The sequence below is a fragment of the Notothenia rossii genome (assembly GCF_949606895.1).
Source record: "Notothenia rossii genome assembly, chromosome: 11".
Taxonomy (NCBI): domain Eukaryota; kingdom Metazoa; phylum Chordata; class Actinopteri; order Perciformes; family Nototheniidae; genus Notothenia; species Notothenia rossii.
In genome coordinates, this window is record NC_136910.1 from 21,554,586 (window position 1) to 21,626,674 (window position 72,089).

At 41.9% G+C, this 72,089-nt stretch overlaps 2 protein-coding genes and 2 long non-coding RNA genes across 4 annotated transcripts; 1 reads left to right on the plus strand and 3 right to left on the minus strand.

Annotated features, from left to right (window-relative positions):
* Positions 1 to 12,556: 12,556 nt before the first annotated feature.
* LOC307025017 (uncharacterized protein) lies at positions 12,557 to 26,407 on the minus strand. Its single transcript, XM_079659600.1, has 3 exons — positions 25,669 to 26,407; positions 24,702 to 24,838; positions 12,557 to 14,274 (listed from the first exon to the last, which is right to left on the minus strand). The coding sequence occupies exons 1-3, from the start codon at positions 25,726 to 25,728 to the stop codon at positions 13,896 to 13,898; spliced, it is 576 nt and encodes a 191-aa protein (XP_079515726.1). The 5' UTR covers positions 25,729 to 26,407; the 3' UTR covers positions 12,557 to 13,895.
* On the minus strand, positions 15,975 to 20,383 carry LOC307025421 (uncharacterized protein). Its single transcript, XM_079660068.1, has 5 exons — positions 19,549 to 20,383; positions 18,226 to 18,807; positions 17,974 to 18,117; positions 17,101 to 17,356; positions 15,975 to 16,974 (listed from the first exon to the last, which is right to left on the minus strand). The coding sequence occupies exons 1-5, from the start codon at positions 20,296 to 20,298 to the stop codon at positions 16,313 to 16,315; spliced, it is 2,394 nt and encodes a 797-aa protein (XP_079516194.1). The 5' UTR covers positions 20,299 to 20,383; the 3' UTR covers positions 15,975 to 16,312.
* Positions 26,408 to 42,497: 16,090 nt separating the features above from the next.
* LOC307024053 lies at positions 42,498 to 45,957 on the plus strand. Its single transcript, XR_013803824.1, has 2 exons — positions 42,498 to 43,359; positions 43,656 to 45,957. It is a non-coding gene; the product is annotated as an uncharacterized lncRNA (long non-coding RNA).
* A 6,536-nt stretch (positions 45,958 to 52,493) lies between these two features.
* Positions 52,494 to 53,219, minus strand: LOC307025697. The gene is made up of 3 exons (XR_013804241.1): positions 53,086 to 53,219; positions 52,757 to 52,906; positions 52,494 to 52,618 (listed from the first exon to the last, which is right to left on the minus strand). It is a non-coding gene; the product is annotated as an uncharacterized lncRNA (long non-coding RNA).
* Positions 53,220 to 72,089: the final 18,870 nt, after the last annotated feature.

The window sequence follows — 72,089 nt, forward strand, 5'->3', positions numbered from 1 at the left end:
CCTTGCTGTTTGCTAAACGACAGATTAGAAACAGCTGGCTCAAACGGCGAGTCCCCCTGTCTATTAACCGGCAGGTTAAAAACAGATGGATTATGCAACAACTCCTGCCTTTTAACCAATAGATTAATGGCAGCCGGCCTGACTAGTGTGGGGGAGATGTGAGACACAGTTGCTACGGACACACTGTTGAGATTTGAGTCATTTTTATTAACAATTCTCTCTTCCCACATAAGCCCCCCAAAGAGTCATCTTCGGTTCTGTTTGCTCAGAGGTTCTCTCGGAGGAGCAGACCAGGAGCGGGGGTTCTTCATTCCCCTCCGACTCGCCGCCTGCAGATCCTCTCTCTGTGGCGGAGGAGCGGAGACCTGGGACGGAGCCCCTGCAGCTGCCGAAGGGCGATTGTGACGCCGTTGCTGCTCTCGCCGCTGCCCGCGCTGCCCCCGTTGAGACTGTTGCGGGGGCTGCGGGTGCTGTCGTTGCTGTCGTTGCTGTCGTTGCTGTCGCTGCGGTCGCTGAGGACGTTTGTCCTGAAGCCAGCTAGCGAGACTATGAAGTCTGCCTGCTCTGCTGCAGACTTCATAGTCTCCACCATGGTGTGGAACTGTGGTCCAAACAGTCCGTCCGGGCTGATTGGGGCCTCCAGCAGATCCTTTCCTGCACCCTCCGGTATATTCCCCTGCTGTAGCCAGGGATACCGGTGGACCTGTGTTGCTCACGTCGCAATCCGCGCCTGCGAGACTGCGATTGCTGCGCACAGGGTAAGTGCAGTACTGGCCGCCTTACTTATCTCCTCAGCCTCCACTGAAGACATAGTCTTTGACGGTTCGGACATTTCCATCATGGAGTTTGACAGCAACGCTATGTTGTTCGCCGCCGCTGACGCCTGAAACGCACACTGGTGCATGCGGTCAGTCTGTCGGGCGACAAACCGATCTTTGGTGGCAGCCAACATGGGTTGCCGTCCGGTAACCGTGCTGGTCTGCCTAGCCCCAAAGAACAGTGTGAGGTTCGGCTCTAGAGGAGGCACGGCCGGGAAACCCACATCCGTGAATCCCTCCACTCTTGTGAGGGGCACGTATGTCCCTATCGGAGCCTTCATTGCTCCAGGGTCCGCCGCCGCCCCCTCCTGGTACTTCCTTATGGCCGGGAAGCGTGGCCAGATCGGGTCACTCCTGACCCTGTGTACCCGGGAGAACACCCCGGACAGATCATCCGGAGGCGAGCTCTCCTGAGCTAGGGGAACGGGGAGATTTCTCCAGGCGGCCGCCTTAGATATAATCTCTGGGAGTTCCAGGAGAATCCCGCCAATCGACGGCAACGCCGTGGTGGCGGAGATAGGGATCACTGGATCGTACACCGGACCTACAACGGGCCCCATATCTGTCTCCTCCGTCCGGAGGGGAGAGATGATGGGGGAATCACCCGGTGATCCCTGAATGGAGGGGACGTAGTCGTCCGACTCGTGCCCGCCATCCGGATCCAGGAAGTCAAGGGCTTTGTCCCCGGAGTACTCCTCCTGGACTGGCTAATCGTCCTCGGCAGCCCCAGCAGCGAGAGCCTCCGCTCTCTGCTGTCTGAGGGCCAGCGGGAGACGGACACAATGCGAGCATGATACCCCGGGAGTGAGAGCAGCATTCGTATGCTCTATTCCCAGGCAGGATTCACACTGTGAGTGCCTGTCAAAGCTCATAATGTAGCCCGACCCGCATCCGAGGCAATCCCTGACACAACCTTGACTTTCCTGCCCAGTCTCCATCTTACCAGAAAAACAAAGCTTTTTAGGAGGAATGTTTGCTTTTCAGTAAGTAGCTCTTAAAATAACTTGTTTGATTGACAATGCTTCTGCAACGGTGCTGAAGAAAAGTGGGAGTGGATTGTAGGGTCTACTTCCTATTTATACGGAAGTGAGCCCGGAGGTGGGGCCCACGTCATAGGTGGGCGTGGATTAAGTCTGTCAGTGCTGCACACGTGCAGTGGGGATTACCCAATAGCGGTAGCCTTAGAGGGCGAAGCCTTATACCAGGGATCACCAACTACATTTGTCCAAGGGCCAACATTTATCCAATAGACACTATTGCAGGCCAGCAATTTTTATATAGCCCAGAATTTTGAAGTTGTTGACCGGGGAGGGATTACATTTTGTAAATGCAATCAGTTACTGAATACTGAATATATGCTCTGAAAGTAATCAGAATACAGTTACAGTTACGTGTCTTAAAAAACGTATTCAGATTACTTTTAGAATACTTTTGGCATACTTTCTTTTTCCATAACAGATGGGTATGTTTTGGTGAACAGGAGACACTTATTTTACTGTTTTTAATGGCCTATCAAGAACTCAAACACAACATTTTGGTGTCATTCTGGACAGCTCCCTCTCATGTGCACCCCACATAAAAAACATCACTTGGACTGCATTCTTTGTACTGTCTTAAAACCTTTCCTTAGAATATGTTATGAATTGTAAGGTGTCCTTGGGTGCTTTGAAAGGCGCCCCTAAATAGAATGAATTATCATTATTATTTATTATCTGAAACGATGTAATAACTTTTAAAACTGTTTCCAGTCACTTGCCCCATGCATTCAGCAGCAGCAGGCCATTCACTTTGATTTGATCCCGTTATGAAATGTCATCATTTCGACAATAAATAAATGCTACATAAACGTTATCTTACACATTTTATATAACCATCTCCGTTTCTAACTTTCAATATATTTTAAAATTGATCTCTCTCCCTCTCTCATCTGCGTGCGGGGGCGGGGCCTGACAGACACGCTGCATCTCTCTCTCGCTCACAGACATGCTGCAGCGCTGTGCAGTGTGTACACAGTTCTGCCGGTAATGAATATTACATTTTTTGAGGAAACTTTTCCACCAATAATTCCAATAAGTATTCCAAAATGTATTCACTTCAGGTTTATGAAAGTAACTGTAATCAGATTAGGCTACTCGTTTTTCAAATGTAACGCCAGCTGAATACAGTTAGCCTACTTGATTTTTGTATTCTGATCACGTAACGCCGTTACATGTATTCCGTTACATGTATTCCGTTACAACCCAACCCTGCTTCTAGGCTACTGTCCCGCAGCTCCAGCCTCTCTGTTGGACTCTGTCGCAGCGGGGCTGCTGCTGCGGTGCCGAGCGCACAAAGCAGACTCTTCACAACGAAGGATCACTTCTTCTTCAAGGCAGGGAAGGTTTCGCAGTCGGCAGTCTACTGTCCCGCAGCTGCTGCTTCTCTGTTGGACTCCGGTACTGCACCTTACTCACGAGACGTTGTAAAAAATGGGTGGGGAGCGAACGCACTAACCACTCCGCAAACGCCACAGTCACCCCCGTCGTGCAGGCCGGATGAGAATGTCTGGCGAGCCGGATGTGGCCCGCAGGCCGCCAGTTGGTGGTCACTGCCTTATACGATATAGAACACGGACAGAAAGCAACAGGCAAGACAGGGTGTGAACACTTTTCAAAATGAAACAGGAAACCAAAGACAGAAAAAGACAAGACAAAACACAGACAGATCGTGACACTCTCGTCCTTAGTAAAAACAAAACTAGTCAAAGGGGAAATGCTCCAAGGGGAAGCTGATCCACCTTCAGTTGCTGGGGCCAACTGTCACTCCGACCGACTCCGTGGACTTTTTCTAGAAGGGTGCAACAGCACTAGTAGACGTCAATGAGCGAGACGACGAACCTGACACGATTTCCCCCTGGTGGGTGCAACCTTTTGTTTTCTTTATTTAGGGGGGGGGAGTTAATTCTAAACTGTTGAGTAAAACGTTTACACAAACTATGGAGAAATGTCACCAACATTTATAATCAACATTAAAAAATATATTATTAATAAATAATTGCCTACATTTATGGTGGCAACTAGGGTGGCAAGGCATTTTTCTGAGGTGGCAGCTGCCACCCCGTGCCACCCTGTAGAACCGCCCCTGGCGTATATACTTTTAACATTTTCAATGCAGGACTTTTCATTGTAACAGAGTATTACTACACTCTGGTACTTTTAACTTTTAACCCTTCTCTCACCTTTGGTTAAACCTGATGGAAGTGAGCATTGTTACCCTCAGACATAAAGAGTGACTAACTACTGACCCTTAGTGGTGGTTCCCAGTCAGTGCAGCAGAGAGTGTAAAATAATATAAATGCCTCTTCACCTCTGTAGTCGATGCATCTCCATCAGTGTCAACAGCCTGGATTGTCTCCTGTTCAGAGAGAGGAGCGGATGATGTTGTAGTCGACATACCTGTAAAAACATTATAATTTGTATTTTATTGGATAAGACATACATAAGTCCATATTTTCCAAAATCAACAATGAATGTATCATCTCACAAGTATTGTATGTGTATCAAAACCGTACGTACATATATTCTCCCTCTGTGCCACAGAGCTCCATTGTTGTAAAGAAAACCTATAAAAAACATATCAGTGTGCCACACTGGTAAACATGCTTTTTATTACCATGAACAAACATTGTAAAAAAGAGTACTCAATATAGCTCCAAATGAGATAGTCCATGCACTATTACCTTTTGTTTTGTCTATTTTTTAAACTACAGATAACAGCTCTCACAGAAAATAACTTTAAAAATGAAACAATACGTTTTGGACGATTCTTTTAAGATCATAAAGACATTAATGTTAACGTTAATGTTGTTATTTTTAAACCTTTTGACTTGGATTATTTTTAAACCTTTAACTTGGATTTTTCTTAAATGGGCACATCATTCCCACTCTGTGTAGCCGCTGCCGTCTCTGTGGAGCACCCAGAGGTCCTCCTGATGGCCTCCTCTATAGTTTTTGTGCATGTAAATGGTCTGCAAAGGGTCAAAAAACAACGACAGGTTAAAGGATAGATGCTGCGATATGTTGTACACATTAGCAGAGACAAATTGCGGCTAGAGCGGAAATTATTTATTTACAGAAAATATTAACAACTGCCACCTATCTTGATAAGTGTTATTTTTAAGTAATTGTTGCTGCAAACATTTTTTCAACCTTTTAAATATGAAAAAAAGTCCTCTTCAGTTTGGCTTTGGCTTGAATCGTCGGTTCTTCCTTTTCTTTTTGTCCCAAAACACAGAGCACCTGCTGATCACCCAGCAATAACTCACAGGAAGTTCTACCTCTTCATTATAAATAATCTCCAGCCCGTGTCTGCTTTTCTTTTTTTGCATTTTTTGGCAGACTCCGTGTCCTGTTAATCATCAGGCACCGGTCCAAGTCAGTACAAACTCAATTAGCGGGTTAAATGATGAGTCATAGCTGGGGTAGTCATGCACGGGTAGGTCATGGATATTTCTAGGCTTTATCTCAATATTGCATCTCAATGCCGATCTCAAAGGACCCGTCATTTCAGGCAGTAACAAACACAGAAATGGTGGTTAGTATTGCAGGTTAGCATCGCAGCATATGAGTTGTGCAAACACACTGCAGCAGAGGGGGAAAACAGCCAGTAAATCTACTCAACATAAAGCAGAGTGTTGCTGCATTTCCACCGCTTCTTTCATCATTTTCTCTCCCTTCTGCCCTCTACCCAAACATCATTTACACTTCAAGAACTTTCTTATCAAGGTGAATGTGTTTTTTTCTCATTGGCTTGAGGTTATACAGACACAGCATAGATCAAACAAGACCATTATTTTTCAAAGATCTACAGAGAAAAAGACAGAAACCGCACAAAAGCAAAGGATAAAATGATTTTAACCAGAGGCGAAGCAGCTCTGAAAATATTGGAAATCATTACAGGCCCGTCACAAGACCCTTCCCATCTACAATTTCCAGATAATAATAATAATAATATTCCAGAGTTTTTCATGGGTTTATCTGCAGTGGCATTTCTGGAGATTTCTTAAATAACTGCTGACAGATATAGTACACTTCACGTGTCACATGCATTGGAGGCTAGGGGAGACATAGGCCGTTTCTCAATCGCGAAGGTGCTTGCTTGGTAGCAGATGTCTTCCGAGTCACTTGCTTCAGAAGCTAGGCAAGAATCCTTCCTGGCATTCGGAAAACGAAGAGTGGAACAGGCTAGCAAGTGTGCAGGTGTGCGTGCGTCATATGAGAGGCCCCGCCTTACATTTTCCGCCACAGATTTGGGGAAATTGGTCCGTGCGCAAAGCATTGTGGGGATTTTAAGGACGCGAAGTCTACCCATGTGCAGCCTCGAAATTACCCCCAGACCAAGGACGCGGCCTCGGTGGAATTCCAAGTATGCTGGAGATTGGAACAGTCCTTCGGTGGCACTCAATGACGTAGCATCCTTGAAATATTGGCTTGTTTTCTCGAGATCGAGAAACGGCCACAATGTGCAGATTCTTCACTCAGTTCTTCCTCTAGCCAGCCATTGTAATTCCAATAATGGATATTTTTACTTTTCTCTCAAGGTTAGTTGCCAAGGTAATGGCTAAAATCTTTATATGAGACTAAAATCCATCCCTATTGCACTTTTGTAAGAGCCTCAGGGTCTCTTTAGTCAGAAACACAGCTAAGACAACCCACACAGAGCCTAGTTTATATTGATTTAATGTGCATATATACAGTTATCTGTGTATGAAATAACAACAAGACAAATCTGTGTAACTGTGTTAAATCTAGCAGCATGGATAGCATTGCCAGGTTCATTCAGACTGAAATATCTCAAGAACCATTGGATGGAATGAATTTAAGGGATCCCCCTTCATGTCCCACTCAGGATGAATTACTCTCTTAAGTGTCCGCTCTTCTCTTTTCTCTCCCCACCAGCCACGTTCCCACTTTGCCCCACACCATATACTGCATATCTGTTCATTGCTATCTTCTGTGTGTCCACCAGATGCCCTCAGACTTTCCACCTACTCCACTCACCTGATGTCCTCATCCACATGCTCACCTGTTTCCTCTTCCCCTGATCAGCCCTGTGGAATACAACTGGATCATTTCTCTCTCTTGGAGTTATCATACTTTGTCCCATTGTTACCAACATGTAAATTGATACATATACCTTTACAACACTTTGTGATCGCGTGTGGCGCAGTGGATAGAGCCTTGGTGTTGGGATCAGGGGGGCACAGGCTCAAACCCCACTGCAGTCAGCATGTCGTTGTGTCCCTGGGCAAGACAATTCACTCCAAATTGCTCCTGTGGGGATTGCCCACAGTATTGAGTATGTACATGTAAGTCACTTTGGATAAAAGTGTCCAACAAGTGACATGTAATGTAATGTGATCTGTCCCTTTCAGCATTGATCTATCTGTGTTTGGGGCAAATCCTGCGTCCATTTTGTTTGTTGTACTACAATCTCTATTTGATTCTGTAGATTTCTGATATGAATTCAGCAATACATAGCATTAAATCACATTTCTGAAACGTTACTCAAGTACTAGTAATATTTCCATTTTATGCTACTTTGTACATCTACTCCACTACAAGTCAGAGGTAAATCGTGTACTTTCGTTCTGCTACATCTTAAATCAGACTTTAGACACACCTGATAATTAGTTACTAAGTTACTAACTAGTCTTTAAGTACTTCTGGTACCAGTATATTTTGATGCCAATACTTTTGCACTTTTACTTGAGTAATCTTTTGAATGCAGGACTTTTACTTGTAACAGAGTATTCCTACACTCTGGTACTACTTATTTTACTTAAGTACAAGATCTGAGTACTTCTCCCACCTCTGCTTTTATGGTTGTATCAACAGTATTATTGTAGTCTTTAACTAGATCTACCTGTAGTGTCTCTCCTTGAATAAGTAAACAAAAAGGTTTCATATTTAATTCTCATGTCTCTAATATTCTATCCAACCTCTTTTCCCTGCACATTTGATGGCAGGGTCTTTACAGATTATCTTCAGAACAAGGAAGGGTATTTAAAAATGTTATATTTTGAAATGTACTGTGCATTGTTCTGTAACACAGACAGAGACTCTTCCTACAAACTGCCTCTGAATTCAATAATACATCTTGCATTTAGCATTTTTAGCTACTCTTTAAAAGTTGTGAAAGCTGAGTCAAAAGAAGTAGACTCCACATACAGCGTCACAATCAGAAATCATTGTGACAGTGATGCATCACTTTATCACGACAGTCAGCATCGTGACAGGTAATCAGTTCTGCTGCTGTTCACCACACAGTGCTACAGAGCTGTCAGACAGAACTGGCTGCTGCCTGTGCTACAGTTATAGAACTCAGTGCTAAAGTGTTAAATAACATATGAGCAGAGAAACACTGGGCCGTTGTGTATATCAGGGATCAGAGCAGGAAATGCCTACAATACAGCAGGAAGCATGATGCTAGGCTTCTTTTACATTTATTTTGTGTGCAAATTTGTCCTTTGGAGACATTATTTATTGAAGAACAAATGTCTACAGGCCTTTTGAAGCCTGTCATATCTTGTGTCGAGCATTTGAGTTTTTGTCCTGCTGTGTATTGACCGAGAGTATTGGAAATCAGTTTCCTGTGTCCGCTTTGTGACGTTTAACAGAAACCCTAAAGCTGCAGGGGTTTCAAATCTTTTTCAAAAGACTGCACAACAGCAGATGGGAATGGATGTTGAAGATGTGCTAAATACAGTGTGAGTAATACTAAAGCTTGAAGCCTGTTCACAGAAATCACAAAAATGTTAAGATAACAAAATTTCCTTTTTGTTGAATGTTGGTTCATTTTACAATGGCCTGTCTTTCCACGCTTACTTTTTGAGTCTTTAAATAACAAAACCCTGATTTAATTTCTATATTTGAAAAACAACAACTACAGGCTTAAAGTGTAGTTTCAAATGTTTTATACACACTACTTGGCGAAAGTATATTTTTGGTCTGGGTGTGCCTCTTGGTTCCAATTAAGGTACATTTGAATGCTACAACACACAATGACCTTTCCAAAAATAATAGTTTCCAACTTTGTGTCAGCAGTTGGTGTTTGTCCGTTTTCTTTTACAGCACAATAATGTCCCCGTGCTGGCCCGTGAATACAGAAATGCAAACATTGTGTCTTTTAATCAGGAAAAAGGCTCTTTCTTTTTCTCATACTGCCTGTGCTGCAGCACCTCTTTTCACCCTCTGTCTGAAACCAGAGCCCAGTCTGCTCTGATTGGTTAGCTGGCCAGCTCTGTTGTAATTTGTCAACCGCTCAGAGATGTCCTGCCCAATGTACGAAATGTACAATGTTTCGCAGCGTGAGCCAATAGGATCGCCGATATAAGTGCAAATGATAAATAGTGATATCACTATGTACGGAAAAAAACAAAGGAGTCCATTGAAGGAATTTCAGGCGGTGGGGGTGATCTTAGCCTTTGCAGACCATTTACATGCACACAAACTTACATTACATACACACGACAGGAAGTAAAACACAAAAAAGCATAATAGGGCCTCTTTAAAGCCTGAGATAAGCCCCCTCCCTTGGGTGTATTAGCACATATCTAAATCAATCTATTGAGTGTCTGGAACAAGACTTTTCAAACACAGATACAACTGTTTTGTCCAACCAGGTATCACGGCAAGACGTGAACATGTGACGATTTACCATGCTGGGAGATGTGAAGATGTCACGATTTCGTCCCTTCAAACGTGACAGTTACACGGTATTGTTAACCCACGTTAACCAGTGGAGAAATAACCGGAAATGCCAAGCAAATGCTACCCCGACGTAATGATTTATTTTTTAATAGTCACACTCGATTACGCCGATTTTCTTGTTTCCCCAGCTGGTCGACACCTCTTTTAGAAGAAACAAAGGCTACATTAATGTATTAAATCAATTTTAATCCATGCGTGTGGATCATAGGTGTGGATGTGGAATTAACGGACGTGACGTTGTGCGATTGAGTAGCCAGGCAACAGCTTCGGTTCATGTTAATTTACAAACTCTTCAACTACAACCGTAGTTATATTTAAAAACATGTTAGAAGGCCTCACAAAATACTTTAATGCAAATTAAAATGTGAAGGAATGTGTGTATAACAAAATACATCGGTGATAAACGAAACCGGTTACAGAGGTAGGCAAGATCCTCAGTTCGATGATTGGATGGTTTAGCCGCAATGCATGCTGGGATTTGGTGTTTGTGGGATGTGAAATCTGAAAACGTTTGTTTAAAAATAAAATAATACTTTATTCCGAGTGTGCTTGCTTTTCTCTTTGAAAGTCATCACATAACGGCATTGTAATACACGGTTCGGCTGCATTAAGTATGACATATCTGCCGTAATTCTCTATTTATAGAGCCCTGCTGAGAAGACTTCTAGACAAACAGGAGAACTGCCGCCAAAACTGAAAACGTGACGTGGATCATAAATACATAAGCAATTAAACAACATCTTACATTTCTTTTCACACAATACGTCTCCTTGCAGTATCAACACTAATTCGGCTGACTTTTATATTGATCCAATTGGTAGATAGGCTGTATTTACTCCATAACGGTGCAGAGCTGATAGAAAGGGACACCTGGTGGTTGAAGAACGTTATTGAATTTCATTATTTTATTATTAGATATTAATAGGATCCCTATAAAGTATATTCATTACTCGTTATTCTCTACTAATAGTTAATTAAAGACTGTATATAATGAGTAATTTGCACGCCCCTTTCAAGATTTTCTAAGCTAACGTTTATTGACATATTATACGGTGTAGTTATGCAATGAACGAAAAACTTGGCTCGCAGGTTCCTCAACAGTGCATTACAAGACATCTATCAATATGTGTGTATACCTCCACCATTAAACTGTCATTCTGCACATTTCTCATACTATCTACATACATCTTATAAGAGTACAAATGCATATGTATAATATCAGTGTAATAATAAACAAATAATAAACAAATAAGTGCTTAAACATAGTTAACATTGCAGGAAAGCAATATATTAGACGTTAAGTACTTTGTCAGCCTTAATATTTATCTGTAGATACAAATGTCACTGTGTGTGCTGTGTGCTCTGCATGTGTGACCATTAAAGAGGGTTTCATCCCTCCATATTCTTCTTCTATATCCCCAAAGCTTTTTTCTTATTCAAAAGAAGACCTTAATCTAAAGTACTCTTTAATGTTTAAATTAAGCCTTATTGGTTTGTCTGTTTTGCACATCCTCCTATTAATATCTAATAATAAAATAATACAATTCAATAACGTGCTTTAACCACCAGGTCAGGCCCGGCGCCACGAGGGGGCAAAAGGGGGCATTGCCCCCTCAGTTGTATTCTTTGCCCCCTCACCTTGAGCATCATTCATTCATCAAAAAGTACAATAAATGTCACAATTATTCAATAATAACTTTAAATAATTATCTTCCCCAATACACGTTACTATGTTTGGATCAGATATGTGGGCGGGCAGTCAAGCAACGTGTAAAAAAAGACTCAACCCCAAGTGAGCTTGTAGTCTTAATGTTAGCGTGTGTGCTTAGCTGTAAACACAGTCGGATGGGTGACCAAAACGTCCCCGTTTTCCGGGCAAAGTCCCCTTTTTTTTGGTGGCCGGCACCCGGTTGAAACTCCCGAAAATGTTCCCGATTTTGAATGTGTGTTAAAAAACATAGAGCAAGGTGAAATAAAATGTTACATGTCGTCAGTAAAAGCAGAGTAACAGTGTTGTGCCTTTTGTAGCGTTAGCGTATTTCTTCTCCTACTACCTCTTCTTCTTCTTCTTCTTCTTCTTCAACATCTAATTCAATGTACCTGTCTGCGAGATATTGGACAAAAGAAACTCGGCTAGTAGTGTCAACTAAATCCGTAGTATTACAACAAAAATGCTTTAAACGAGGTAAGTTACATGTCTGTTCTCAATCGTCATGTGTGGGATTGAATAGTACATTAGTTTAGATTTATTGTCCCCAGGGGGACATTCATTTGCACAGCTCTGTGAAAACAATATGAAATCAACAACAAATAAGACAGGAAACTACAGATAGCACCACACATGATGGTTACTTGTTATTATTTAGGGATGCCTGTATGGATCAGGTTTTTGCCAAAGTGAGCCCTTTTACTATGATAATAATATGTTGTGTATTATATAAACCATATTGGTACAATGAGCGACATCTAGTGACGGATTTTGGAAAATTGATTTGATTTTTTCTCATGGTAGTTAGACTCTAGAGATAAACCAGGGGACTATATTTGTATTTTTAATCTGTGTCTGTCCATTTGGTGTACTATTTTATCCAATATTACATTTGGTTTATATATTAGTCACTTTCTTATGAGATGCCAGGTTTTAGGCCTTGATTTGAACTTTCAATCCTGGAAATAATTTGTCTTTAATCCTGACATGACTATAGTAGATAGTAAGTAAGTAAGTATATCTGTATAGGAAGACGAGGTAAGGGATAGAGGAGAAAAGGTTATGGTATAATTATAGAGCCTATGAATTTATAAATGCAGCCATATATCTATCAACTATATACTATCTGTTATTAAAGATCAGAGGAAAAGAACAGAATGAGAGGTAAATCCGGAATAAAAATAAAGAAGCAAAGAGACTGTAGAGCAGTGAGAAGGAAAAAAGCTTGGTGTGTCAATTCATTACATTGCCAGTATTTTTCGTTGTTGTGAAAAGAAAATCGCCCCCTCAGTCATTTCATCCTGCTTTATTATCATATAAAACACTTTTTTCAAATGACCCATTATTACAAAATATATTCAAAACTCACTATTCACTCTTCAGGTGGGTCGTGTGACTCTGGCACCTGTTCGACTTGTACCTCAATGCGAGGGCGGTTAAGAAAAAATATATCCATCCGAAATATACAATTAATCCTAGAAGTTCTGCTGTCTGTCTGCAATTTACTCGGCGCGAGTTTGGGGACTTTTCACTGTGAACGGGACGTATCAGTAATGCATGACGCAGCAGACCCAACGGCATTTTGATCTGACCGCGGCCGCGCTGATATTAAACTATGGAGTCAGATTTGGGTCAATATTCTAGCGCGCAAAACAAGCTACACACAAGCGGAAAATGTGATTTTATGTATGGAAAGCCTAAAGTGCCACCATTCACCCGTTTTTCGCGCGTACAAAGCGTGTTCTTGACGCGTCTAGAAACGCGCGTATATTCGCGCGAAAAACGCGCGTATATACGTGCGGTTTTTAATATGATAATGAGCCCCTCCTTCTGATTTCCATAGCCACTAAGTTTAAAGTGTCTGTAACCAATCAGTGAAGAGTAAAGCCAGACCAAAGCAATCTGTAGATGAAAAGTTCCTGAAGTTTTTAGGCTTTGCTGTAAATTGTATATTATTCCAGATTCAGGGGACCAAGTATTAATTTTCCTTTGAATAAATCAAACAATATAAAATATATATATATATAAAAAATACAATTGCCTTACGCTTTTCCTTAACCCTCTGGAGTATAAGGGTATTTTCTCGATATGTAGACGTCTCCTTAAATCACCTTTTAAATGTACTTCTTATGACCATTATGTTACTTATCGAAATATTCAGGACACTCTGGTCTTGCTAGAGATGCAAGTCACTCACCTTAGAGCACTGTCTTATGAGATACTTAGCTGAAAATGAGAAATCCGATTTTTGGAAAACCTAAAAACTCTTGTGAAAACACATTTACTCATCTCGTCTATTTTTTGGGGCGTTTTAGATTTGGTTTACAAAAGTAGTGAAATAATTATATGAATTACACTATAGGCCTATATAGATTAAATGAAAGGTTATTCATGTGTAAAATAGTTCCATCCCTCTGCTTTCACCACAGAAAAGTTACATCAGGACTGATTCATGACTTCATATTCCATACCAAGGTTCATGTGATGTGTACAAATACAAATTGAGCATTAGAACTTTTTTTTCAACCAACTATTTAAACTGTAAAATCTCAATATTTACAATATCAGAACTTTTTCAACCAACTATTCATTATAAATGTAAAGACAGGGGGAGCAGTGTCATGGTCTTTGTCTGTCTTCCAGGACAGGGGGTCTGGCTGCTGTGTAGGTGATGGTGCATGGGCTGCTGGTGGCTGTGTCGGAGGGAGGTAGGTGTGATTGTCCCAGGTTGATGCTGGTAGCCGTGTGGGAGGTACGTCTGCTAGGCGAGACTTCTTTGCTGGATGGGTTGATCGTGATGGCTGTGATGGAGGCCTTTGTACCGAGGTGTATCTTAATCTTGTGGCAGATGGAGATGGAGGCCACTGTAGTGATGATGGTCCTCTGGTCCTTGGTGGTGATGGCTCTGGTGAAGGCCCTTGAGCCACGGTAGATCTTGACCTGGGGGCAGGGACAAATGGAGGTTCTTGTTGCTGCTAGGCCCAGGCAGCTGTGAAATCTGAACAAATATATAGGACAATAATTACTACTAAGTTTGTTAAAATAAAGTTCAAGTGGAATGTTTCTCAAGCACAAATAACAATGCACAACTAAAAATAAAATTCTCTCTCTCTCAGGAGGAGGAGGAGGAGGAGGAGGAGGAGGAGCGTGTGAGAGATAGAAAGAGAGACATTGTTAGTATTTGGTGCTAGCTCGGAGCTAACGGAGATTAGAAGCTGTTTCAACAATAAGGAGAGGGAGAGCTCTCTCCTGTGGGACTGAGAGAGATAAGGTCAGCTCAGGGAGGTAAAGGACTATTAGATTGTAATCTTTAGTCTACGTTATCTCAGTGGGTCTCAAATGGTTTGGTCATCTTTGTAAACAACTATTTCCATATATGTAATATTAGTTGTATATAGGCCTGTCGCGATAATCGATAAATTGACTTATCGTACGATAAATAAAAATGGACTCGATAACTTTTCTGAGCTCGATAAATTGCCGTTTACATAAAGATGTGACCAGCATTTTAGCCTGGAGCACTGTGGCTGCCAGGCGCGCTGTGACGGGCGGGGCTGACACACAGCCAGGTCAGGGCACTCCGTGTGCACGTGCAGCAGCGTCGCAGCCAAATTAATAATATAGCGACAAGCGGGAGACAACATGTGACTTACTCGCGGGGAATTTAAAGTGAAATGGAATTGGTTACAAAACCTAACCACACATCTCGATTCTCCGGTGTGGCAGTATTTTGGATTCAAACCAAATCAACGAGGCGAACCTACGGACTTGAATGAGCCGGGCGGTGTGTCGCATTGGTTTAAAAAAGGTAGCGACAAAAGCAGGCAATGTGGTGGCTGTCCATTTCCAGCCGCCTCCTTGGGGATGTTTTCCCTTTGCCTGTTGTGTGGGCGTGGTGGCTGTCACTCTGGCTCCCGGCTCACCTGCTGCAATCAGCTGTTCACCCTCACACCTGATTCTCATCAGCCATCTACAACGGCATATCAGCAGAGGCTCCACAACCTGTCGGCGCCAGATCGTTGTTAAACCACAGTGGTAAACCTCCAGGCTACTCAGCATTATCAGCTACCTTATTTCTGGATGTTCTGACGCTAACGTGTTTTCTTCCTGTGCTCCAGGATCATTCTCTGACCGCCGTGTTGTCGTCACCAGCCTCCACTTCCTCGCCACTCCTGCCGGATTATCCTTCCCGCACCTTTTCAGGGTATCTGCAGGATTCATAGAGATGAATTTACTACCTTTTACTACCTTTTTTACTACCTCCACAATATTTTTTACTACCAACACGACATCAAGCAGCAGCCCTTTTTGGACTACTAATTATAAGGTATTAGTGTGACACTGTCACACCCGTCATACATATCAGGTACACTAATGTTTAATTGTGATCATTAAGTATTGTCATTGTCAATTGTGTTTTTTTTTGTAGTGTTGAGTTGACCCTTAGCCCTAATAAAGTGAGTAATAACCTTGACACTTCTTAAACACATATATCACTTAACAACCATAAATATTAATAATAAAGTGTCACATCACACACACTTACTCACAAACACGCATTCTCTCACAAACACGCATTCTCACACACACACACACACACACACACACACACACACACACACACACACACACACACACACACACACTTACTTAAGCAGTTACTGGTGCGTATTAATAATGCGTATTAATGAAAAAAAATCAAATAAATAACTTTAATGAACAATATGCTCTGAGGACTACAGCTTTCAAAGATCTGCTTCAATATAACATTCACCATATTTAAACACAATAACGTGTGTGAGGAGTGCATGTATGCACATGTCTGTGGGTGCGCCTTTGTATGGATGTTGTTGTTGTTGCAATCTACATTGTATCTAAGTGAATCATTTAAAACAATAACTGTAGGGGTGTACGTGTGTGTGTGTTTGTGTGTGCGTGTGCCTGCATTCGTCTGTGGGTGTGCCTGTGTGCAGTTGTTGCAATCTACATTGTATCTAAGAGAAACATTTAAAACAATAACTGTGAGGGGTGTACAGTCACAGAAGTCTCAGTTGTGAGGACTTATCTTCAATTATTTTCTCCAATTTGCAGAGCTCTTCTTTTTTTTCTTTCTGCCTTCTGCGAAGGGTATTGGACTTGATTATCAGTTCAGCCATTTTGGACCCAGCCTTTCCCTCAGCCTGCTCGGCCAACTTGTCCGCGTCCTTTTCCAGTGAGTGACAAACACGGCGAAGTACCTCTTCCTGTCTTCTGAGGTCCAGAAGCTCCTCCTCCACTGCCTTCCTCCTCAGAGCATGGGCAGCACTCTCTCTCTTTTTCTTTTCACTGTCAAGGTACAGTCTGTACTGGGATCTAGCTGATGAGGCAGAGGCAAGGAGCTCCTTTGTGAGGGGCACTTTCAAAACACCACCACAACTGTTGATCCTGTCACAAACTAGTCTCAGTGATTCCAGTGTGCGGTCATGGAGATTGCATGTCTCCACCTCTTTGTTCACTGAAAATCCTCTTTCCACAGTGGCTTGGCCATGGGAAAGAAGGAGGAGACTCTGGCAAAACTGCAGCAAGTCAGGGTAAGGCCTGCTGAGGGTTGTGTAGAAGAACACATCAAGGCGGTCCTTCAGTGGCTTGAAAGCCAGGAAACGTTCATCCCGTCCTTCCAGAGAGGTCAACGATTCGAACTGTTGAATGATAACATCACCTACAATATTGACAAAAACATAATCATTAATGACATTTAAGTACATTTCAAAGTAGAACACCCTTAGAACATGGCCTTCATTTGAATGACCTTCCCTGTCCCTAGACATACTGTATTTTTTCTTACCAGCTGGAATGCCACCTGTCAATCTCTTTCCCTGAAGGAATGTCTGCACTACACTCTTCATTTGCTTGATGCACCACTCCGGTTCTTGGTGGATTTGTGTGGGATCAAGGCATGCAATGTGCCTAACCATTGGAACCTTTAGGGGGGATTTGTCTTGCAATTTCATGACAACCTTAACAAGGCACTGCAAACATTCTTTCCTGAAGGTTAGCAGAGAGAGCTCCCCTATCTTGCCTCCTGGTTTGCTCTGAAGGGCCTAACAAATAGAGAACATTAATGTTCATACAAGGATATTTATTTGTCACATATATAGAGATACTTGTGTAAAACCTGTGGGGAAAAGATGTTGGTTGTCTGCTCTCTGGGTGTGTGTGTGTGTGTGTGTGTGTGTGTGTGTGTGTGTGTGTGTGTGTGTGTGTGTGTGTGTGTGTGTGTGTGTGTGTGGGTGTGGGTGTGTGTGTGTGTGTGGGTGGGTGGGTGGGTGGGGGAGTGATGGGATATGTGAGTATAGTTCAGGATGAGTTCAGGATGCATAAACATTCACTGCTATGATTGGAAATTAAACTATGACAAGTTACACATTTAAAACAATCCTAACAATTTAACCAGAGTGAGAAAGAGGTTTGGTATATCCTCATGGCTGTGGTTCAGTTTAAGCCTCAATGCCAAAGGCCTGGTGGTGAAGACCACTGAAGTTTGAAAGATAACCATTAACAACCACACAATTACGATAGCTATATTGCTTACCACAGAGGTGGTTAAATAATGCCCAATGTTACTCATTCATTTTCTACCCTAATAGTTCGAAGTAACTATTTATTTGTGCCGACAGCACATTTCATGTATGACATTGAAAGTATCTGCAGTAATTACCTTGATGGCAGATTCAGCACCCAGGCCGATGTCCACATTTTTCAGAGCCACCCAGTTCTTCTCCTCAGACACCTGGATTGTGATAAGTTGCAGTGGGCTTCGGTCCTGTATAAGTTCCCTTTTAACAAATCGCCGCAGTAAAGCCTTAAAAGAACAACAAAAACTGTTAGCAATCAAGTCACACCTGTCAACTGATACAGTTTAATCACATTCAAATAAAGACAGTTACTCTACAGGAATTACATTTCTTACCATCAGGAGTTCTTTCAGATCTTTAGCAAAAAAGGGCAGCACAGGCTCGTCGGTCTGATATTTGGTCAGGAAGGGGTTGAAGCTTCGTGCAACTGACAAGAAGAACTGGAGCTTTGGAATTATCAAATTATCATCCCGTGCTGCCAAAATGATATCATATGACGCCGTGTTTGGGTTTGTCACCTTTTTCTTCTGAACAGCATCAACATATGTTAAAAGCACAGGCCAAATGTCGACAGCTCTCTCAGCCACAGGGACATTTTCCACCCATCTGTGGCCACAGAAAGATCGGGGAAAGGTAGAAGATCCTGTGGTGGCGGTGTAATCTTCTCTACGGGCAGGAACATTGTGGAAGATGTAGTGCATAGCTCGCAACAGTTTGTCTACCTGCCATGTTGCGAATCCTGCCTTCATGGCATTGTGGAGGGTGTGCAAGCCACAACTGCCAACACTGATGAGTTGTGCATCCCCATGAAGCTCTGAATGTTCGTTCTGAAGGAGCTTCAGCAGCTTGAAGTTGACATTTGGGCCATCCATACTGACAGACAGCAGGTGTCTCAAGTTGAGTTGTGCAACACATTCCTGTGAATTGTCACAAAAAACAAAGTTTATTGAAAATTTTAATCTGTCCTGTGGTTTTTGGTTATTCATAAAATAGACAATAGATAGACAGTAAATACAGTGCCAGTAAGTATAAGTCAAACGTGTTTCCCCCTTTGTAGTACCAGTATGCATCTTTCAGAAATATTAACCAAATCCTTCATCAAAATGTGACCCTGCAAGGCGAAACCAGTCGCTTTGGTAAAATGTACAAAACTAAGTTATTGTTCTCATATGAACGGCCATAAACTAAGCTTTCCAACGATATGTATATTGAGGCTATTGCTAGAACAATCGTTAAGATAACTGTATCCAAAGTGGCATGGTTCTCCTGTCATGATAATGCTAGAAGAGGAGAAAATCACCTTTTTAAGCGGCGTTGACAAATGGTATGACTGCTAATGTGTTGCATCTTCACCGGGCTTAACAGTCAAAACGTATGTTTTTCCGTGATTTGTCCACGATATGAAATGATATGTAGACTGTATACTGTCAAATTATGCGAAAACATGAAATTCAACATTTTAACCCGGATGTTTGTTTACCGTGGATTTTCTCAAAATAGCATTGAGCGCAAAGCGACTGATATCGCCTTGCAGGGTCACAAAACACACCCGACACACACGTCGTGTAGGCTAAAGCTTAGGCTAACTATGACATAAACATTTTCAAATGGGCATATAACGACAATAAGAAAGAACAAACAAGAAAATATCAACTCACTTTAATGCTTTGCAGCAAGTCTTCAGCCCTTGCATGTCCAAGAAACTGTGACCCAAAATATGAAGACGTCACGCGGTCATCTCTCCAGAACCGAACGTGAATATCCATTTGCTTCTTCTTGGCGGACTGGTTCAGAGACTCGTCAAACATGACAACATATGGCCCAGAAGCATTGATGCTATTTATAAGAAGCTTCTTAAAATGTGGAGCAATGCCAAATCCAAGGATATACGATGTCTTATCTTTGCCACAAACAAAACTTTTGGCTATGTCGGAGTCAGTGAACATGTTTTCGAACAATTCCCCAATGCCCTCATTCGAATTGAATGAATGATGGTTAGCTGCTGTGTTCAGGCACCAGAGAACCTCAGCCCTGAGGGCTGATGTTTGTGGCGGTAACGTCTGCTGTTTGGCTATCGCAGCCGTGGTGGTGCTGGTGGCACTGGTTTGCTGCCGAGGTGGTGCGACTGTTGCTGATAAGTTGGCATGATCTGCCGCGATCTGTGTGGTGCTGCTGCTAGCATCGCAAAACAACGAAATCGGCAGCTGTCCCCCCCTCACCCGAAGCCGCTGCTGGTGTATAGCCGATCCACTGTGGGACTTGATAGCAGTAATGCCGTTCCAGGTAACATTTATAGTTTTTTTGCAGACACTGCAAAATGCTTCACGGTCATTTCCTATGACGGGTTTAAGCCAGTCTTTATATAAGGGGTCATCAACCCATAATTGCGAAAACTTGCACTTCCCCATTTCACACTAAATTTGCTCGAATTTGCTAACATCAGAAAAAGTAGACTGCAACTGTGGCAAAAGGCGGCTCTGCTAACGCCAATTGTTGGAAAAAGGCGGAAAATGTTGTAAGCGTCGCTGATAGGCTATGAAGTCCACACAGGTTACCTCTACGTCATTGCTATCAACTACGCCTCACTCAGGTCCTGTTAGCACCGTATATATTTTTAAACTACGTAGGCTAGATGAAATTCAAACATGCAGACACAAATAATAAGCAAACAATGGAAACTCATTATATATTGAGGCAGAGTTTTAAAAAAATTACTACCAAGTCAAATTGCGTTTGTTACCTTTTACTACCTTTCAAGGGCCTTAATTTGGGTAGATTCTTTTTACTACCTTTTACTACCGCGCGGACACCCTGCTTTTGTTCACTAATAAACCCTTTTTGAACACTCTGCCGTGTCCTGCGTTTGGGTCCTCTCAGATATCGTAACAGGCAATACCACGCATTTTAAACCACCTAAAACACAACCACCCCATTCCGTTTTCCCAGCTGGGAGCAAACACGGCAGCTGGAAATGGAAAGCCCCCGCCCGACAATGCAAACATGTTGGTGTTCCTTGCTCGAAAACTTAGAAAAACAGATTTGGATATGGCCTGTTGAGGCATCTGGGTCTTTAACAGTGGACTGTACACTTGACTGTTGTTTTAAGGAGGGTTTTTTTGCTCGTGAGATAATGTGTGCTCTTATTTATTTATTTATTTATATATATATATATATATATATATATATATATATATATATATATATATATATATATATATATATATATATATATATAAATAAATAAATAAATAAATATGAGCACACATTATATATATATATATATATATATATATATATATATATATATATATATATAGGCCTATATATAAATTAATTTTGTTGTATTTATTATTAGGGCCGGGACTTTAACGCGTTAATTAAGATGAATTAATTACACAAAAATTAATGCATTTTAATCGCACTTATTTTTGCACCGCGGAACGTTTCTCACTGGATGAGTTTCAGGGGTACCGATTATACTGGAGCACCAACTAACGTTCATGACTTCAGACAACAACAAACCACAGTGAACAATAGTCAAACATGAACGAAGAAGCTGATGAGACCGCTTTGGTTGGCCCCGTGGATGGGACATTTTGTTTTAAAAAACGGACGGATGGAAGCGTCAATAAGAGCACGGTTGTCTGCAAATTATGCAAAAAGGAATTCGCATATCACCGCAGCACATCAAGCCTCAAGTATCACCTCAATGCAAAACATATAGCAGCTAGCGTGGATGTTAGCCCGACTCGGAGTACAAGGACCCACACCCAATTCGCGTTGATCAAACAGTGGCCTATGCAACAGAGAGATTTTATTTTTCATCAGGATATTGGAAGAATAGGAGGGATTGAGGTCAATCACTGGCACTTTTTTATTTTATTTTAAATGGTACACTTTATGTTGAACTATTTATTACGTTGTTGGTGCAACTGGCACTTTATGTTGAACTGTTTATTGTTTTGGCCAAGGTTATTGAGAGAGTTGGACTGAAATTGATTAGATTTTTTAAATCAACTGTTGGTAAATCAACAAAGTCTGTTATGGCCTCTGAAGCAACAGCGAGATGTTTTCTAATAGTCAGGGTTTCCAATGTTCTGAATGTACTTGAAAGTATTGTGTTTTACTTAAAAAACAAAGTGTTATAGTTTACAGAAGGTCTACCTACCTATAGGCTACCTGAATCTCTGAAATGTACTATATTCCTAAATATGCTATTGCTACACTTTATCAGGGTGTCCGCGGGGTCTTAAAAAGTATTAAAAGTTGATAAATCAATTTAGCGAAAATTAAGGCTATTAAAAAGTATTAAAAAGTATTAAACGGCATTTTCCAAGGTATTAAGAAGGTTCACAGCAACGACAACATGAAACACCCTTTAATTTACTGAAACGACATGTCGGGAAACCCCACAAGGCGGCCCCATGCATACCGCGCCGTAAAATGCTGCTTATTATTTGCCTTGCTCCGCTCTGTGTGTGTGTGGGGGGGGGGGGATAAACGACTACGGTAACGGGTCCGAAGGTGGGTAGACCGGCATACGCAACGCTCTGGGGGTCCAACGGCTCCGTGTGTGCCCTATATGATAATTTTCTGATAACGATGAAAGAGCCCGCCTCCCTCTCCCCACGTCTCCTATTGCTGCTGGGCTGTCAGAAGAGGGGGAGAAAAAGAGAGGCAGTCACCGTTTATTAAATATTATTATATTATTATACAGAGAACAGAGTCGTTATCAATTTGTTTTAAAGCTCAATAAATAACAAAGAAGACCTCTGACCGGCACTTTCCTAATTTTGTACGGAAGATTTAAACTTTAACGGACATGTTGACCGGCGGAACATTTTTTTTACGGAAACTGCCGCACGGTCCCCTCGTTCCTTGGAAGAGGCGGAGAGGTGGGTGTTTTTCATCTGCTGGTGGACTACCTGAGAGATACAGCAGAAGAACACGCCGTCCACCGCGGAGAATAAACAGAAGGGCAACCATGGCAACCATGCTCCGGGGTCTTCTTCGCTGCTTTCGGTGTATTTTGTGCGGCAGCAGCGCCACTCACAGGCCTGACATATGTACTACATCGTTTCCAGTATTTCCAGTGGTCTAGTGTGAACGGACACGTTAATGAATCGAATGCGTGTGAACGGAAGCCTTTTTTGCGCTTGCGTATGCGTTTTACCGTGTGGGGCCGGGGTCTAAGCCAAACTATATCCGGTCACAGAGATCTGCTATTTTAAAGTAAAGTCAACACATATAGACCCTAAATATAGTCTATATTAAGAACGAGAAAAGTCTTAACATATATATCCTTTTTTGTAAACATATGACAAATGTGTGAGGGTGATGACGTCAGAGCTTCGTCTTATGTGCCAGGGCTTAGCCCCGGACAGCCCCAGCCTAATTTAACCCCTGGGTATTTGTGAGGGAGCTCCTATATGGCATTACCCCGCTGAAGCTCACCAAAGTTTAACATATTTCATAGTTCAAAGTTTTGTCAATTGTTTTGTTTATTGGTCAAATACTGGTTTCTAATGTTTTCTGAGGAGTTTTACTGGAATGAAAGAGCACAGAGTCTACAGAAGCAAAAAAGCAGCATACTGCATTAAACCTGACCTTCACAGAGAGGTTGAAGTTCCTGTGGAAAGGAGGCTTCAGTAGTCTGTCTGCACTCTGTTTAGTTTTGCTATCTTACAATCAATATAGTAAATGTGAGGTAAAGTGTGTTGCCAATGTAACCGGTTAGAACTCAAAGTTGCGATGAGGTCTTGAAATGTATGGAAAGGGTCTTAAAAAAGGTCTTAAAAGGTATTACATTTGACCTCAGGATTCCTGCATATACCCTGTTTATGGCAAAAATTGCACTTTTCTGTTGGTCTTGGTTAAGTACCACCTTGAAAAAAATAAACAATGTTTTGTTGCTTAAGCTTATGTATTCAGTCATTATTCAATGGTATACTAAAATCCATGTGAAAAAATTGCTTCTCACTGTTCTCAGGTCAAATATTTATGTGATTAAAAATGCGATTAATTTCGATTAATTAATTACAAAGCCTCTAATTAATTAGATTAATTTTTTTAATCGAGTCCCGGCCCTATTTATTATATATCATTTATATATTTTTATATTATTTCACATTTCATTTGCAATGTTGAATGTTCAATAAAAAGTTATGTTTGAAAGGATGGACTTGAATTATTATTATATATTTTCATTATGTCTAAAATGGTCTTAAAACGGTGCCGACAATATTATCGTTTATCGCAATAATTTCCAGAAACATTTATCCTCCAACACAATTAATTATCGTGACAGGCCTAGTTGTATATAAAATGAGTTAATAAATCATTCCACTGTGCAATAGGTCAGTACAAAATAAAAAACACAGTTTGAAAGGGGAGTGATTAGTAAAATATGCATAAATAAAAAGAAAGAAGGCAGACTAGGTAAGATAAAGATAGGAGTTGATCAAATATGTGTTATTGCTTGTGAGCATATTCTGATGGATTTTTGATGATTGAAATATATACTAGTAGCCCCCCTAGAGGATGTGAGGTCATCACAAATAAAACAGGTATACATGGATAGGATACTAGATAAGTGTGCACACTCATTATATACACACTACACATTTTTCTTGGATTTGTTAACACTATAATCCCTAATATATTTGTAGAAAGGCAGGAAATGGAATTAAATTGAGAAAATGTTTCATTGCGGAGGACCCCCTGTTTTGTGTCCCCCCCACTTCTAAAACCAAAGTTACACCCTTACACCCACACAATGCAAGTACACTATTACTGTAATATTTACATTTACCTATCTTCAAATGGATCCTTGTTGCTGTATTCTTCTTCTTCAGAAGAGTAGAAGCCTCCAGGTTCTGATGCTGCTCCATCTCCACTGCTACTAGTGTTACAAGTCCGCTGCGCAGAGCTGGTAATCAGATAATAAGCCTGTTGATCAGGAGAAAATAATGAAGCAGAGGGAAAGTTACTGCCGTTAATGTGGTCGTTCTAGCCAGAATGTATTAAATATATTAATAAATTCACTTACAAATGATATCTGTTTTCTCTATTTATCTAATAATTCTTTGTGTAACCGGTCTGGATTGACGCCAGATGTATCTCTGCGTTGTGTTGAATGAAAACGACTTCCTTCTTGCCAACCAAGTTTATTATCTGTGCAAACAGAATATAGTGACGGCAGGAAATGGCTTCACCAGCTTTCTACCTCAATACTTCGCCTCAGTGAGGCCTGAAGCTAACTGAGAATGTAATCATACATCTAGCAAATCAAAATAACCGTATGACATATTTGTCTCTAAACAAAAATGGACGTAAATCCACATGCCATATGACTTTCATGAAGGATTAAAGCCTTTTTCATTTACAGTATATAATACAGTGATAACAGATAACACACAACCCGGTTGACTGTACTCACTTTAACATGGCTATGTTGTACAGGCACAATATTAGCATAGCATTAGCGCTTTAGCATTTAAATAATATGAACAATTATGACCTCAGACCAGCATTTGACATATTTATACAAACAGAATAAACTTGAAATGTAAGCCAGACTAGTGCACGGGAGTCATACACATGGTAAGTAGAGCCCTACGTTATTCAGGGATCAACAGCCTGTGCTAAAGAAGCTAGCGGACGCCATTAGCCACACTCTACTGGCGTAGCTCACAGAATGACATTAAACTACACATAAAACAGTTTCAAACACACTTCTTAGATCGAAATATGACATAATCTGTGTAAACACTACTAACCTGTTGAACAGGAGAAATAAATGAAGCAGCGGGAAAGTTGCTGCCATGTGTCTGGTCCATGGTCTGGTCGTTCCATGGATGTATAATCGTTCTTCTTCTTCTTCTTCTCTCGGTTTTTGGGCGGATTGCAAACAACTTTAAGGTGCATACCGCCCGCCCCCTACTGTACAAGAGTGTGTCTCATCATATCATCCTATCACCACTTGTGGAATTATAACACTGTGTTTACGGTGTTTTAAATTATTCCAATCAATCCTTTTTCACTCAAATACTTAAGAATGGCCTTCCCGATAGCTCTTACCCCCTCACCTTCTGTTCCCAGTATCCCCATCAGGCTCCACTCCCTTCCTGCCTCTCTGACCCTGTCTCTTAGTTTTCCCCTCTCTGTTTTGTACATGTTGCAGTGTAATATGATATGTTCCACATTTTCTTTAACTCCACAGTTCCTACACTTGTCACTGTTACTTACTGTTACTTTTCCCCATGACATAGAGTAACATTCAATGCTGTGTGATCCAGTCTGAGTCTATCATGATTTCCTCCATTCCGTTTCTTTCTTTATAAATATTAATTGTGATTTTCTTTTGAACTGCCTTTCTGGTCTTTCTCCCACCTTTTCTGCCAGATCTCCATCCCTTTTTTCTTAATTAGTGCTTACTTCTCCTTTTCCAAGTTGAACTGGTAATGTTATTTCCTTTCGTAGTGCACGTTTTGCTCATTTGTCAGCACACTCGTTCCCTTTCACCCCCTCATGTGCAGGCACCCAGCAGAACTGAAGATCTATACCGCCTCTCATGGGCGCGGGAAGGGGGGTGCTGAGGGCGCTGCAGCACCCCCTAGCGGCAGGCAGGGGGTGCGGAGCTCCCCTGTCTGAATTATTATTTGACGGTTATTGCTGCTCCCGCTGTGCATAATCTGTGTAATATGTAGCCAATAAATTCCACATTGTTGGTAAAATAATATTTTGGCCTGCCCCAAATGTTTTTTCTGTAGCCCCGGACAATTCTACCTCAATAATATAATACATTAACCGTGCTTTACGTGAACCTCATCAAGACACTAGAAAGGACGGCAGGACTGTAATTTCCCGTGTTCAGTGAATGCAACAGAGGCAAGACACCAGACCAATCAGAGAGTTGCATGGAAATAAAAGTGTGCTTGTGTCATTCAAGCTCGCGGCTCTGTGTGTGTGCGGAAATAGCGCATTTAGTGTGTGTGAGAGAGGGGGAGAGAGAGGGACCGGTGCCAGCAGCAGGGACCGTGTTGTTAGCATCTGGTTAGCTAGCTGCACTAACGGACATACGGAGCTGTTTGTTCCACAACAAGCTGGAGGAGAGCTCTCCTCTCAGACTGAGGGGCTCAGGTGAGCTAAAGGACTCTCTGAGTGTTTAGATAGTTAACTTTAGTCTAAGTTATCTCAGTGGGTCTCAAACGGTTTGGTCAAAAATTATTCAAAAGATTATTTCCGCGGCACACCCTCACATGATCATTATAGTTATAAAAAAAATAAGAGAATAAAGGAAAAACAGTTATGAAATACTATATGGCAGTAAAACAAGAATACAGTTTGAAAGGGGAGTGATTTGTAAAATATCCATAAAGAAAAAGAACATCTGCTTACAGTTGTGTTTCATCTGGGTGTTGAGAGATGTATCCATAGATCTCTTAATGTTGCTCTCAAAGTGCACCAGATTGTTGCTTTTAACTTCAATATTTAAAAAAAATCTTCCCGGGGGAGCATCCCCCCGGACCCCCCTAGAGGAGGTGAGGTCCGCTCCCCTCTCGTAAAAAATAGCACTTTACCCCTGCCTATATGCCGTGAGCTGATTATCGAGCCTTCATTGTAACAGTCGCGGGTTTACTGTGTGTTTGCGTGTGGGGAGTTTTTTTGTGCGTGCTCTATGGTGCCCGTAATACTGTTCACTGGAGTCCAGCACCTCAGCACCCCCACTCAAAATACCTTCCCGCGCCTCTGCCGCCTCTGTGAAGACTTAACAAGCTATGATTAAGTTCTATGAGTAATTCTTCTCTGACAGTTGTTGTTGACTGTATGCTTTTTAAAATGGATAATGAATCTTTGCATATCAACACCCTATCTGGTCTGACCTCTTCAACCCACTGCAATCCTATTATTACAGCCAGCATTTCTGCTGTATACACTGATAATTGATCAGACGCTCTTTTTGAAATCGATATTTTAAAGTCTGGGATATATATACCAACTCCAACAGACTCTTCCTTGTTCTTAGAACCATCTGTGTATATTTTGAGGTATTTGTGATAATTATTGACTTAATTGCACCTATACACAACCGTAACGCTTTATATTGTAATCTATCCATTTTTAGTAATGACGTTTTTGCTGCTGCTGCATATATTATACACCCGTAATCCAGAGTTGTCCTCATAATTGCCCCATAGATGTAAATTAGTGCCTGTTTGTCTGCCCCCCGTCACATCTTGCCATCGCTCTTAATAAATTCAAAACTTTTTGGGATTTTGTTTCCAAATGTTTAATATGGGTTTTCCATGTACATTTACTATCTAACCATAGCCCCAGATATTTAAATTCATTGACCTCATTCATCGGCTTTCCATATGATGTAAGCTTCTCAGTCTCCATCTTGCGTTTATTTGTATATTTCATGAAGCAAGATGTGCTTGCTGACAGTTTGAAACCCGAGTTGTATGACCACTTCTCCACTTCCTTTATAGCTTTGCCTATCTTCTCAAACACATATGGAACATTTCTTCCCCTTATCCATATGTCCCCGTCATCTGCATACAACGCAGATTTGATGCATCTGTCCAACTTAGTCAATGTCATTTATCATAATGTTAAATAATATTGGGCTGATTGAACTCCCTTGGGGAATACCATTTTCTATATTGAACTCTTTCTAAACCTCTGCCCCTACTTGAACTTGTTACTGCCACTGTTACTGTTACCTGTCACTTAATTTGATGAGTAACCCATCCCTCCACATAGAGTCATAAGCCTTTTCAATGTCAAAATATACTATTGCCATAATCTCTTTCATTTTCAGTGTCTTTACACTGTATTCCCACCTCATTGCTCACTCTAACCAAAGCATATTGTGGATCTTCCTTTGCGAAAACCACTCTGAAAATTACTCAGTAACCCTCTTTGTTCTAAGACATGTGATAGTCTATATGTCATCTTCTCCATCCATTTACACAAGTGTGATGTTAATGCTATGGGTCTATAGTTACTGAATACCTTGTTTTGTTCTTCAATAGCTCTGCTACATTCCTCATTCCACCACGGCACCACTTTCCTCCGCTCTGTTGTTATTTTTGATATAGTTGTATTTGCTGCTTCTTTAATTTGCATTGTGATTTGATTTGAGCACTCCTCTATACTTCCTTCTAATGCTAACAATTGTGCTGACTCCTTACAGCAAAGTCTACATTTCTGTCTGCTTTACCAAAGCACCATCTGGTAAATACACTCCCTTCCTGTCTATATACGTTTGTGTTGATGATAGTGAAAACTGGGTAATGATCACTTCCTATGGTACAGTCACTTTTACATTCCATTCACACAATTTAACTAAACTATCCGTCACAAGTGTGAGGTCCAAACATGATTGTGTCCCCCTATTCGTGTCTATTCTTGTTTTTTGTCCATCATTAAGGCAAAACAGTGATCTTTCCTCTAACATTTGTTCTACAACATCCCCATTACTGTCTGTCTGAATGCTTCCCCATAGGCTGTTGTGAGCATTAAAATCACCACACCACACTTCCCTTCTATGACTCGTCCCTGCTATTGTCTGTAAAGTTTCAATGTGAAGATTTTTACACGGGTTATAGAAATGTACAAGCTTTATGCTTCCTTCTTTCATTGGGCTGCAAATTTCTACTATGACACATTCCTTGTCTTCAGGGGATGGAACTATGCTATTGAGTAGTACATGTGTTTATAGGTCCTGCCCTCTGGTCATACACACCAGGGATTTTGGGCCCCATGAAAATATATCACATTGGGCCCCACCACCAGGCCCAGGCCACGCCAACCAAGCACAATTGCTTTAACCACACCTCCAGAACCCAATCGACTCATTTATGCTTTAAATAACTACCTGTACAGGCTTGCATCTATCTTGTAGTCCAAAACTAACTGCACAATATTTACTGACACTGAGCTGTGAAAATATAACACTTATGGGGGGACAGGGCTGCTGAGCCTAGATATGGATCTGTTTGTCCTGGCACCAGGGGGAGGGACAACTGATTCTGCATGATAGCTGTCTAACAGAAGTTAAATCCATTTCTCACTTATTCTGACAATCTACTTAACCCAAAATAAAAGAACCCAATAAAAAGAGTTGTTAAATAATAGAGAAGTCACGTTGTAATATGAAGTCACGTTGTAATAACAATAACTAATCTAACTAACTAACTAACCAACCTCTCTCGTTCAGATTAATATTGTCGGGTGTTCTTTTTCTGCTTTGCCAAAGGCCATTGTGTCAAGTGTCCCATTTGGGTTGCCGTATGTAGTTGTCCATCTCGCACATGCGCAGTACAGATCGGGCAGGGTGGCAGATCATGTGGGCAGATCGGTTAGTGACAGAGGTAACCGTCGTAACCAGCAGACTTCATCCGGTTTTATCCAGCCTTTGACACTTGGAAAACGAGCACATTTGATACTGGTAAGGATAAACTAATGTTTATATATATATATATAATATAATTTCACATACCGAAACGTTAACGCTTGTCTGAGTATATCTTCCGTTGACTCTGGCTGTGACGTAACGGCCCGTCTACACTACAGGCATCAACAAATCTTGAAGCTGGGCGTTAGTTGGGTCCAGGACCTCAATCCCGTGACCATTCTCTGGCTAACATGTTTTGACGATTGATTTGACATCTATGGACCTTTTAGAAAAAATGTAGAAACACGGTCCCTCGAAGATTTGCCGGCATTTTTTGCTAGGGGGCCAAATCCACAATGGCCGCCGGCGCCATCTTGAAAAATTTACTTTTGAACCAGAGCACCTACAATCAAGTGTAAATACACTTTTTGCACTGAATCTACCATGGGGAAACCGATTCTGACATCAGTTTGACGATAAAATGTAGTTTTGACCAAAATATCCAAGATGGCCACCAGCGCCATCTGAAAAAGTAACTTTTGAACCCCATCACCTACAATCAAGTGTAAATACACTTTTTGCACTGATTTGACCATGGGGATTCCGATTCTGACATCATTTTGACGTTATAACATCATTTTTACCCAGATATCCAAGATGGCTTCCATATGCTGGAGTGAAAAGTAACATAAAATGAAAGCGAAGGCACCACTCGACCGAGAGCTTTTAATCAAGAATGAGCATTATATATATACGAATAATTATACTCATTGTGTATTGTACATTCAATTATACATTGTACATTTAGCTAATTGTGTCTTATTTTTATATATTTCCAGAGACAGAGTTATCAGCATATGAACAGCTAGGACGATGTCAAAAGTTCCATGTGTTCTTCAGTGTGGAGGGTTTTGCGATAAAGCCGCCGGTGCCATTTCTGCAGCTGTGTGGGCCAATCTTGAACAGAAGGCGCTGTTATGGAGTGGTCTGGACAAGTTCGGGACCGTCCATTCAACCGTGGATTGTGGTAAAGGTCACAGTGGACAATGTGTCCATGATACGTGTAGGTTCACCCTATCAAGCGCGAAGAAACTGGAGCAGGCCATCGAAAGAAAGAAGAAACAAGAGGTTGAATGCCAAGCTCAGTCATCATCTGTGTCTGATGTTCCTTCTCCAACTGCACCTCCAGCAGCCAAACGACTGCGATCTACTCTAGGGGCGATACACGATAAAACCAAATGTGTTTGGTGTTGCAAGGCGGAGACGACCAAGCACCCAGAATCAAAGCTGAATCTCATTTCATATGATCATGCATGGGCGGCCTTTAAGAGTCATACAGTGGCCCTGTACGATCCGGTGATGCGTGACAGAATAAACTGCCTGATTGATTCTGCAGGTGATCAACCCTACGCACTTGAGATTAGATATCACCATAAATGCTGGTTGAAACATGTTCGTACATATCAGAAGATGACTGATGACGACAAGCTACCACTCATGAACAATGTAAGTCTGCGCGAAGCTCAGACCATCTTCTTCGACCATATCAGATTTATTATCTTTGAGGAACATGAGCTACGGTCACTGCAAAGCCTCCTCCGAGACTACAGCTCGATCGTGTCTCGGTATGGCTTCCAAACATCTGGAGTCAAGTCTTCCTACATAAAAGACATCGTGATCCGGGAATTTGAGGACAAGATTGGATTCCATTCCTGCCCTCAGAAGAACAATAGTGACCTAGTTTATGACACATCTGGGTGTGGTTCATATGTCGAAGCAGCGCTATCCTCCATTGGTGTTAGCAGTGAGCAGCTGGTGCACAATGTGGCCGCCCGACTGCAGGCTGATATCAAGGCAGTACAACTCGTCCCGTGGCCGCCGAGAGTTGATGAGCTTGAGGAGGAAGAAGAGCTCTCCCCTCTCATGGTACAGCTGCTATCGTCTTTGCGGGGCAAGAAGGAGTTATCTGTCTCCCAGCACACTCTCTCTCACGTCAATCATCACGCAGTATGTCACAAAGCGACCAACTACTACCACCATCAATGCCACAGTCACCCTTCATGGTATAACTCGTAGCAAGGAGCTTGTCGACTCCTTTCACAAGCTTGGAATAGGTATAAGCTACCCCAATGTGCTCCTGCTGCGAGATATCTGGGCTATGCATGACCTTGAACGATGCGCAGTGTGCCCCAACGAGATCGCGGAGGGGAAGCCCAGTGTTAGCATTATCGACAACGATGACTTCCACAACGACACGCTGACGGGAGGGGGCACTGCACACCGTACTAATTGGATGTTCCTGCAGCGTGTCGAAAATCGTGTGCAGGATGAGGTCGAGACAAACATCCCGGACGACCAGGATGTGGATGCACGTATCAAAGATGCCAAGACTGTTTCCAAAGCATTGATAGAGAAAGTATCCGAGCTGCAGGCAGTTAAACCATACAAGACCATCCAGCGTGGTGAGCCTCCCATCCGCCCAGAGCCTGATGCTGCCTCATCAAGTACAGATGCTCAGCGCAAGCGGAGCATTATTCATGAACTTGCTCGTACTGACGAGAATGGCGACCGCCCTGATGCACACAATCAAACTATACCAACGTATAATGGGTTCCATGCTTGTTTGAATGTGGATACAGACAGGAGCAAGGCATATTACCACATGTCATACAGTCAGGCGCCGAACAAATCCGTTGTGAATGACGTCATGGACAAGCTGTCTACTATTATCATCACTAAACACATGCCATTCGCATTCTTGGTGGGAGATCATCCTGTATATGTCCTCATAACCCAGCTGAAGGCCGAGAACTCTGTGAAGTACCACAAGATCATTCCTTTCCTGGGCCCCTTCCACACACAATGCGTCATGATGTCCTCAATATACAAGAGGTACAAGGGTAGCGAATTGGGAAAGATTCTCGTGGCCGGGGGAGTTATCGCTGAGGGCTCCGTCGATCGAGTGCTGCAAGGCAAGCATTACAAGAGAGGACTACGCTGTTTGCGGCTCATGTATGAGGCGCTCATGAATCAGCTGGTGAAGAAGAAGCTCATTGCAGACTTGTCTGCTGAGACGAGGGATAACCTGGAGCTATTGAGAGATATGAGCATCTCCCCAGAAACCCGCGCTGCTGCCTATGTAGAACTGGAGGAGGACGCCGAACTCACGGACCTCATCACAACGCTCTTCACTGATGTGGAGGATAGTAACATGGCAGAATACTGGATCGATTTCCTGACCATGACAGATGCTTTAATGCAGAATGTGCATGCGGTCCATGCATGTAACTGGAACGAGTACGTCAGCTCTCTTCGCGCCATGATGCCATGGATGGTAGCGTATGACAACAATAGGTATGGTAGGTGGTTGCCGGACTTCTGGGCAATGCTGACATCTCTTCCTTCTGATCAGGTCGACTTCCTGCGTACCGACTTCACACAGTCCATCACAGGCAACCCCTACTCCAACATGGCATGGGACATGTGGATCGAGTGCACCATGAACAAGGGGAGCAAAATGAAATCTGGCTGGCTCTCCATCCTTCAGAATGAAAAGCAGCTGATGGTACACTCCAGAAATGTGAACAACGTGGCCAAGATCCGGGCAGCTCACAATGCCCTCGCCAACCGAAAACCAGCCAAGAGGAAGCACGTGGAATGTGGCCCAAAACGTATGCGAGTAGATGAGCAGTGTGTACAGGATCTAATTGCTTGCATGCAACAGTTCGACTCCTTCCCGTTTGACCCAGCATCACCCATACTCCGCACATTACAATCAGCCATGCCTGCAACTGATGAGCTCGTTGCAGACTTCAACTCAGCCCTTGCTGCAGGAGAGGAGAAGTTAACCCGCTTCTTGCGAGAAAGGGTCTTCACTAAGGATACCTCCATCTACGCATCCGTCCCTTTGAGCAAACGCTTGACCTTTGCGAAGGGAACGGACACCACGACGAAGCCCGGGGAGGACCTCAAGGCTAAAGCTGCGCAGATGGAACAGGATGCGCTCAAGGCGGTGATCAACTTGGTTGAGGTCAGCCAACTAGTCGAACTCGATGAGTTGTTCGAGCATCGTGTCGTTGCAGAATATGTACCCATATTCAACTGCAATGGAACATACCGAAAGACACAAAAGAGTAAACTCTCTCTACAGGTCATAAATCTACTGGAACCCTACATCTCCATCGTCCACATGGGGATGATCTGGCGGATGGCAACTCCTTCAACAGAAGATCGACAAAAGCAAGATGGCACACCCTACAAGTGGTCGGACTATGTGGAGAAGCTTACAACCATCATCCTCTCCCGACATGGATACGCTACACGTATCATCTGCGTGAATGACCCGTATGATGCAGCATTCTCGACTAAAGATGACGAGCGGGACATGAGGGTGCAGGGCCAGGCACATATCCCTAACACTTATATGAAATTGGGCGATCCCTTCCCCTCTGCTGTATCATTCAAGACGCTGCTGTGTAGCAGTAGCAACAAGGGGCGGATGCAAGCACTGATATGCAGCTACCTAACCGACGTAGCACAGAGAGTCAACCAAGAGATTGTGTACTCCGTTGGCTCCCGCTGTACGAACTTGTCAACCGAGCAACCAATGCAGGACTATAGCTTCGATCAGTCGGAGGCTGATACTATATTATTCTCAACGTACGCACTGCTGCGGGAGTCAGGCTGTAATGACCCGGTTGTGATTGATACAGCTGATACCGATGCCTATGTAGCGGCAGCATTTCTCTTGCATCAGCTACCCGGTATGCTCTGCATCAAGAGAAAACAGGATATGGTCTCCTGTAGTGGCCTGGTTACTGACGAGATGGCAGACTGCATTGTGCAGTTGCATTGTATGACCGGTTGCGATGCAAACTCGGGTTTCTACGGCAAGGGTAAGATGTCCCTGTATGCCAAGGTGGCGAAGAGCCCTATAGCGAGACAACAGCTCGGTCGGTGCGGAGATGGTCTTATCATGGAGGAGGACGTGATAGAAGGACTTTTCCAGTTCACCCGAGATGTGGTCTATGGGGATAAGAAGAGCAGCTCCATGGCTGAGGCTCGCGCCGCTAAGTGGAAGACCATGAAGAAGAAGTCCTTCATCCGGCTTCCTCCGGATGGAGATAGTCTCCGCCAACATGTGCTACGTGCCAACTACCTGGCCTACCTAGCGCGCCACCCTGCCCTGAGGAAGCATCCGTCTCCACTCGGGCATGGGTGGGAGCTGGTGGGTGGCCGCTGTCGCCCTGTTCGTCACACACTTTCTGCTCTTCCGGTGACCCTACCTGCACCAGGAGAAGCTGACGATAGCGAAGAAGATGACAACGAATGGGATGAAGACGGATCCAATCATGAACAGAGGAGCGTATATTCGTCGGAATCTGATTCTTCCGAATACAGTGCATCTGAAAGCTCCGATTCAGATTAGATTAACCATATAGCTTGGCTTCCTAAGCTACAGAACATTATCAGTGACGTTTAAGTTAGAAATGTATGCAGTACTGTGATTATTTTCATTTATGGAAGTACCATATTATGTGACAATTATACATTGTATAACTGTTTTATAAGTTTGTTTTCATTTGTTTTTAGTTACAACTATTAAAGATAGATTTTGTTATCATACACTATGAATTGCTTTCATTTTATGTTACTTTTCACTCCAGCATATGGCAGCCATCTTGGATATCTGGGTAAAAATGATGTTATAACGTCAAAATGATGTCAGAATCGGAATCCCCATGGTCAAATCAGTGCCGTTACACTTGATTGTAGGTGATGGGGTTCAAAAGTTACTTTTTCAGATGGCGCTGGCGGCCATCTTGGATATTTTGGTCAAAACTACATTTTATCGTCAAACTGATGTCAGAATCGGTTTCCCCATGGTAGATTCAGTGCAAAAAGTGTATTTACACTTGATTGTAGGTGCTCTGGTTCAAAAGTAAATTTTTTCGAGGGACCGTGTTTCTAAATTTTTTCTAAAAGGTCCATAGATGTCAAATCAATCGTCAAAACATGTTAGTCAGAGAATGGTCACGGGATTGAGGTCCTGGACCCAACTACGTGTCTGAAGCTTGGCGATTTTTTGCGAGCAACCAATCACATGAATCTCCCGCCCCCGACATACGAAGCAATAGCAATGTTAAAACGAAGTAAACTGGATATAAACTCTCCAAACAGGTGAAAAAACTGTCAGTTTCACCCACTGTCTCTGCCACCTCCCTCCATGCCTGGTTCCTCCGGTTTGTATCCCGGTAAATAGTTCCGGTCGTAAAGAACCGGGTGATTCGCTACCGTAATATCTCGTTTGGAATATGAGGAAATGAACTGCGGTCTGGCTCTCCCAGCTTGCACGCGGTTTGATTGGCTGCGCTTGCACTGGCGGGATTTGCATAAACGGGATTTGATTGGCTGATGCCAAGCATCGAGCCTCAAAAGTTGAACATTGTTCAACTTTTGATGCCGATAGATGCTCGTGATGCTTGCAAAGCCATGCCATGCTCCCCACAATGCAGTTCGGCGAATATTAAAAATCTTCTACGTCACCCCATTCAAGTGAATGGGCGAAGCGTTGAAAGCATTTTTTGATGCCTGTAGTGTAGACGTACCGTTACCGGCTGTTGATAGCCCTTATAAGCAGGGGTGCACACAACTTTCTCAGTGAGGTACTCAGATGAGTACCTGGAGTCAGTGTTTGGTACTCCAACTTCTGGCTCCCCTCAAAGTTCCCATGAAGCCCTCTGTATCGCGAATGTCAACGGGGGGGGGGGGAGGGGGGGGAGACCACAGAGCGTGTGAACGTTGTGATCAGCTGTTTTAGCGCAGTGCTGCTGTACAGGCCGACGTTAACAGCAGCCCTGTCTGTGCACACGGAAACCGACTGTCGTCCGGGGATCTAACCGCATTTTGGAAAAGCTTCACAAGTACGTCGGTACACAAATGCGCTTTGTGACACAAGTGACGGTACGCATTTCAGATTGTTGCCGCGCATGCGTACCTGCGTACCACTTATGTGCACCCCTGCTTATAAGCTAACGCTAGCATGCTTTATTCAGACATTAGCTTTAGCCTTTAGCCCGCTTGGAGTTATGGGTGGCTAACGTTACTACAGTCCGGTTGCTCAGTTAAGAAAATGTAACGTTATTTATGGGAAACGTTAGCCTACGTGTGTCTGGCCGTGACTCTGACTGAGTATGCCGTAAAAGCTTGCGCTAATGTTTAGCATGCGCTAACGTTTAGCATGCTTTATTCAGACCACGCATTATCCAGTGAAGAAAACTCAGCAGAGCATATATTTCTCAACACAACATTAACTGTAACGTTAAATGTTCTTAACCGAGCTAGTGGACTGTAAAAACACTACCCACCCATGACTCCAATTCGACTAAAGGCTAAAGTCAATGTCTGAATAAAGCATGCAAGCGTTAGCGTTAGCGGCCTACCAGCATGAGTCATGGCCAGATTCAAAGGTAGATATACTCAGACAAACATTAAGTATCAACTTTACCTTTTCTTAACTGAGGCTTGGTGGCCTGTAAACAGTATGAACAGGCGGGCTGCGTGTTTTCTATTGTAAATAAATAGATAATACTATGAATTTGTATTTATTACCAGAGTAGAAATTCTGGTGTTAAACGTCAGTTTAAGGACCGAGTAAGTGGGCTTCTTTCATATTGACGAGCGACTTATATTTTAATTTTCGAGTTCAATTGATAAAGATATTGTAAATGTAACTTTAGTTTACAACATTGTGTCTTTATAATTTTACATCACCAAAATGTTGACCACTGTCCTAAAATAAAGTATAGGCTTTGAGTAACGAATTTAAATGTTTGATATATTTTGAATATGTCAATGATCTTCTTGTAGCTTAGACACTTTGATGGCTAATTAAATACTAATGAAAGGTTTTCTCTTTTAAACTTCAGGGAAGCAGCCATCTATTCCTACTGTTCTACCCATGTGGATGATCCTGTGAATGGGTAAGTTTAATAAATAAAAAAAAATGTCATGAGGGTATGAATTTGTAAATTGTATGTTTTCTGGTTGCTCATATAAAACAAATCATTACGGAGCTTTCAATACTCACAAATGGAGGAAGCATACCCCACATACACTTAATGGTTTAAAGCCTGGAATTGTTGATGGGTATGATGTTTTAGAATAATTTGAAACGGGTACTACTGATCAGTTGAATGATGATTTGCCATCTGAAGAACTTCCTGATGAAGAATCAACAGTTTCAACCGATTTTGAATTAAAACTTGCCTCAGTCCTACTTAAATTAGAAAATGATTTTCTTGTATCAAGTGCAGCTGTGAATGAGCTTCTAGAAGAGCTGCAATATTTAATTGGTACTGCCTCTGTGCCAGTTACCCAAAAGACTATAATCCACTTCTTACAAGATTGCAATTGCCAAGTTGATGAATCAGTTGTGAAAGAGTTGGCCACTGAACTTTGCACTTCAAATCCCATTCAAGCTGCAATAGGAAACCGTGGAATTCATGATTGTTATCAAGAATAAGCTGCTTTTCATCGTCAGAAAGCTGAGTGCATGGTATAGGGAACATTAAAGAGCCTATGAACTGAAACTGTGTCCTACAAAGAAGGTGGAACTTCTTGACTCAAATGAACTGACTGATCCATACCTATTGGCTGACTATACAGTTGGGGGAATGCGGCTAATAACTCTTAAAAGATACATTCATGTATAAGGTAGGGCTGGGCGATATATTGAGTTTACACGATACATCGTGGATTGCACTACATGCGATGTCGTAAATGACCACATCGTGAACATCGAGTATTATGTTGTCAAATCAGTTTCCCGCCGCGGCCAAAATGAGCTTTCCTTTCTCCCTCATAGACACAGTCACACACGCAGGCACACACACAGGCCCCGCCCAACTTGCACACAAACATTACACACACGCACAGTGACAGAGAGGCATTTGTTTTGAGGAGAGCGAAAGAAAGGTTAGCTAGTTTAAACCTTAGCACAACATGTTCTTTTTATTTTTGTATGTCTTGTGAACGCAACGCTGGCATAATATGATATGATGGCCTGCTGACATGGCCCGTGTTTAATTCAGCCCAGATGCGGTGACTGCAGGCCAAATCCATGAATGCGGCAGCCAGGTGTCCAAAATAAAGTCGCACCGGTATGAGGCGCAGTGAGAACCACGCACCTGTCAGACTAGCGATTGGGCACATTTACATTTCAGGAGAATAATGAAGATGGTTGTTCGAATCCGTTTCTCACGAGACCAGCGCGCTGCTGTTTGCATTAGTGTGGACTGGACCGACTGAACTGACACCGGCAGCCTTAATAATTGTGGAAGGATGGACCCCCATCCTGCGAAAAATAGGAGGAAAGGTGGTGCAGAGAGGGAAAGGGAGAAAAAAGTACGCGAGGAGGATGCAGCGAAATGTGCTAAAATCACAGATGTATTCAGAACCCCCCGTATGGTAAAGAATGACGAAGCAGAAAGTAAGCTAGCCAACATTATGAGCCACATTTCTTTCTATATTATAGCCTGATGTGCACATCGACTGACTGTCAATAAAACTGTTTCTCAGTCCAATGTTAAGTTAGTGGCAGACCCTGTGTGACTGAGACTGTGAGGCTACAAAAAACCCAAACCTCCTTACTGTTACTCAGAGCAAATATATGTAGGCTAATATAACCGTTAGACTGCAGCTAACTGTGGGGCTACACAAGTATATATTTTTTGTGTGTTGGTTAAAATCGTTTTAATAGAAACCACGGATGAAGACAGTATAAATAACAATGGTTTAATGCAGACATATGTTACAGGGACTACTAGAATCATCATACTGGCGTGACTGTAAACATGAAGGGGTTAAACAAATTTTTTTAATGTGTTTGAGGAAATTTCAGAATATCGCGATATATATCGTGTATCGCAATATAGTCAGTAAATATCGCAATATAATTTAGAGACCATATCGCCCAGCCCTAGTATAAGGTCAGAATGAGTGTATATATATATATATATATGTGTATATATACATTAATGCTGTCAAAATTATCGCGTTAACGGCGGTAATTAATTTTTTGAATTAACTGCGTTAAAATATTTAACGCATGTGCAGAATGGCCCGCCCCATACATCCCACCGGTGGCAGCGCTGGGGTAGGTTACAGCCATACCAAGAAATGGCTTAGCCCCACCATGAAAAATGATGTTAAAGTAAGCAAAATAAAGTCCGCCGAGTAAATTGCACAGACAACAGTTAGTAAGATTGATTTCAGTAGCCACTTGTCTGGAAATACCGAAGACCAGAAACGGTTTTGAAAACTTTTGTCACGTAGTGATCGTCTTCTCAATAAAACATCTTTGATAATGTCTTCTGGCCAATCAGAATCAAGATAACGGCGTGGTGTTGTTGCAGGAAGTCCTGACGGAGAATACTTTTGCTGTAGTACATCTCTATATACATCGATACAACATTACGTGTTGATAGAAATCAACACGTAATGAATTAAGACCCCACGGTTTGATGATTGATAGGTGTGTGGGCTGTCTTTAATTTTGACACACAGAACAATGTTATAATAACAGGGCTCGACATTAAGGACTGCCCGATGGCCCGGGGCATCTAGTATTTAGCTCAGGCAATGAAGCCTCACCTGCTGGTTTCCCGATCGGGCAATCTATTATGCCAGTATCATGCAGCTCGCGGATCCAGTAATGAGTGACCTGACAGTAAAACTAAACATATCTATAACTAGTTACGGTAGTTTGAGAGGTAATTAAAATAGCTACGTGTGATATTCTAACCTGAAGTGTGTTTTTTTCCGCTCACCGCTGCATGTGATCATGCAGAGCTGCGTGTCAACTCGTCAGCAGCAGCTGATATCTCTCTCCCGTCAGATTAGACTTCACTCGCGTTTATGTCCATATCAATCAGATCCAGCTAGTTCTAGCTAATGATATGACTACCTGCTTATTAAAAGACACCTAAACAATAAGTGTCGCTATGCAACTGGGTGAGGCCACAAAGTATAGCGCAGCATTATGCATTTGTTTACATGCCCACCGGAACCCCGAGGCATTACCAACAGATCAACGCACAATCAACCCAGACAGGACATCTCATTCTCCATATTACGTGTTAGACATTAGAATTGACTATTCTTGTCTGTCACATACTCTTTTGTCTGTCACATAAGTGGCGCAACCGAAGCGGTATTGCGCTAAAGGGAAATTATTTTGACCGAAGAGATTTAGATTTGCCGGCTAACGGGAACTCCGACGTCACCATGTTGTGTGCTTCGCGGATGCGCTCGGCTCCTCTCGACTGCTGCTCGGGTCTGCTCGGTCAGCTTCCGGATGAGGAAGCATTCATTCGACCAACTTACAGTAGATAACATTATAAACATTTTTAACAGGGGTCATAATAGTGTAAATAATGTTTGTTTTGGCAGTTATAACTGAATGTAATGTTTTCTACTTTTTTACATCTGGGAAGGCATTTGCCTTCATCAGATGGAAAGTGTCTTGACCAACAACTTAAGTATTTCTTATAGCTATGCAGGGCATGCAAGCGAGCAAACAAACAAGTGAAATTAAGAATAAAATTGAAATTGTACAATATAATATTGTGCTGGTTCATCTTATAATTCAGTCTAGAGAATGCACCAGACAGCCTCTACAGTAAGAACTGAAAATATCTAAATTTTTTAGGGGGAGGCCCCCCAAACCCTTCGTGCCATTTCGTCCGGGCGCATTTTTCAGGGCAATCTCTATTGGGCTCAGGGCCATCTGTAAATTAGCTTAGATGGCCCACAGGGCCATCTCCCAAAATCCTTAGTGTCATGCACTGAATAAACATACATACTGTATGTTAAATTGATATACCCGCCTTCTTTCATTTATCTTTCCATTCCCACAACAATATACATAAAGAAATGGCATATTTTGGACATATGTGAATAATCATGATTAATTAATTTTTAAGCTGTGATTAATCTGATTAAAAATTGTAATCGTTTGACAGTCCTTATATATATATATATATATATATATATATATATATATATATATATATATATATATATATATATATATATATATGAATTTTGTATGTAATACTTTGTAAAGTACAACACAATGCAATTTGAAAAGAAAGAATGTATTGAGTGTACACCTGCATTTCATTAATTCCCTCTTCACATCTCTCTTTCTCTTAGAGCGCCGTGGCTGATATTGGACCACCTGTTCGATTGCTGATCATCTTGAGCGACCACAACAGCGTCAGACTTGAGCTTCGAAATGGGATTCCCAACTCAATGGAAGAGCTCATTGAGGAGGTCAAGAATTCATGTGGATTAGAAGGTTACATAAGGCTACAGTACAAAGACACTGATTTTGGGAACACATTTGTTAATCTTACATCTACACATGCGATTAAAGATTTAACAGTGATCAAAGTTGTCGAATTAGACCCGGATTCTACAACTGTGGTCTTGTACCCAGTTGAGATACCATTAAATAGTACACCTACAAGTGGACTGTACGGTGAAGACTCCTCCTCTGGATCTTTGAATACAGATGACACAGTACTACTTAGCGGCTCTTCCTCGGAATCATTAAGAACACAGCGGTGGCCTAAAGTGTTTCCAATCCCGGTCTTCTCCTATGACACAGAATGTCAATTACAGAGAGGAAATGCAGAGTACACAAAGAACCAATCTAGACTGACACCAAGCTCAAATCATCTGCAGAGCTTGCTGTGAACTCGTTGAAGACCAAGTCTCAAGAAGAGTCCTACCCTGCGAAGAATTTAAAGAGAGCCAGGCGAGCTGAGGCCAACCATTTTCCATCCTTGTCGATTGGTGAGACTCCTGAAAGCATGGAGCAAGAGACAATTTCCCTTTTGGCAGAGCAACAGAAAAGAAACAACCGGCAATCAATAAAAGAAAAGATGGCGAAGGCGTTTGGATACCGAAGACAAGAAATAGTGCATCAGGGGCCAAGCATTGAAGGCCTCTTGGAGCGGTGGCCTGCACTTTTTCACATGGAAGAGGTCATTATTTTGATGTAAGCCTGTAGTGGAGAAAAAATGAGGGCCCAACTAACTAACAACTATAGACAGCCAAGGCAAATATGTTGACGTTTTATTTTTACAATATCAATATCACAATATAAGCTTTACATCTATTACTCTTAGTATCTTTATTTGGTGGTGGTTTTCAATAAATATGTGGATTAATTTAAATGTTACATTCATACAAGCTGACTTGGAGTACTTTTAATCAAACCGTTGGCTCTTTATAAAAAATATGTGTATTATAAATTCTGTGTTTTTTGTTTCCTATGCTGCTTATATTTTCTAGGTAAATGCTGAGTTCATAACAACAACTCCATTGGAGACAAAGTTCTTGGCGCAGTTGGACAAACACTCCACCAAACTGCTGCAGGTCATCAGGAGCAGGGGAGGAGTTGTGAAACAGAAGACCACCGGGATCTTGCAGGTTTTGGATGAGGTATCTATGAATGAGTTTATCTGTGGGATCAGTGGCTGAATCGTCCTTTTTTTTGCATTTGATTTATAATATATCAGTGATGCAAATTAGTCGCTTTTCGGCGCCTCCCGCTTTTTTAACGCTGCTTTGGGTGACTTGTGTAATTTGTGGAGAACCGAAGAGTTTTCGTTTTGGGGGGGCTGGGGGTCCGTCAGTCCGTCCGTTAGGCCGTCCGACTGACGGACAACTTCTCACTACGTGGTTATGTCTCGTCTGAAAGGAGTGTAGACTAGACTTGAGTGCTTACGGAGGGCACCGGAACGCCGCTCCAACTCTTCAAATATTGCAGTACCCATAAGGAGCCGTACACATGCCGCAGTGTTTGCGTGACTGTGTCTGTAGTTGTAAGCACAGTGGCAATTTTTTTTTATTAGCATCTGGTTAGCTAGCTATGCTAACGAATTTAAAGAGCTTTTCTTCAACCAGGTGGAAGAGAGCTCTCTCCTGAGAGGCTCAAATAACCTCAGCTCAGTGGGGTTAAGGCACACCTTGATATGATCATTATAATTATTAATGAGACATTAGAGACTAAATGAAAAACAGGTATAAAATACTATATGACAGTAACAAAAAAGTTGTTAAAAATAACGAATAGAGTTTAAAAGGGGAGTGATTTGTAAAATATCCAAAAAGAAAAATCTGCTTACAGTTCTGTTTCAAATCGGTGTTGAAAGATGTACCCATAGATCTCATGTTGTTCTCAAAGTGCACCAGATTGATGCTTTTAACTTCAATATTTAAAAAAAAAATCTTCCCGGGGGAGCATGCCCCCGGACCCCCCTAGAGAAGGTTAGCCCCCCCCACTTAAATCATGTTCACATGGATACTAAGTACATTTGCACACATCTTGTGTCCATATCTTTCTGTTTTGGTGGTCATGCCACACCGTCCACACATGCATGCAACTTTAAAAGGTAGCTGCAAACTTGGGGAAACATTTGCGCCTCAGGCCTGTTGAACTACACTATATGGTCCTCATCCATTTCCCTTTTGTTTGCATGATATGCCGGACGCTGAGGCTGGAGAACTGGAGCAGGCAACAATGGCAATCTTTGTCATTGGGAAAGAGGATCAGTTTCATCAACCCAAAGACGTCAAGGTTCTCATCGAAGGAATAGAGGTCCTCAGCGGCTTGCCCTCGGTTGCGACAGCTTTTGCCATGCTCTTCGGGCTCATATACGCACTGAACTTAAGATATCCGAAATAACTGCAATCCACTTTTGAAGTTGTGGAAAAAGTCCTGATGGAACTTAAGGGGAAAAAGATGAGCCCAAAAGTGAATAGACTGAGAACCCAGCTGTTCATCGCAGAGTAGACACTTTGTTGCACTCACTCACAGTTACCATTGTTACATGGTAAGGTTTCTAAAACCAAGGTTTTATAATAATTATGCATTGTAAAACATTTGCGAAAAAGTGTTGTGTTCAGAAGTTGCACTTACAGTATGACCGATTTTCACCGTAGAAGTTATGCATGTCTAATCAGTTTCAGAGATTATATGTCTCACAGGTGCAAGTTGTCAGTGTTGCTTTAAAAAAAGTGTGCAGTAGAGAATAAGGACAAGTCTTTTTTCTAAGAGTTTGATGTTTGGAAGCGGCACATATTACTGCAACTAATAACTGGTACTTATTAACATGTCTAAGATCAGGTAATGGCTGCCTCAGAGGCCAAAGCTGGTTGTGTGAACAACTTCTTTTTCATTCAAATAAATGTGCTCTGGAGTTAAAATATGCAGATTGATCTGAAGAAATTGACTGTTTTACTTTTATTAGTGTACCTTTGAGTTGCATTGCACTCGTTAAATGTGTTTAAGACACTTTAGGTAACAATGTGGCTGTCATTTGATTAACTCTGAAAATACAGTTTTTAATGAATAAATCACATGAAATGAGTTACGGCTGTCCCCTCAGCTGTGCAGACTTATTTAATAATACGGTAGGAAATTGTGGAGTAAAATTCATATCTATCTTGTGTACACACTTTTCCTCTACTGATGAGAGGAAGACAGAGGGGACTGAAGTATTTCTTATTTTTCTACATTGACCTGAATGTATTCTTTATTCTGTGTATTTGTGGACTGAAATATAAGTTTTTATAAAGTTTGTGATACATATATTTGCAGTCACTTTATTATACGTTAAATACATTTAATTCAAGCTAAGATACATTAGCTAGTTGGTGCTCTTACCTGTGTGCCTCCTTCAAACAGCATTATAACCAGACTGTATCTTCAAACGATAAGTACCAGTTTTAGCTACTTGATTTTAGATAAACAATTGAAAAGACAAAATCAACCAGCTAATGTATTGAAAGACCAATCTTTATTGTAAGGTGCCTTTTCTTTAAACCTTCAGATGTGAGATATTAGTTATGCAGTAATAGTATTGACAATACAAAAATACTGAGCAACTTTAGTTGAGTTAACTTTATATTTCTTATTGTCTAAAAAGCATTTATTACACATTTTTCCCACTCATATTCACAGTGTGTACCAATTGACTGTATTTCCCGTCAGGTGTCATCTCTCTAACCGGAGTACTGTTTTGGATGAAGCGGCTCCGGCACAAACATTACAACATACAACAGATTCCCCAATAGTAGGTGTAGCAGTACGTACAGCAAGTTGCATTACATAGATTGTTATGAACACACCCTCAAAATAGCATTGTGATTATATTACTGGATGGAAACTGAAAGCACGGGAACATTAATAAACTACATAACAGAAAGTACGAATAACAATAATGAAATTGTGACTGTAGATATGTTTATACTTTATATTATTTACTGTACATGTTTAATTTAGATTTAATTATTGTGATTATTCTATCGATCTATCTAAATCTCACAATGGGGTAGGTTACAGGAACTTTTCATCAACAGAATGCTTTAGTCTGGCTTAACTCTTCACTGATTGGTTGCACACACTTTAAATGTACTGGCTATGCAAAACAGAAGGTGGGGCTCATTATCATATTAAAAAACGGGCGAATAGTGGCACTTTAGGCTTTCGATATTTAGGCTTTCGATATCTGCGCGCGAGGGTCATTTCATGCGCGTGTAAAAGCACATTTTCTGCTCGTGAGTAGCTTGTTTTGCGCGCTAGAATATTGACCCAAATCGGACTCTATAATAACGCGAGAGAATTTCCACACCTTTAGTGTATAAAACTCCCCCACTACTTAGACTATTCCTTGCACCCCTCTAGCATAAGCCCGAATGGTATCAACCATATTGCGTCAGTAACGTGCACTTGTTGTTACAGCAGGATTAGTTTGTGTGTTGTGGACACGACCGGTAGATTTGAGCAATCCGTGTTCTCAACATGCTTACTTTAACATCGGGCTAAGGTAGGGCTAAGCCATTTCTTGGTATGGCTGTAGCCTACCCCAGCCATACCCTGGCGCCGCCACTGACTGGAGGATAGATAATTAAAAGGCTACATCTTTCCAGTCCTGTCAGTATCATCACACTCTAATAAAATGGATAAATAAACTAAGAAAGGTGTAATAAATCCTATTATGATCCCCTAATCAGGTGTTGAAGGTGTCATCAAACCCTAGGCTAATGGTAATTGACTCCATAAAGACTCATCCAGCTGAGGCATCACATTTAACAGAAATACATTAGCATGACGGGTTAGCACACATCCGTTTTGCAGACAGCTTGTTAATGGCGCATTCACACTACAGCGCGGAGCTCGCTTTAAGCGTGCCGAGCCGTGCGGGGCCTGTTTTTGGTTGCGCGTACACAGAGCCGGCCCTACCCATTAAGCGACATAAGCGGCCGCTTAGGGCCCCGCAGCCACTAAGGGGCCTCCTAGCAAAAAAAAAAAAAAAAATCTTTTTTTTTTTTATTTAAAAAAAATAATAATCTCAGTACACCGTCGCCTTGATAAGTATGTTTAATTAATGATGTTAATATGCCTAGATGTCTTACTCTCAAAGGCATGTATTATATTATTGAGTCAATAATATAATACATTAACCGTGCTTTAACTGAACCTCATCATGACACAAGAGAGGACGACAGGATTGTAATTTCCCGTGTTCAGTGAATGCAACAGAGGCAAGACACCAGACCAACCAGAGAGTTGAATGGAAATAAACATCGGTCTTATTGGCTGACAGGTACCTATCCTGTGAGCTGTGACAATGTTTAAAATAAACTGTCAGTCAGACTCAGAGTCTTTGAAGATGGACATAAGAACATTTTTTCTTAAAAATACGACAATTCTCAAGTCGTGGCTCACACAACAACCCCAGAGCCACCACTTGAGCCAGGTAAACAAGGTATGTAAATGTCAGTGAACTTTCAAGTTATGCGAACATGTAAGCAAAGCATAAATTACAGCTACGTTGACGTTACTTTGAATCGCGGGGGTAAGCTAAACCGTTAGCAAGTAGCTATAGCTAGCCAAATATATTAAATAAACACTTTGTCATACAATCTAAATGTAATGGTTTTTGGCGTTACCTGGTAATTTCAAAGAAAGCTCTCTGGGAAATGTTGACTTACTGTTCGACATGAAGCTAGAAGCTACCTTACAGTACACAGTTGATCCGTAGTCCTGTCAGTTAAAGTGTTTCATAGTTAGCTTTGCTAAGCATCAACCTAGCACTTAAATATGTTATGTGACAGTATTTCTGAGAAAAAGTCAGCTGAAATGCTGGCATAGTTGCCACTGCTTTATGTGTCAACAGCATGTTTGAACGTATTTGCAGCAGTAAATGTGGCTGTTTGGCCACTGACGTTGCCATAACAACACCTGAATTTAAATGTGCAACCTCTTTTTGTGACAGATTTTTGCAAGAAATTATAATTCTTCTGAATGATATTCCTATTGACAACTAGTTTCTATGTGAACATTATGAGATGGACAGCCAGAGAGAATAACTGAACACTTGGCCTAGTTCCGGCCCGGGGCTACTTTTTCACCTTTTTTCTGGCCCGACTAAATCGTGGTTCTATCAAGGCCAACAACCAGGCTGAGTCGGGCTGAGTTTGCTAAACTAGAGAGAGAATCGCTGTCAAGGGCAATAGAGTCTGTTTGCAGACCACAGCAAGGGGGCGGATCCTATAGGGGGCGTTTCCTATAGGGGGCGGATCCTAAAGGGTTATGAGCCCCGACCCCCACGTATTTCTTAAAGGTATATGAAGCTCTGTTTCTCATTTATTTTAATGCTTTGAATGAATCATAAACGAACTTTGAAAAATAATAATTATAATTAATTTGCATAAAGAATGAACAGTATACAACCCACAAGGAAGACAAATTAATTGACCTATTGACAGATCATAATGAATACAGAGTCAATTTGATAGTTTCATAACATAGGATACATTAAACTCATAAATTGTAGGCATATCATTTTGTACTGTTTGTGCAGTGGTAGTAATTATTATTCAAATCAATCAACTACATTTTATGGAAAATATTGCTGTATATCATTTAACAACATGAGTAGAGGTTTTTGTACACCTAAAATACTGAAGTTGAAGTTACTGTCCTGATGTGTATCATTCATTTGTTCATGTTGTGTCTGGTGGTAAGATTAATTAAATTAACGTATTTGTTATTTTTGAAACATTATAATACACATCAAATACTAAACGTGAAATGTATAGCACATACCAATACATTGTACAAAGGAAAATATATACAGTACAAACAAAGAGGAAAGTCTTCATTAAACATAAACATTTTATTGAACATAAACATTTTATTGAGAGACAATAGAACAAGAGATGTTTGCCTAGTGCAGGGGTTGGCAGCCCACGGGCCGCATGCGGCCCTTTAAGCCCTCTGCTCTGGCTCCCTTGAGCTTAGACAAAAATAAGAAGGAAATAAAATAAAAGTACTTGTAGGACTATTTATATTTTGTTGCACGGTTGAAAATGTTTCGTATCTTGTATTTTGAGGTGATACTGTGACACATAAATAAAAAACAAAACGGTTTTAATTAGGTCAACTAAAATATGCGTCACATCCTGCTACGGTCCCGCGCGAGCGCCTTTTCTTGGAGGCACTCGCGCGGGGACCCCCGGCTCGATGAGCGAACTATGGATAAATCAAAGAAAAGTACCGGAGGAACACAGGATTTAATTCTGTGTGGACAGAGTTATATGCTTTCAGAGCAAACGATGCTGGTTTACCGGTATGTTTGATATTTAGAGAGAAGTTGTCAAAGGTGCTGCAGCCTTTACGTATCGAGGAACAACACGGGAGAGGAAAACAGCTGACGATCTTCAGTCATCATTCAATGGGGTATGTAATTTATTTCAGAAAACACTTTTTGTTATATTCCATGGAAAGCTCTTAACGTCCCGATAGCAATGAATATATTAAATGCTTTGACAATAAATACATACAAAAATTAATCTCTGGAAGCCGTAGCGCTGTAAAAAGCACGACCAATCATTTTAGCCGACCCGGCTAAAATAACTGGATGGCCTACCTGCCTGTCAGCCTTCCATCTCTGTTCCATCTGTGCACAAACTTATCTCGTTGCCTCATCGATGATGCGCGTTCGTATGTCTTGGAGGAGGGACTCTGTAAGAAAGTCTGAAGGAAGAGGCCTATTTTTTCCGGTTGTGTGTTTTCAAATGCTAGCGCACTCGAGCTGGTTTCTCCATTCTTACCTACCCTACCTTTAACTCTTTTTAGGGTGCAGCTATATGTTTTATTTATTTCAAAGTAGGCCCATTTTAATAATATTTTTTTTTCCTTCAAATGTTCAGAGGACTCCCCAAACTGTGTTTAATTTATTTTAAAGTAGGCCTGTGTATTATTTGTAATTCTCCTTATAGGAGTTCTTTGTTTCTTATTAGAGGTTAACAGTTGTATATAATGTAATAAATAGCCTAATAAATGCAAAAAAACTGTAGTTTTTGTCTGATACAACAATAAATACAACTTTATTAGCTATCAAGCTATGAAATATGTTTTGCGGCTCCAGACAAAAAAAATGTGGGGAAAAAGGAGCAAAATGGCTCTTTTGGTCCAAAAGGTTGCAGACCCCTGGCCTAGTGGAAGCCTAACCCCATCAGCCATTTTCATGGAAGGTGCCTCCAGCATCATAAAAACAGTCAATGCTGCAGAATCCTGCCAGATCATCTTCTGAGTACATCCCCAAGAGTTGTCCTCTGCGCCCATGTCCCCTGTAGCCTTCCGAGTCCTTGTACAGGTTGCGGCGCACTCTGCAGCTGGAGATCTGGAATGGGACCCCAATTTGTCCCCATGAGGGAAGCGAGTCCCCACACGTGAACTAATATATTCTTAAACTAAACATACCCTTTACTATGCCAGTGAATGTCACTATGTTGGCTTTATGAGTTATCGGCATAGGATCCGACAGAGGAATTTTTCCTGGGCAAACAGTGCAAAAGTTCTCAAGAGGTATGAGGCGCTTTGACAGTGTCTCCATGTTCTGCGGTGAACACGCATCCGTTGACAGAACAGCTGGCAATTTCTTGTGGTCCAACAAGTAAAGAACAAGTGATGTCAAAGCGGCTCCCTCAGGTGGATAGAGAATGTCCTCAGTACTGTGGCCTTCAGGATCAGATTCAACAAAGGCCTCAAACACATCACTGTCTGTACTTCGGACCTTTAGGAAGAGTTCAGGTCGGGTCTGATTCAAGTGCCATTTTGCTATGGACTTATGAGCACAGGAATTCTTTGGCTTTGAGCATGGACACTGCCAAGTATTTATTTTTATGTCATAACATACAGACACCCTCCCTAACCGCGAATAATATGAGGTGCATGTTTCAAGTACTGACACATAAACTCTTGATGCGCCACTGCAAAATGTCACCTCTTTACTCAGTGGGCTGTTTTCAGACTCAGCTTTCTCCTTTCTCACTAGACACATTCTTTTTGTGTTGTCAGAAATCCATTTCTTCCCAACCATATCTGACAGAACTTCCTCCTTCAGTGTGACGTCTGGTTTGGATGAAGTAGGACAGTATATCAGAGACCTAACATGAATACACTGAAACCCAAATAATTTACTTCTTCTGGAAAATTCTGATGCCTGCTTGCAATTTTCAAGCTCACAAACAACTTGGTGGCTGTTTCCCCAGGTGAACTTCTGTACATGAATGGGGTTTCTCAGCCCAGAAAATGTTCTTCCAACAGCAAAAATGCCCTTTTTGAGGTCTAAGCATTGGGATGGAAGATGGTGACTAGAAGTAATATCAGGAACAGATGATAAGTGATGTCGATCCATGTGGGTCTTGAGGTTTTTCATATACAGCTCAGTTTTACACAAAGGGCATGTTGTCCTTTTGGCCCTTCACTGGACTAATTTGCTGCGACTGATGGCTTGGAGTGGAGTGGAGGCTACAGATGCTGTGGCAATTTGGGAGGCTGCAGAGGTGAAAGGGTAGGCTGAGGAGGCCACCGTGGAGGCTGGACGGGAGACAGTGGATAGATTACATTATAGCAGTATAGTTGTATAATACATTTTCCCCATCTTTTGTTTAAGTTGTCTTTAGGGGGAATATGGTTATGACCACTGCTTCTGGTGTGTTCATGTGCATCACTTACTCTGGCGAAGCGATCCAATGCTGCAGGCTGCTGGGCCAACGGTGTAGTCTGCTGGGGAGACAGAGGAGGCTACCTTGGAGGCTGTGGAGGAGGCTACCGTGGAGGAGGCTGTGGAGGAGGCTACCGTGGCGGCTGTGGAGGAGGCTACCGTGGCGGCTGTGGAGGAGGCTACCGTGGAGGAGACAGGAGGCTACCGTGGAGGCTGAGGAGGAGACAGTGGCGGCTGGTGGGGAGACAGTGAATAGATTACATTATAGCAGTATAGTTGTATAATACATTTTTCCCATGTTTTGTTTAAGTTGTCTTTAGGGGGAATAAGGTTATGACCACTGCTTCTGGTGTGTTCATGTGCATCACTTACTCTGGCGAAGCAATCCAACGCTGCAGGCTGCCCCTGCGCACTTCTGAACATGTTTCAGAATAGTGGGCTGGGTTCTGATCTCCCCACAGTAGCAGCAGTGGAAATGCGAGGTTTTGCAACACACACCATTGCACCTGTACATTGTGAATCCTACAAAGAGAAATCTAGTTTACAAATGACTTCATTCTTAAGGCAATATAAAAATGTAAACTGTATTCAAATTCACGTTAGAATAATATTAGTTAGTAATAGTTAATTGACTAACTAAAGTTAGTCAACTATTTGTACATCTTGGAAGATCTGCAACATTTATTTAGATTAAGAAATACCTCCATGTTTAACAGCCGTTCTTCTATGGGTCTGCAGATGGGCCACAATATGGCCATAGTCCCCCACCTTGCTGCAGAATGTGCACTTGTATGTATTAGGGCCTTCACAAAGGGGTGTTAGAGGGGCATCCCCCTTGTAAACAGTTGGGTGAATCTGGAAGAAAATAAGGAATTGTTTACTATTCAAACTGTTTTTATTTGCACTTTCAACAGTAACCATTCATATCACCAGTGGCGGCCGGCCCATAGGGGCGCTAGGGGCGCCGCACCACCTCTTCCCACATACAAAATGTTTTTAAAAAAAAAGATATATATATATATTTCAAAAATATATTTATTTTTAATTTTTAATGAACAAGGTAAATATCATACAATTGGTATCAGTAAAATGTATAATCTACAATAAAATCTTGTTTAAAATTGTGTTACGATGTCTAAAGTTACTGATAAGTCACATGTTTCCTGCCTGGCCTTGCCCTTGGCATTAGTTTATCATTACGGGGCGCTGCCCCCGAGCCAAACAGCAGCAACCAGCACGTTGCAAAAGTCTCAATAGTAAACTGTGCCGGCGAAACATAATTTCAGCCAATCAGCGCCGTCAAATATTTTCGTCACGAGAGCGCTCAAGTTGGCGCCCACGTTGCTTACGTGCGTTGACGTGAGTTTTTTTTTAGACTCGTGAGGAACTGGGGTAGTATCTATAGTAACGCAGTGTAGGCGGAGCCGTGACGTCATCTTCAGTGAGCTCCCCAGAAAAACAACACAGCCGTTAGCTCTTAGCACTCAGCGCCAGTGTTGGGTGTAACGCGTTACAAAAGTAACGCAGTTACAGTAATATATTACTTTTTGCTGTAACGAAGTAATGTAACGCATTACTAATGAAATGTGGGTAATATATTACCCGTTACAATGCTTAGTAACGCAGTTACAACACATTTTAACCCGAAATTAAATGGTGTTTTGTTTTTTAAGAATGTACTAACATAGCGAGACATTCCGACACCGGACAAATTGTGCGGGTAGATTAGTAAACCTGGTGTTTACCCTTCAGGCTTTGCATCGGGATCTTCGGGGAAGTTGAACGTTATGCAACCATTCAAAAAGAGAACGTAGCGAAAAATACAAACAACAAATTGTGTCAGGTGCGCGTGACCTGCTCCGCTGTGCGTGCATCATTTCAAAAGTGCTTCCACAGCAGTGACACACATCTGATGTGTGGATAATCATTTTTACGAAAATGGTTAAAGCAACCATCACTAAACGCCAGCAACACTGCATCTACTGCAGACAGTAGCAACAGGTCAGATGCGGACATCACGTTACCCTCCGTTGTGGACACTAGCTTACTCCCGCCTGACTCGCCGGCTCCGGAGCAGCAGTCTTCGTCGCCCGAAACTACGCCGCCCCTCTGCGGCCCGCAGGTGCCAGGTATATCTAAACAACTACCCGCCTGTACAGTGGGGTAAGGCGGTCATTTTGCAGCTTGTGGTATAAAAATAGACAATGGCTAGAATATTCATGTGAAAATAGTACCATATTCTGACATGCCTGTAGAAATGTTGGGTCAAAAATAATGCATACAAAGCACAGATGCCTTCACCACGAATGGCTACAAAAAGATCTCATATCCCAAGCTTATTATCAACGAGCTGATGTTGCAGCTGAAATGTTCTCCAGGTCACAAAGTCAACCTCACATGATGATGTGATACCAGTTTTCAAGCACAGTAAATATTCTCTTCCCAGCGTATATGATGGGACCAAGGTGATGATGTAGTAGGCTACATGGTTTTAATAATACTTTTTCCTTTCAATGTTTGCCATTTCAAACCATGAGCATGGTTTAAATAATATTTGCCTTGATTTACAATATGTTAACCTTCATTATAGTCCTTGACAGCAGTCTGTACTGCTGTATTAACAACGTGTCACATGTTAAGAATTTACAATCAGAATCGAGTATTCAACTAAGCCCTGTAATACAAGTTGTTAGTAGCCTTAAGGGCCTACACAGTTGTTATGCTATACCACATTGCCCTTCACTGGATGCATAATGAGCTGCACTAAACTACATTTTAGCATTTAAAATACCTAGCTATTCTTTCGGTTATTTTGGTGAAAGTAACTAAAAAGTAACTAAAGTAGTGTAACTCATTACATTTCAGAGACAGTAATATTGTAATGTAACTTATTACTTTCAAAAGAGAGTAATAAGTAATATGTAATATATTACATTTCGGAAGTAACTTGCCCAACACTGCTCAGCGCTCACAGCTCTTCATATCTGTTCAGAAACTAGACAAAAGTTAAACAAGTACAAACCACATACTGTCTGTGTCATGGCCGTTGTTGTGAGTGTGGACGGTCGGAGCATTTACAACGTTAGCTTAGCCAAATCTCCATTAGAAAACACGCATTTTAAAAGGTTTTTCGCCTGCCGTCTGTCTGCAGACTTGTCAAAGCATTAATTCATGGTTTTTACTATCCGGTATCAGTATGTTGTTACTTCGGCATTATTTTGAAACGTGTATTACAATTAAATCACGGTAAAATATGTTCATCTTGTTGTAGTTGTAGCCCCCTTGACAGCGATTCTCTCTCTAGTTTAGACTGCGGTCAAGCCAGCCAGCCTCACGTGATATTGCGGTGCGCGAATATCCTATGCATTACGGTGGAATAAAAAAAAAATCCTCCCTCTGTGTTTAAATGAGAATAAAACAAAAACTTTCCAGTATCAAAGAATCATTTCACTTCAGGGTGATAGCAGGACATCCCATCTAGTCACTCAGAAAAAATCAGGACATTCTGATGTACATTTTCAAAATAAAGGACCTTTGGGGACAGGGATGATAGCTCATATATGAGACTTCAAAGGTATTTTATTTTGAAACTGTACATCAGAATGTCCTGATTTTTTTTTGAGTGACGACATGGGGTTTCCTGCTATCACCCTGGAGTGAGATGGATCTATGATACTGGACAGTTTTTGTTTTATTCTCATCTAAAAACAGGGATGATAGCTCATACAATAGAGATTTAAAAGGTCTTTTATTTTGAAACTCTACATCAGAATGTCCTGATTTTTTCTGAGTGACTAGATGGGGTGTCCTGCCATCACCCTGGAGTGAGATGGATCTATGATACTGGACAGTTTTTGTTTTATTCTCATCTAAAAACAGGGATGATAGCTCATACAATAGAGATTTCAAAGGTCTTTTATTTTGAAACTCTACATCAGAATGTCCTGATTTTTTCTGAGTGACTAGATGGGATGTCCTGCTATCACCCTGAAGTGAAATGAGTCTTTGATACTGGACAGTTTTTGTTTTATTCTCATCTAAACACAGACGGATGATTTTTTTTTACTCTACCGTAATGCATAGGATATTCGCGCACCGCAATATCACGTGAGGGCTGACTTGACTAGGTTTTCCCGAGGCTGGCTTGACCGCAGTTAGTTTAGCATACTCAGCCCGACTCAGCCTGGTTGTTCCTGGCCCTAGAACCACGATTTTATGGGGCCATTACATCACCAGAAGTCCCAATTTAAGGGGTCATTTCTCCCAAAAAAAAAATTGTTTACTAACTATATCAACAGCCTCACCAAAAATATTTTCCACCAGCCGCCACTGCATATCACATAAATGACAGGAAAGTTTTTGAATGAGCTTTGATATTTATATTTCAATTGGATTGTTTATTAGTTTATGCAGCTCAAGGGGTCACATAATTTGTATAATATAACTAGTGTTTTTGCTTATCGATATTAGGTAGTTTTGATTATGTTACATTCTTTAACCTGTCTTTAATAGTGTTAGGTGAGCTATTAAGCATGTGTTAGATGACCAGTGACTCTTCTCTAATCATATTACTTTACCACATTTCTGATGATGCCATAACTAATGTTACATAATTATAGAAGACAAATCCGAAGTGTTATTTTTACATATTGATTAGCAGCCGACATTTACTGAAAGAATGCGTCCGTCTCTCCTCTGGTTCATTACAACCAGTAGTTACAAACTGTTACAGTTACAACCTTAATCAGTACCACACATCTTATTACTCAATTCAACCAACCAAGCTAGCCATGTTGTCTATCCGAATCCATACCATATTATTTGATTAGGTTACAGTATGTAGGGCAGGCCTACTTATATTTCCAAGATAATACAACAGTACACAACAGTACACTAGCATCATGCTAAGTGCTGGTTTGCATCACAGCATACGCTAACCTTAGGTCAAGATGATCAGCTTTGGTAACACAAATCAGTATTGTTACCGAGCCTGATAATCTATTGACCTATCTAAGCTTAACGTTATTACAACAGTAGAGTAGGCCCCGTTGCAAATGGGACTATAGGCCACGTGTTTATAGCATCATGCTAAGTTAGCATTTAATACAACAAACATTTTTACCACATACAACTATTATTTACTTTATTAACGCTTAACGAGGTTGGACAGTCGATGTTGTACTTTGATAACGAGACAATCGTGTGTTAAGAAAAATGACATTACAATAAATATAAACATGCATCTCTGGAAAATACTATTACCGCTGTTTCAAAGTGTTGTTCGGCCATCTTGAAAGAACTAATTACTTCTTCTGCGAGGATTTGTAAAAGCAGCTGGAATCCCTTAAATTGCATTACTGCCACCTACAGTATGTATTTCTGCATGTATTCGAGTGTGCATCCAGACTCGGTGAGGACACTATCGATACTGACTCAGCAATCACTGTAAGTTATATTCTTGTTTAAATAGACTTCTCTGTTTCATTTATTCTACTCTGTATAATTGTTCTGTAGTTATTGTAGCTAAAACGGCGATTTCTGAGAGATTTTAAAATCTCAGATCTGCTCAAGTCCAGCAGCTGTAACTCAGGTCTCAGTGAGTCACGCCCCTCAAGTGTGCATTCCAAGAGGTAGGAAGACTCTGCTGATTGCGTGAAGTGCAAAACGCTTCCCAGCCGAAAAACATTTTAAATAGCGCATTTCAAATCAGAATAACTGAGTGTGCATCCAGACTCGGTGAGGACACTATCGATACTGACTCAGCAATCACTGTAAGTTATATTCTTGTTTAAATAGACTTCTCTGTTTCATTTATTCTACTCTGTATAATTGTTCTGTAGTTATTGTAGCTAAAACGGCGATTTCTGAGAGATTTTAAAATCTCAGATCTGCTCAAGTCCAGCAGCTGTAACTCAGGTCTCAGTGAGTCACGCCCCTCAAGTGTGCATTCCAAGAGGTAGGAAGACTCTGCTGATTGCGTGAAGTGCAAAACGCTTCCCAGCCGAAAAACATTTTAAATAGCGCATTTCAAATCAGAATAACTGAGTGTGCATCCAGACTCGGTGAGGACACTATCGATACTGACTCAGCAATCACTGTAAGTTATATTCTTGTTTAAATAGACTTCTCTGTTTCATTTATTCTACTCTGTATAATTGTTCTGTAGTTATTGTAGCTAAAACGGCGATTTCTGAGAGATTTTAAAATCTCAGATCTGCTCAAGTCCAGCAGCTGTAACTCAGGTCTCAGTGAGTCACGCCCCTCAAGTGTGCATTCCAAGAGGTAGGAAGACTCTGCTGTCGCCCATCAGCAGAAAATAGTTAACTAATTACAGCGGCGTGCCCCCAAAGCTGTGAGAACTGAGCAATCAGGTATCCATCTTAGGTTGCGTTTTCCTGGAGCGTCAGCGTCAGCCAGACGAAGACTGACAAAGACATTAAGAGTCCTGTGGGAGTAAGACTGACAAAGACATTAAGAGTCCTGTGGGAGTCACGTGGGAGGCAAAGAGGAGGCAAATCCTACTCTGATTGCGCCAAGTATCGCTGGTGTTATTTAGTTTTATTCAATTCTCTTGGGTTCTCTAGCCCCTCATGCTATAATCATGTGTATTTTCTGCATTCCTGTTCATGTGTCTTCTCGCAATTATCACTGGCCCCGTGTTTCTCCTAATCGATTTCACCGGCCTGCTCTCGTCTATCCCACATGCTCCACTGAGATCCAACATCTCGTTTCAGGGGGCCTGTGGAACTGCCAGTCAGCTGTCCCTAAGGCTGACTTCATCTCTGGCTACGCTTCCCTGCAGTCTCTGGATTTCCTTGCTCTCACGGAGACCTGGATCACTCCATCCAACACATCCACCCCAGCAGCTCTCTCCACAGCATATTCCTTCTCCCATACACCCAGACCCTCTGGCAGAGGAGGTGGCACTGGTCTCCTGCTCTCTCCCAAATGGAGCTTTTCCCTCTTCAAGCTACCTAATTTCACTCCTTCTACCTTTGAATTCCATGCCGTCACAGTAACCCATCCTATACAATTAACCATTGTTGTTCTCTACCGTCCACCAGGCGCCTTGGGGGACTTCTTGGAGGAATTAGATAATCTCCTCTCACACATCCCTGAAACTGGCCCTCCCGCTGTACTTCTCGGAGATTTCAACCTCCAGACAGGGAAGATATCTGAACTAACATCTCTGTTAACCACCTTTGCTTTCTCACTGTCTCCATCCCCACCAACCCATAAAGCTGGCAATGTCCTTGATCTCATATTCTCAAGGAACTGCTCTACTTCTAACCTCTCTGTAAACCCGCTCCACACATCCGATCACTTCTTCATTTCATTCTCTCTACCCCTTTCCAAACATAACAACCTAATCTCTTCTAACTCTGCTCCTGTCCGCCGTAACCTCCGTTCCCTCTCCCCCTCTACCTTTGCCTCATCGGTGCTCTCAGCCCTCCCTTCCTCTGACTCGTTCCAACTCCTGCCTCCAAACGCTGCTGCAAAAACTCTCCTCTCTACTCTCTCATCCTCTCTGGACTCTCTCTGTCCTCTCACATCGCGGCCGGCTCGTCAGTCCCCTCCTGCTCCCTGGCTAAATGACGCACTGCGTGCTAATAGAACCATCCTTCGGGCAGCAGAGCGGAAATGGTGGAAATCCAAACACCATGACGACCTCCTAACCTATCAGGCTCTCCTCTCCTCTTTCTCTGCTTCCATCTCTCAGGCAAAAAGCACTTTCTTTCAAGATAAGATCCAATCTTCCTATTCCAATCCCAAAAAACTATTTTCTATCTTCTCCACCCTCTTGGACCCTCCCAAAGCACCTCCCCCCTCCTCCCTTCTGTCAAGCGACTTTGTTAACCACTTTGAAAAAAAGGTTGATGATATTCGCTCTTCCTTTTCTGACTCACCTTTACTCACCGCTGGGTCACCAGACCCTCCCTTCACCCACACACTGACCTCCTTCTCCCCTCTCTCTCCAAGTGAGGTTCTTACCCTCGTTACCTCTGCCCGTCCTACCACCTGTTCTCTGGACCCTATCCCCTCAAACCTCCTTCAGACTATCGCTCCTGATATTCTACCATTTCTCACCCATTTCATCAACACTTCTCTAACTTCTGGTCACTTTCCAAACAGTCTCAAGGAGGCAAGAGTAAACCCTCTCCTTAAGAAACCCACTCTCAATCCGTCTGATGTTATTAACTACAGGCCCGTCTCTCTCCTCCCGTTCCTGTCTAAAACACTTGAACGCGCTGTCTTTAAACAACTCTCCTGTTATCTCCATCAGAACAACCTTCTGGATCCGCACCAGTCTGGTTTCAAGGCAGGTCACTCAACAGAAACTGCTCTCCTTGCTGTCTCTGATGAACTGCACACTGCTAAAGCAGCCTCCCTCTCCTCTGTCATCATCCTTCTGGACCTGTCTGCTGCATTCGACACAGTGAACCATCGGATCCTCCTTCGCACTCTCCAAGAACTTGGAGTTTCAGGCACTGCACTTTCCCTCCTCACCTCATACCTCAACGACCGCACCTACAGGGTTACTTGGAGAGGGTCCGAGTCCGACCCTTGTCAATTAACTACAGGGGTCCCTCAGGGCTCGGTTCTTGGTCCCCTCCTCTTCTCCCTGTACACAAACTCGCTCGGGTCTGTCATTAGCCCGCATGGTTTTTCATACCACTGCTACGCTGACGACACCCAACTAATTCTGTCCTTTCCCCGCTCAGAGACCCAGGTCGTCGCACGCATCTCTGCTTGCCTAGCAGACATCTCTCGGTGGATGTCTGCTCATCACCTCAAGCTCAACCTTGACAAGACTGAACTGCTCTTCCTTCCGGGAAAAGATTGTCCCACTCTTGACCTAACAATCAACATCGGCACCTCTGTTGTTTCCCCGACTCAGACTGCAAGGAATCTGGGTGTGGTCCTAGATAACAAATTGTCCTTCACTGCAAACATCGCTGCTACAACCCGCTGCTGCAGATACACGCTTTACAACATCAGGAGGATACGTCCCCAGCTGACCCAGACATCAGCGCAGATTCTGGTCCAGGCTCTCGTCATCTCACGCCTAGACTACTGCAACTCCCTCCTGGCTGGTCTACCTGCATGTGCCATCCGACCTCTGCAGCTCATTCAGAATGCAGCGGCTCGTCTGGTCTTCAACCTTCCCAAATTCTCCCACACCACACCGCTCCTCCGCTCCCTTCACTGGCTTCCAGTAACTGCTAGAATCCACTTCAAGACACTGGTACTTGCGTACCATGCTGTGAATGGATCTGGCCCTTCCTACATCCAGGACATGGTTAAACCGTACACCCCAGCACGTGCACTCCGCTCTGCATCAGCCAAACAGCTCGCTGCACCCGCACTGCGAGGGGGACCCAAGTTCCCGTCAGCAAAAACACGTGGGTTTGCTATCCTGGCTCCAAAATGGTGGAATGAGCTCCCCATTGAAATCAGGACAGCAGATAGCTTACACATCTTCCGACGCAAACTGAAAACTCATCTCTTTAGACTCCACTTCGAGCGATAGAATTACTAACAAAGCACTTATATACTAATAAAGGGCTGGCTTTCTAAATGCCAGTTGAGTAGCACTTGAAATGTTTGGCTCTATGAAACCTGATGTACTTATATGATTCTGTTTTCTTAAAGGTTGTATCTTCCTGGTCGAATGCACTTATTGTAAGTCGCTTTGGATAAAAGCGTCAGCTAAATGCAATGTAATGTAATGTAATGTAATGCTGAGTGTCATTATTCATAGGATCCTCCCCTTATAGGAAACGCCCCCTATAGGAAACGCCCCCTATAGGATCCGCCCCCTGCCTGCGGTCTGCATCCAGACCCATCTCGTCAAGGGGGCTACAACTACAACAAGATGAACATATTTTACCGTGATTTAATTGTAATACACGTTTCAAAATGATGCCGAGGTAACAACATACTGATACCGGTTAGTAAAAACCATGAATTAATGCTTTGACAAGTCTGCAGACAGACGGCAGGCGAAAAACCTTTTAAAATGCGTGTTTAACAGACATAAATAAACCAGCAACTGTATTCGCCATGACACAGGCAGTCTGTGGTTTGTACTTGTTTAACTTTTGTCTAGTTTCCGAACAGATATGAAGAGCTGTGAGCTCTGAGTGCTAAGAGATAACGGCTGTGTTGTTTTTCTGGGGCGCTCATTGAAGATGACGTCACGGCTCCGCCTAAACTGCGTTACTATAGATCCTACCCCAGTTCCTAAACTGTAATGTGAGCGCAGCATTAAAGTGAGCCGGGCCTAATAAGGCCAAACCAAACCGAGCGAGGCCGAGCGAGGCCTGCAGTGTAAATGCGCCATAATTAGCCTATGTGTGAACATAGAGAGCTGTAGCCTACGCTGTCACAGCGTGTGTAACACTACTGCACCGCACCCTGTGTGAAATGAAAATAATAAGTTTATTTCCTGCAGGATACAGTGCAGGAAGAAATGTCTCAAACAGCATACAGAATATCTAACAGAGCTTAAATCCTGTTTCACATTGATGTGCAGGTTATATTACCTCTACTCTTATGTGTCTTGTTGTAATATAAAGCTTCAGCGATTAGTTGATTCATAAACTATTACCACAATTTATTTTGATAATCAATAAAATGTGAAACATTTGTAATGCAAAAATGGCAATTATATGCAGCCTCTCAAGATGTCCGGCTTTTCTCTGTTGTATATCATATTAAAGTGAATGTGTTTTGGTTTTGGACTGACAAAACAAGACATTTTACAATTCGACCTTGGACATTTTTCACAATTTTAGGACATTTAATTGACCAAACACTTATTCAACAGTTCATTCTGTGTCCCAGAGAGGTCAGAATACATCTACAAATCCTACAAAATGAAATGTCAGCTTCACATTTTTGAATTAAGATTCAGAAGTGGAAGCCAACAAAACATTAGTTGAGAGACTGTTTAATTGGATAGGTGTGGCAGGAGGGAAATATGTCACCTTCAAACCAATCATTGCAGGATGATGTCACCAATAAAGATTCACTTCCAGGAAGTTTCCCAGGAGTTTTCAATTCACGTCACCCAATCAGGAGACTTCACTGTTTGATTCTGAATCAACACAGACATGAATGGAAGCCAGTGGCTGCTTGTAAGGTGAGAACAATCACATCTCACAAATATAATGTGTTGTAGCGTGATGCAGCAAAATGTTAAGCACATGCAATGTGTAGTTAATAGGCAAATCATGCAAATTCACCTGTTATTTTAATTACTAAAGTTGCATGTTTACAATCCTCCCTTATGTTAATTTTAGAAACTAACAGTTTAATTCCTATTGTTGGGTGGAAAAAGAGCGCGGGGCAGCCAGCAGGCACTTAGCTTGTAAACAACAAAAATGAGTTTCAACTGTAATTCAACAAATTAACAATCTGCCTTTCTCCAGAGGGAACATAACAAAGCTTTTGTTGCAATAACCATGACAGACCCACTTTAAACATCTGGGAGTTTATCAGTGTCCCTGCAGTCAGAGTACAGCTCCTCTCAGTCTCTGCACTGTGTGTTACTGTATGTCTGGGACTTAGTCACTCTGTATTCCCCAGGCACAGTGCTTCTGCCTGCAAGTTAGTCTAACACACACACACACACACACACACACACACACACACACACACACACACACACACACACACACACACACACACACACACACACACATACTTCCTGTCAGCGCTTCCTGTCTGTTCTCTATTTATTTGCTGATGCAGGAAGGGGGATTCCTGAAAAACAGTCTTGACATACTTCAGTTTTTTGCCCGCACATGCTTCTCCTCTGCAGATATATCATTGCTGGGTCTCACCAGTGTGCAAAGAGCTTCTTCTTATTGTTAAGTGTTTCAGATTCCTGCACTTTGCCGGCAGCACATGTCCAGCCTCTGAATCAAACTGTTGTATCCATACAGCGATATGTTGGGCAACTCATCAGCTCAGAAAAAGAACAAGGGAGCATTTAGCTACATGTACTGTTATTAACATCTGTAGGGTGAAGAATTATGGTTGATATTATTGGATGATTAAAATGCATAAGAATGCCTTATTTTCTTATTTCTAACATACTACAAAAAAATTGAAAGGCATATCCGATATAAAATGCTTTGAATGTATTATGTGTGTTAATGGATGTATAAAGTAGGTCTTTTTTAATGAGTTGACCGGCTCCACAGGGAGCTGTTACAGCCGGGCTGGATGTCTGCTCCTTGCCCCTGCCATCCTCCCTCACACACCCCCTGGGAAAGCTCTGACCTGTGGGCTGAGGATAAAGAAGTTGCTGGAAGATTTACCATGTCCAATTCCAGGCCAGTTTCTGATCCAGAACCTTTTCATTAAGTTTGTACTTTTTTATCTGGATGTAAAAAGTGCTTTATTCTTTCAAACAAGAGTTAAAGCCCTGGTAAAACCACCAACATCGGCAACATTGGCCTTCAATAGTTTAAGATGTCCCACCCTTATCAGTGAGGCACTGCTTCATCCTCTTTTTTTACATTGACAGCTTACGCTAAATAAAACCATGCACATGTATTTGGCATGATTTCCTTGCTGACTTCAGGTTCATATCAGTATGTAGTGTCTCCACTGTTACATGTCTCCATGCTTTAATGTTCAAAAAGCTCTTTATTTTTCTCATACTGCCTGTGCTGCAGCACCTCTTTTCACCCTCTGTCTGAAACCAGAGCCCAGTCTACTCTGATTGGTTAGCTCAGGGGTCTGCAACCTTTTTGACCAAAAGAGCCATTTTGCTCCTTTTTCCAAAGAAAACATTGTCTGGAGCCACAAAACATATTTCATAGCTTGGTAGCTAATAAAGTTGTATTTATTGTTATATATGACATTGCATTTATTAGGCTATTTATTACGTTATATAAAACTGTTAACCTCTAATAAGAAACAAAGAACTCCTATAAGGAGAATTACAAATAATACACAGGCCTACTTTAAAATAAATTAAACACAGCACTTGGGGAGTCCTCTGTCTATTTGAAGGAAACAAATATATAATTAAAATGTGCCAACTTTGAAATAAATAAAACATATAGCTGCACCCTAAAAAGAGTTAAAGGTAGGGTAGGTAAGAATGGAGAAAGCAGCTCGAGTGCGCTAGAATTTGAAAATACACAACCGGGAAAAATCTGTCTCTTCCTTCAGACTTCCTTACAGACCCCTCCTCCAACACACACGAACGTGCACATGACCAATGAGGGCACGAGATAAGTTTGTGCACAGATGGAAGGCTGACAGGCAGGTAGGCCATCCAGTTATTTTACCTGGGCCGGCTCAGATGATTGGTCGTGCTTTTTACAGCGCAATGGCTTCCAGAGATTAATTTGTGTATGTATTTATTGTCAAAGCATTTAATATATTCATTGGTATCAGGATATAACAAAAAGTGTTTTCTGAAATAAATTACATACCCCATTGAATTATGACTGAAGATCCTCAGCTGTCTTCCTCTCCCGTGTTGTTCCTCGATACGTAAAGGCTGCAGCACCTTTGACAACTTCTCTCTACATATCAAACATACCGGTAAACCAGCATTGTTTGCTGTGAAAGCATAACTCTGTCGACGCAGAATTAAATCCTGTGTTCCTCCGGTACTTTTCTTTGATTTATCCATAGTTCGCTCATGGAGCCGGGGGTCAGGTTATTCACCAGCAGGAAAAGGTGCTGGCGCGGGACCGTAGCAGGATGTGACGCATATTTTAGTTGACCTAATTAAAACCGTTTTGTTTTTTATTTATGTGTCACAGTATCACCTCAAAATACAAGATATGAAACGATTTCAACCATGCAACAAAATATAGATAGTCCTACAAATACTTTTATTTTATTTCCTTCTTATTTTTGTCTAAGCTCAAGGGAGCCAGAGCAGAGGGCTTAAAGGGCCGCATGTGGCTCGAGGGCCGCGGGTTGCCGACCCCTGGGTTAGCTGGCCAGCTCTGTTGTGATTTGTCGACTGCTGAGAGATGTCTCGCCCCTTAGAAACGCAGGTGTTACATAGAGATGTCACTATGTAGCGCAGTGGTTCTCAAACTCTTTCTGTCAGGCCCCCCCTTTGGAGAAAAAAAAAAAATCGGGCCCCCCGAACACAAGTCAGGCTCAGTGGTGGCGCCAGAGATTTATTTTGGGGGTGGTGCGGGGTAGCTTGACGTTTCATAGAGGGTGCTCAAACATTTAGGGTTTCCCATTAATGTACCGGGCACTACAGTGGAATTTTCTACTTCAACAATCCCCACGCAAATACACAATGTACCCAAGACTGTTACAATGAAGGCTGGATAATCAGCTCACGGCATATACAGTTGCAAGAAAAAGTATGTGAACCCTTTGGAATTACCTAGATTTTGGCATAAGTTGGTCATAAAATGGAGGAAGCCACTGCTGTCCAGAAAAAACATTGCTGCACGTTTGAAGTTTGCAAAAGAGCACCTGGATGTTCCACAGCACTACTGGCAAAATATTCTGTGGACAGATGAAACCAAAGTTGAGTTATTTGGAAGGAACACACAACGCTATGTGTGGAGAAAAAAAGGCACAGCACACCAACATCAAAACCTCATCCCAACTGTGAAGTATGGTGGAGGGAGCATCATGGTTTGGGGCTGCTTTGCTGCCTCAGGACCTGGACAGATTGCCATCATCGATGGAAAAATGAATTCCCAAGTTTATCAAGACATTAGTATCCTAAGATACTACTATTACTATTATTATGAAGGGCAGACCATCTATTTGTATTTATTTCGTTTTTTTTAGAAAGGGGCAGGTCACATAAGATTTTATTCTTCTCCCTGCTCCTTTTCGCTCAATGGTAGAGTCATGTTTTGTGGCAGTTATTGTATATTTGGTTTTGCGTACCATTAGCGGGTCAAATAAAAATGAAATGAAATTTTGCTGGACAACTTAAGGCCATCTGTCCACCAATTGAAGCTCAACAGAAGATGGGTGATGCAACAGGACAACGACCCAAAGCACAGAAGTAAATCAACAACAGAATGGCTTCGACAGAAGAAAATACTCCTTCTGGAGTGGCCCAGTCAGAGTCCTGACCTCAACCCAATTGAGATGCTGTGGCATGACCTCAAGAGAGCGATTCACACCAGACATCCCAAGAATATTGCTGAACTGAAACTGTTTTGTAAAGAGGAATGGTCCAAAATTCCTCCTGACCGTTGTGCAGGTCTGATATGCAACTATAGGAAACGTTTGGTTGAGGTTATTGCTGCCAAAGGAGGGTTAACCAGTTATTAAATTAATGTTTACATGGTGTGTTCAATAAAACATAAAAACATAATTGTTTGTGTGGTTTTAGCTTAAGCAAACTGTGTTTGTTTATTGTTGTGACTTAGATGAAGATCAGAACACATTTTATGGCCAATTTATGCAGAAATCCAGGTAGTTCCAAAGGGTTCACATACTTTTTCTTGCAACTGTAGGTGTAAGCAGGGGTAAAGTGCTATTTTTATAGGTGGTGTGTGGACCTCACATCCTCTAGGGGGTCCGGGGGCAAGCTCCCCCGGGAAGATTTATTTTTAAATATTGAAGTTAAATGCATCAATCTGGTGCACTTTGAGAGCAAACTGAAGAGATCTATGGATACCTCTCTCAACACCCATATGAAACAGAACTGTAAACAGATTTACTTTTTCTTTATGGATATTTTACAAATCACCCTTTTAAACTTTATTCTTGTTTTACTACCATATAGTATTTCATACCTGTTTTTCATTTATTCTCTTATTTTTTTATAACTATAATGATCATATAAACGTGTGCCTCGGAAATAATTGTTTACATTAATGGTCACCAAAACATTTGAGACCCACTGAGATAACACTGAGAGAGTCCTTTAGCTCACTGAGTCCGTTAGCATAGCTCGCTAGCAACAGAAGCTAACAACAACGATCTCCGGTACCGGTGCGCTCTCTCTCTCGCTCGCGCACACAAAATGGCTCGTTTCACACACACAGAGCTGAGCTTTAATGAAACACAGAGACCCAGACGTAATAGTTCTGCATCATATTATTTTCGAATCAATAATTTTTCAAATAATGTTTTTTTTTTTTTTTTTTTTTTTTTTGTAACAATTTTTCCTCCTGGTCTCTCGCGCCCCCCCTGGCATGCCTCGGCACCCCCCACTTTGAGAACCACTGATGTAGCGGAAGTAAACAAAGGACCATTTACATCCACAAAAAAAGAAATAACACACTACAGGAAATGGAAGCTGCAAAAAGCTCATGTGCTTGCTTTTTTATTTAATAAGCAAGTCTCATTTCTTTTTATCTGCCCTGTACCTTAGCTGCTGTTACGCTGTCATTTACCGCAGTGGGACGAATAAAGCTTTTCTGATTCTGACTCTGTATTGGTGCAAGTCTAACACCCCTCAGGCCATGTGTTGCTCTCCTTGCTCAAAAGATGTTCTGTAGCCCTCAGCATTACACTGTAGGCTTTCTATCCCCTGAAGAAATCCACACACACGCACGCACGCACACTTCTTTGCTCATTCTAAGAGTTTTTAGAACACTTTTCAATAATTCTCTTCTCTAACAAGTGTATATGATTTGTACTAAATACATTGACCTTTGACCTTACTTTAAAATGTGTTTTGATTTAATTCACTACTCCCATTGATAATACAAAGCATTTTAGGGAAAGTTTTCCTCCAACAATGTACTGTTTAAATTCCTCCAGTGTAATTATTTTTCTGCTTTCCTCAACATAAAATGATATGCATGAGTTGGTCAGCATGATCTGAATTCCTCTGTAGGGGGGTGTTATTATTAGCTTTGTGCTGATTAAAAACGATACACAGGGATATACTGCAGTTGACTTGATGCTTATCACGTCGGATGTAAGATGTGAAGTGACTGGAGAGCACAATCGCATCTCAACCCAGAAATCCATCTTCTCCTCTCCCTGCTGTTTCCAGGGAAACGGCAGAGATGCACAATGTATCAAAGAGAGAAATATGACGTGACGAGACAGAGAAACAAGCGGAGGAGGGGGAGTGAAAAAAAGATTGAGAAGGAATATTCCTGTCAGAGACATCAAACGTCCAAAAATAGCAACCTGTATGTGAAATATAGACTGTGTCCTTCCTCCTCCTCTTCCTCCGTGAGTTCTTATTCATCAAACAGAGACTCCATTACAAAGTAAATGGGTCTGAAACGGAATAAAAGACAGGGATGACAGGCCATACATCAACCTCTGCTCATTCCTCTGCTTTCTCTGTCTATAAAGCTATGACATCACATTCAGCAATGCACGAAAGGAGAGCTCAATGATGTCCTGGTTACTAATAGCCGAGCTCTGTTTCCTCTGACAGGTGACACATTAAGGGGAATCCTTAAAATAGATGTGTAGAAACATAAAAAAATTAGTGTTTTCAATGTATGCAGAATCATTTATTCATACATCATTTAACAAGCAATTCATCCTTTAGGCAGAGTTTAAGAAACGATGACAATGTGCATTAAGCTGAGACTAATGGAGACTTTATGTCGTTTAACTGTGTACATTTATTTTGTTTTGCTTTGGAGTGCATCGTTGACCATAAAGCGAATGAATCTGAACACAGATGCTGCATGTGGAGTTGATCAGGGGAAATGAACTTAGTGTTATTCAAAGGAACATCATGTTGGAATGAAATAGTGTTTAAAGGGCCCTATTATGCGCTTTTTTTACATCCATATTCATACGTTGTGCCCCTACTGTGAAATACTTTCTGTTATGTATCATCTTTGTTTTTGTGGTGTATCTTTTGGTTCTTTGGTGCATGCTCTCTCCCGCCTTCCTTCTGTGTTTCTCCTTCTTTGCAGGCAGGGGGCAGGGGGCTGCAGATGAGGCTCACCTGTCCCCAATCACCTGGTCAACCTGCTCCATACAATCCTCTGCCCTCTCTCCACTACTCTGAGGTGGTTCCATGCAGTTGGATGAACCAGAGTGCCTCTCTGCAACGTAGAGCCTTGTGTTTCTGATCTCCTGTTTTTTCTGCCATCTCCAGTGTTTTTTCCATGGAAAATTATCTCGGTTCAATATGTCTGCTAACCCGCTAGCTTCCTGCCATCACTGCCTGCCTTTTTTTGTTAGCATTTCTCATTAAAAACCTTGAAATCCTTACCTGAATCTGCCTCTGTTTTGGTGTCCTTTAAATACCAGAGTGTCACATTGTTATGCTTTAATGAGGCTCTGATTGGTTAGCTGGCTGGCTCTGTTGTGATTTATCAACCGCTTGGAGATGTCCCCCGCCCCCCCTAGCATATCACGTTCAATGTGTTGGAGGGCTTGCCAAACGAAGTGCTATTGCATGCATCTTACTTAGTGATGTCACTTTGTTACAAAACAAAGGAGTCCAATGGAGCCATTTCAGGCGGGGGGTGGGGGGGAGTGTGGGAGAGAAACTCCCTCTAGAGTAAACAAAGAGATTCTAGCTAACGTTTTGAAATCTTTACACAAAGCACAATACAGGAAAGGGAAAACCCCAACAAGCGTAATGGGGCCTCTTAAAGATGGATAGTGCAGGCATAATTAAATGTTAGCTCAAAAGGATCCGTATTAGAATAATGTGTGTTTTTTATGCCATTTTTGTCATTTTGGTTAAGAAAAATCACTTGTATAATATTTAGTATTATATTTTGGTTCACACTAGAAATATTTTATATTTAATATTTCACGATTTATAATTTTAGACATTTCTTTTACATTTTGAAAAAAAACGTTTTGAACACATTGTCCCAAAGATCTCCGCTATTCTGAGACCCTCACAGTATTCCAGTCCCTTTTCAAAACTCATCTCTTCTCCTCTTGTCTACTCATAGCCCCCCCCCCCCCCCCCCCCCCCCCCCCCCCCATCAATCCATGCCGGTTGATCAAGTTTGATAGTCCTATACCCCCCACCCTAACCTTCCCTTATGTTGTAAAGCGATTTTGAGTCCTTGAAAAGCCCTATACAAATATAATGTATTATTATTATTATACTGACAGGTATCAGATATTGCTGTGTTAAATAATCTTCCTGAGAGGTGTCACTTGTGATGTAGTCTGTGTGGTCTACAGTGAATATATTCCTGACAGCAACAGGTGATAAGAATCAAAAGTTCCCATAGGATCCCATAGGAAATGCATGCGGGTCATTTTTGACCCACTTATGGAAGCTTGGGGTAGTAATACAAAAACTACAATTTCTTAAACTGTATGATATCCAAAACATATTTTTTGAGGAATAGCTGGAATATGAAATGATAAAAAAAATGTAATTACAAAGATACTCTATAAGAAAACCACCTCACCGGGTCCAAAAAGACCCACTGCATCTAAAGGTTAACTTTCTCCATCTTTCAAAAGCATCTTTAATTGTAATCAATGTTGCATCACTTCTCTGGTCATGGAGCTTTTGAGAAAGATGCTTACATGTGTAAATCAAGAACTGGCAGCCTGTTTAGGTTATTTGCCCGATAAGAGATTTTGGGTAATAGATGGGTGAGAAAGCCAAGAAGTCAGCAGATACAGAGCTTGCAGGTAAGGAGCTGGATATGTTGTGTCTGGCGCTCACTGGACTGGACTTAAAGTTAAATCTGCTCTGATGGAGTTGGAGGCTATGGAAGTTTGTTATGCCTACACTGAAACTGAAAGATAGAAGCAGGGTTTGTTGTATTACATCTGTTGT

Excerpts from the sequence above, each read along its gene's own strand:
- LOC307025017 (XM_079659600.1), bottom strand. The coding sequence starts at position 25,728 with ATGGACCAGACACATGGCAGCAACTTTCCCGCTGCTTCATTTATTTCT. Across the intron at positions 24,839-25,668 it reads TTATTTCTCCTGTTCAACAG|GCTTATTATCTGATTACCAG; the intron begins GTTAGTAGTGTT and ends CCTGATCAACAG. Across the intron at positions 14,275-24,701 it reads AAGGATCCATTTGAAGATAG|ATTTCACAGCTGCCTGGGCC; the intron begins GTAAATGTAAAT and ends ATATTTGTTCAG.
- LOC307025421 (XM_079660068.1), bottom strand. The coding sequence starts at position 20,298 with ATGGGGAAGTGCAAGTTTTCGCAATTATGGGTTGATGACCCCTTATAT. Across the intron at positions 18,118-18,225 it reads ATCTGAAAGAACTCCTGATG|GCTTTACTGCGGCGATTTGT; the intron begins GTAAGAAATGTA and ends TGTTCTTTTAAG. Across the intron at positions 17,357-17,973 it reads GTGCTGAATCTGCCATCAAG|GCCCTTCAGAGCAAACCAGG; the intron begins GTAATTACTGCA and ends TCTATTTGTTAG.